The 58,789-nt window shown below is 37.0% G+C and overlaps 8 protein-coding genes across 10 annotated transcripts; 5 read left to right on the top strand and 3 right to left on the bottom strand.

Moving 5' to 3' along the window:
* The first annotated feature begins 10,479 nt into the window (after positions 1-10,479).
* LOC126800034 (VQ motif-containing protein 25) lies at positions 10,480-11,738 on the top strand. The gene has a single exon (XM_050527322.1). The coding sequence runs from the start codon at positions 10,506-10,508 to the stop codon at positions 11,079-11,081; it is 576 nt and encodes a 191-aa protein (XP_050383279.1). The 5' UTR covers positions 10,480-10,505; the 3' UTR covers positions 11,082-11,738.
* Positions 11,739-13,976: 2,238 nt separating this feature from the next.
* On the bottom strand, positions 13,977-19,890 carry LOC126800026 (probable plastid-lipid-associated protein 13, chloroplastic). Its single transcript, XM_050527309.1, has 7 exons — positions 19,576-19,890; positions 19,028-19,149; positions 18,864-18,947; positions 18,639-18,735; positions 17,879-18,095; positions 15,391-15,443; positions 13,977-14,237 (listed from the first exon to the last, which is right to left on the bottom strand). Exons 1-7 carry the CDS (start codon positions 19,855-19,857, stop codon positions 14,142-14,144), a joined length of 951 nt encoding a protein of 316 aa, XP_050383266.1. The 5' UTR covers positions 19,858-19,890; the 3' UTR covers positions 13,977-14,141.
* Positions 19,891-24,666: 4,776 nt separating this feature from the next.
* On the top strand, positions 24,667-29,752 carry LOC126800016 (DNA polymerase delta small subunit). 3 transcript variants are annotated; one of them, XM_050527293.1, is made up of 15 exons: positions 24,667-24,820; positions 24,958-25,084; positions 25,164-25,270; positions 25,377-25,503; positions 25,728-25,835; positions 26,810-26,925; positions 27,013-27,096; positions 27,328-27,396; positions 27,480-27,551; positions 27,650-27,741; positions 27,861-27,946; positions 28,180-28,281; positions 28,479-28,546; positions 28,766-28,856; positions 29,415-29,752. In XM_050527293.1, exons 1-14 carry the CDS (start codon positions 24,764-24,766, stop codon positions 28,817-28,819), a joined length of 1,269 nt encoding a protein of 422 aa, XP_050383250.1. In that variant the 5' UTR covers positions 24,667-24,763; the 3' UTR covers positions 28,820-28,856; positions 29,415-29,752. The 3 variants fall into 3 exon arrangements, with proteins under 3 accessions (XP_050383250.1, XP_050383249.1, XP_050383248.1); XM_050527292.1 differs by having other exon boundaries at positions 27,819-27,946; positions 28,766-28,826; XM_050527291.1 differs by having other exon boundaries at positions 27,819-27,946.
* A 769-nt stretch (positions 29,753-30,521) lies between these two features.
* LOC126796932 (uncharacterized) lies at positions 30,522-32,256 on the top strand. Its single transcript, XM_050523646.1, has 2 exons — positions 30,522-30,905; positions 32,009-32,256. The coding sequence occupies exons 1-2, from the start codon at positions 30,522-30,524 to the stop codon at positions 32,096-32,098; spliced, it is 474 nt and encodes a 157-aa protein (XP_050379603.1). The 3' UTR covers positions 32,099-32,256.
* Positions 32,257-34,834: 2,578 nt separating this feature from the next.
* LOC126800020 (probable protein phosphatase 2C 68) lies at positions 34,835-38,164 on the top strand. Its single transcript, XM_050527302.1, has 4 exons — positions 34,835-35,417; positions 36,267-36,631; positions 37,185-37,421; positions 37,522-38,164. The coding sequence occupies exons 1-4, from the start codon at positions 35,105-35,107 to the stop codon at positions 37,762-37,764; spliced, it is 1,158 nt and encodes a 385-aa protein (XP_050383259.1). The 5' UTR covers positions 34,835-35,104; the 3' UTR covers positions 37,765-38,164.
* Positions 38,165-38,982: 818 nt separating this feature from the next.
* LOC126800024 (actin-like) lies at positions 38,983-41,769 on the bottom strand. Its single transcript, XM_050527306.1, has 5 exons — positions 41,725-41,769; positions 41,316-41,387; positions 40,825-41,218; positions 39,738-40,351; positions 38,983-39,336 (listed from the first exon to the last, which is right to left on the bottom strand). The coding sequence occupies exons 2-5, from the start codon at positions 41,373-41,375 to the stop codon at positions 39,271-39,273; spliced, it is 1,134 nt and encodes a 377-aa protein (XP_050383263.1). The 5' UTR covers positions 41,376-41,387; positions 41,725-41,769; the 3' UTR covers positions 38,983-39,270.
* A 2,317-nt stretch (positions 41,770-44,086) lies between these two features.
* LOC126800035 (putative protein phosphatase 2C 50) lies at positions 44,087-46,303 on the bottom strand. Its single transcript, XM_050527323.1, is given in 8 exon segments — positions 44,087-44,628; positions 44,739-44,814; positions 44,816-45,110; positions 45,254-45,533; positions 45,622-45,757; positions 45,876-45,894; positions 45,896-45,976; positions 46,075-46,303. Coding segments are annotated over 8 exon segments (1,062 nt in total). The 5' UTR covers positions 46,224-46,303; the 3' UTR covers positions 44,087-44,602.
* A 91-nt stretch (positions 46,304-46,394) lies between these two features.
* LOC126800013 (UPF0481 protein At3g47200-like) lies at positions 46,395-48,891 on the top strand. The gene is made up of 2 exons (XM_050527285.1): positions 46,395-46,861; positions 47,175-48,891. The coding sequence occupies exons 1-2, from the start codon at positions 46,817-46,819 to the stop codon at positions 48,684-48,686; spliced, it is 1,557 nt and encodes a 518-aa protein (XP_050383242.1). The 5' UTR covers positions 46,395-46,816; the 3' UTR covers positions 48,687-48,891.
* The last annotated feature ends 9,898 nt before the right edge of the window (positions 48,892-58,789 follow it).

Raw genomic sequence — 58,789 nt, 5'->3', positions numbered from 1 at the left:
GCTGACATGGAACCATTTCACTCACTTCTGCATGTTGTGGTGAAAGCCGTCCGCACCAGCCAACATCCTCCCTTCAAAATCAGGTTCTGAAATTTAACTCCACCCTCCTTAGAGCTTGGAGCCTTGGATTGATATTAAGAACCGTCACAACTAGTTGGAGGGGGCAATGCTACGAATATTATCAGCCTAGAGTCTGAAGAGAAATAGTCATCACATTTCTTGCATGATGACTTCTTCTGTTTTTCCAAATCCAAATTCGATTGTTCCTCCCTTTCCACACCCTCCAGTGCATACTAAAGCGCAGTAGCTAAAACTTTCAGGCAGAAATCCCTCATATATAATTCTAGATGAGCTATAAAAAGTAGCTTCCGGCCGGCGTCATATGCAGCTAATGTAGTAAAGCCTGTGGTATTAAGAATTTGTACTAAACAACATTCAAAATTTGTGTTATATCGGCAGCCACGTACATGAACTATGATAAAAAGTTGTTCATCTAGCATCAAAATTGTTTGCATTCCACTCATAAATTTTCATGGAGTACAACAACCAATTCATAATAAGATCGACTACAATAAGACTCGACAGTACTAATTCATCCAGCTATCAATAAGGAGAGTTTCAAGGGTGATGACCGGTTGCTCCCAAGAACAACTCCATCATGATATGACCATCACTGCAAACCGGTTAGACCACAACACACCAAGATCTCATTTCACCAGAAAATTAAATCACCTAAAAAGAAAAAACATGAAACTCTAGTTCACATAAGAAAATGAACTCCGGCCAGCTGTTATCGACATTATTAGCCTGGAATTATGGAGACACAGTCATGAACAAATACCATTCCTGGAAAGCAACAAGACTTCGAAGATAGAAGAAAGAAATTATATGACCAAAAACTATGTGATGGCCAACAGAGAGATGAGATGCTCATAAGATGATGTATAGATAAGTACTTCACCTCTAAAAATCAGATTACCTGTACTAAACTTGTTCTCATCGATCGAGTCGATAACTCGAGATTATTAGTAGATCGATGATGGCCGGGAGAAAATATCACAATAATTTATCATATCTTTAGATGTCCAAATACCTAACTAGTTGTTTCCAAAATCAAATTAGTCGCGCCATTCGAATTGCATGTTCAAACCCATCTGGTGACAAACTCTCGCTCAGTTTGTTATATTTAAGCTTCCATAGAAGCCTAGAAGGTATATCTAGACTGTACGAGTGGTACGACTGCTTATGCTTATGCTTATGCTTATGCCTGAGCTACATACAAACTAGGAACGATCAAATTTAAAATACCACATCTGCTGTTTCAGTCAATGGATTGCCCAGCTAATTAATGTAAAAAGTGGATGGTTATTTATGTGAAAAAATTATTGGTTAAACTCTGATAGAAATAATATTTTTATTTAATTTATTTGGACTTTGCCTATAATATTCTTATTTATTTGTTTGGTAGTGTGATATAAAAAAGACATTTCCGTTCGTTCGTAATTTGATGGTACTTGGGTGCTGACTTTATAGTAATAGAGATATTACTAAATTTACCATGCATAACGTACGTGCGTTTTACTAGTAAATTATACATTGTCAAGTTTATTCCAATACGAAATTACGAATCATATAATAGAAAGGATTCTTAGACCGTCAAGTTCTTAATTGGGTTGGTAAGAAAAACTTGAGGCCTCTTAATGCATTGAATTTGAACAATGTAGATACCTTTAATTGTTGTATTGTTAATTATACATAAAAAGTAATCAATCTAATATAAAGGACGTGGTGAAGCCTCTCTCGCTAATTTCTTCGTCAATCATATATTTATAATGATCATCATTCATCATGCTAAACTTGTGACAATAACTTGAAAATCCTAATACATCATGTCAACTTCTTTTTCTCTCTTTATTTTGACATTCAAACTCAGAACCTCAGTTTCAGACTTCTAGCATCAATTAATGAGAGTAAAATGTACGTGTGTATGGTTTGGTGGTTATCTGCTTATCTCACCTTACTTCTAGAAGTATGTAATAATATAAATAATTTCCCAATCAGAAAATTTCTTACAGCTGGGTACATTGATACACGAATACATAAAACATATGTAATTAGGGAGCTTATTCTAGGCACTAAAGTTCACTTGAACCAGTCATGTGTCACTTACGTGCATTAACAGCAATCGTTTAGGAGAAATGTTGTCGTGCGACGAACGCATCACGTGTCTGGTGCGACCATCCATTTACATTTTGACACGTGTACAATTTATCCACGCTAGCACTGCCCAGAAAACCCACAATTTTTTCGATCATCTCTGATCGACTACTTCTGTTCTTCCTATCCATTTCCATGTAAATATTGCCAAGACTGACGTTGTTATGCTAACAGAATCTTAAGTCAACACAGTAGAAAATAAGGATGGGTAAATATTCTGATATTCAGTCTGTTTAATTACATCAAGGTTCATTTGAAATTGGAGTGCCAGGCACAGTCGCACAGAGGTTCTCCGATTATAAGCCGCCACAATGAAGAAGATTATTCTATACATGGAGGTTTCTCGTAAAGTTCCTTGTGGCCATGCCCACGGTGGCTCACTGTCAGGGGCGGAACTACATGGAAGGCTAGTGTGGCTATAGCCCTACCGGAAAACAACTACAAATATTAACTAGTATATGTGTTAAAATAGCAAATGTTTGTGTTGGTCGAATTGGCTAACTACCATCCTTAATTCTAGCCCTATCCAACGACTCTTGATTTGATTCCACCCCCCCCCCCCACTTTTTGTATTTTTCATTCCATTTTTTTTCTTCTTTCTCTTCCTTCACGGTTCTTTTTTCCTTTCAAAAACTTTTCTCTATCCTCTATTTTACAATTTTGAGAAAATCTAAACTATATATTAATTTATTTCTATTCTCTCCCCATTTTTTTCATTTATTTTTTTCTTCTTCTTTCTCTTCCTTCCCTGTTTTTTTTTCCTTTCAATTTTTTTTTCTATATTCTTATACTTTACAATTTTGTGTACATAATTTCTATCTCTAAACTCTATATTAATTTATTTATATTTTCTCTCAATTTTTTCTTATTATCTTTCTTTAGTCACGATCGATACAATACCAATGTCACTTGCGATTGAAATGCGAGAGGCAAAACCTTTTTATTCGGCAGCATCTAGCGCTTGACTGTTGAAGGGACTTCTTTTTTACTTAGGCTTATGCTTAGATTTCATATTGCGCTCAACTGAAAACCTCAAATTTATTGGTATGCATGTTTTTCTGTACTTGAATTTGATTCAAAATACTTCATCACATGGATGGATGGTTGGTTTACTTGGTTATATGATCTCATCTGAAGATAAGGATTATGAACTAAGTGGGGCAAAGTAGAAGAAAGAACTTGAAGTCCAATAAAAATGTAGGTTACTACGAAAACTTCATTGAAGCATAATAAAAATGTGGTTGGCAATGGTTTATACGTTGAAGACATACACTTGAAATGAGACATTTTCAAATTTGATTCATCTAATTGTTTACCTGGTTCCGCCCCTGCTCACTGTGTAATTGCTTCGGACAACAACTTCTGGATTAGACAAACCCGATCAGTTGCGTCAGCGCTAACAACCCAAATCGCTCAACCCATCGATCCCACGTTATCAATTAGGCGTTTTGGAGAATGGGTGTGATGGTGAGTTTGGGCGGGGAGTGCTTATGGTGGCGGTGAGGTGGAAGTAGCATTCCGGTCAGAGGTAGATCCAGGATCCGAAATTAGGGTAGGGCTATATTCATGTGTGTTAGTCTGATCAGTTTTTTTTTTAAATTAATTATATATATGCTCATATAGGAGTGCATGAGAAGGAAATAAAAGCATGCTAGTTTAACATATGATTAATGACTATAGCATTGTTATTGAATCGTTTTCACTTATTTATTAGTAGAAAATAGACATTTATATTGATAATATAAGATAGATAAGAGAGAGAAATAGAAAAGAAAAAAAAATTAGAGAACTTGGGACTCGAATCAATGAGAGTGGAGAGTCAAATTCTTTAGCCAACTCAACTGGTCTAACCTTCAAGATTTCTAGCACATATAAAATTGAACTTTCTAAAATAACAACCCAGGTTGCCTCTTAAATAGATCCGCCAGTGACTCCAGTAGTAGTTAGTGGTCGTGGGATATGGTCAGATGGGAGAACTCTTCTAAAATTCTTCCCGCGGATGTTTCTTGATTGTTTTGTTATGTTTTTCGTAATTTACCTTTTTACCCATTTTACAGATACTATAAACTAGGTTTCTAATAGGGGTGTGTCTGTCAGTACGATTAGCTATTAGGGTTTCTATTAGGGTTATATAATTATTATTGTGTAGTTGTTTACTCGTCATTTTTAGAAAGTATTTATTGTATCATTCATAATTCATTGAATAATTTTTAATTAAAATTTAATTAATATATACTAGTGCACAATCTATAATACATGCTAGCGTAAACGTGTATTCACACCCTTATATTGTATATGTACTATAACGTTTTATGTTTGGGTGGTGTTATTGACACACCCTTAATTGTTATTAACACACCCTACTAATAATATAAACCAATAAGAACCAAGTAAAAGTTGTAGGTGTATTAGAAAAGTAATAAAAATATATATATAAAGTGTGTTAATAAAAAATGGTGTGTTAATAACAATTCCCTTTATGTTTAAATAATTGTTCTGACCGAAACCTTTTTAAAAGAAAACTATATTATCTTAGAAGGTATTCAATGAAAAGTGAAAACTAGTCATTTGAATCAAACATATAATCGATGAAGATGAAAAAGACTGTTGAGGTTATGGAGGTGAAATGAATTAACCATGGAGAGAAAACTGATAATCATGTTTCTATACGACCGCATTGAGCCACCTCAAAGCTTTAAATCAAATGAGATCGAAGTAAATAAAAACAAAAAAATATCACATGCATGAGGACTTGATTATTTTTAGTGTTTTATTTTTTAAATAACGACACGAAGTACTATATAAGAGAGAAAATCCTCAAATGGTATATGAATTATGCCTCAACGCACATTTTTGTACCTAGACTTTTAAATTATAGTACCTCCATCTGATAAACAATTAAAAATGAGAGTAAAATCGTCAAACATACTTTTTTGATTGATTAAATTAAAAAATCTTATTTTTCTAAAATTACTTAAATAAAAAAATAAAAATTTAGAGAACAAAAACATGTTATGGGCTTTTGGCTAAGGCTCAATTACCATTGTTTATATATTTATTATGATCTTCTCTATAAAGAAGTAGTGATGGTGCATTATTATTATTATTATTATTATTATTATTTCAAGCATCAAGTTATCAGTAAAACTATCGCTCATACTATCCGTCATCAACTGAATAAGAGCAAAAAATATGTTTGACGATTTTACCCTCATTTTTAATGGTAAATCAGACGGAAGTACTAAAATGGTTGATGAAGCATCATTTAGGTACCATTTGAGTAGTTTTAAAAGTCTAGGTACCAAAATGTGCATCGAGGCATAATTCAGATAACATTTGAGGATTTTTCTCTCCATAAAATCAAAGAACACAAACACATTTCGTTCTAGCGAGCTAGCTACATAAAAAATTGAAATCCTAGTGCAAAATTTTATCTATAGAACTCCTAACAAATGAAAATAATTTAGATTCAAAACAAAACAAAGAACAATCCAAACAATGAATAGAAAAAAAATATATTATTATTATTATTATTATTACATCCTGCTAGTTCTTGGTTGTTAGTCGTGTTTCAAATTTGATGGCCGGTGTCCGCACTCCAGCGGAGTACTGAATCCACTCTCAGTTATCATTTGGACAAAATACAGATCAAGAGAATAGATGGTAATTAATCAATCGCAAGTAGAAGTAATAAAATCAGTACTACTGGACCACAAGATCGAGATCCTGAAAGCAACTGATAACAGAGACTTGCAGAACGTCTAACAGTACTTCAATCTCCAGTTGTCTACGTACTGATTCCTTTCAGTTCTGAACTGGTCGAAGATTCTGATATGATTCATCAGTACATCACACATCGAAAATAAACAGTACAAGTAAAACAATGCATGCATGCTTGTACGTTAATTTGAATATGTTTATATTTGGTGCTGTGGTCAAAAAGAGGAATTAATCTTGTAGTGTGATTCAGGTAAACAATTCTAGTAGCCCTGAATTAGTCGTTTGTATCTTTTGAGCTAGATCATAGATAGAAATGCTCGATGTATTTGATTTTTCTATCTAGCTAGTTGTCTGATCGATAAGTATACGACATGTATACTAGGTCCAGCATACGTTTAACTTGTTTCCTCTTGGAAAAAAGAAATATATCATACAACATGTTTACATTCATATATACTAGTGTAGATACTAGATACATCAGGTTTTAAATTAATCTCGATAATTTGATCTGATTTTAAGCTAGAACAAAAACCTGCAGAATTCCATAGACCACATCACGTACCTCTGTGGAACCCCATACTACTCAAGTAGTAGTGATGCTACAATTAATGGGCTGGAATCCTGGAATTAAATTATACTCTACTACTCTACTGCTATTTATCTTGTATATATGCTCAATTGTGCATCACGTTGCAGGCTCGACCTAATAGGATTTCAGTCTTTTTTTTTTTTGAAAGGAAGGATTTCAGTCTTGTATAATTAAAAAGATGTCGAAATCTTGTAACAGTTGAAAATATATTAATTCCAACTAATCAATCAACCACTTCGATCGATGAATACCTGCATATTATACAAGTCAATTAAAGTTGTAACGTAAGTAAGAAAATAGAAATGAAAAAGACCCGCTATCTAGAATTCTAGATAAGTGGCAATTACAGAAGACTCAAATCTCGTGGGACGACTCTTGGACAATTTTCTTTTGGATCATCGGTATCTAGCTCATTGCCTGATAGCACGCATGCACTCAATTTTCTTTTCTTTTTTTTGAACTATTATCTTTGATGATCAGAAAGCTAGTAATTTCTGAAGAATTTACCGTGGCAGACTGGCAGTTGGAAAGCTAGCTCTAGCACCCAATCAAGTTCTGCGACCATATCAGAGGATGGAATACTGAGAAGAATCGATCACATGTGTACGTGCATGTTATAATGTTCATGTCCACCTATTACATATATTGATTCTGCAGCTAGCTATCTCCAGAGATCGAGCTAGATCTATATTGAGTTCGGGGATATATATATATATATATAATATATATATCGCCAATATATCAAGCTCGGCATGATCAAACTGTATTAGGTCATTAATTAGGTTTAACAATCTTGGCCAATTATTTGAGTAAGATTTGCAAAAGGAAAGGATGTTCATGTATTCAAGTAACTTTGTGGTCAAAATGATCAATACAAATTAATTGTCAAACTCCGATCCAAACATAACAAATGGAAAGAACAATGTACAAAAGATTTAAAAACCGAACCACTGAAGAACGGTAATTTTTGGTTTTCTCTCAAAATATATGCATCATGTAGATCCAGCAAAGATCCAGCTAGCTAGCCATGAACTGCAGTAGTGCCTGCAACTCAAGAGCTTCCATGGATACGACGACGACATCACGGAGTGGCCATGCACTCGCTTCAGCCCCCCGCACGTCGACACGTGTCACGTCTTTATGCACATATTGAGTTGGGCCGTGGGCCACTGGGCCGGCACGAGACTCGTGTGCACTCCCTTTAAGGTGATGACGCACGTACCACACACTTTTGCATATGCATGCACATTCACATGCGCATCGACACGGTTTCTGCATTCTCTCCGGCCGTACGTAATCAGCGATTACTTTTAATCTGCCGGCTAATGGCTATAGAAGTAAGATAATTCATTTTCTTAGTTTCCCATCTGTGCTACACAAATAACACAATGGACTATGAACGACAATAATGGAGAAATATATACTGAAAGTAGGGATGAAACGAAGGTTAGCTCTCATTTCACGACCTCTAGCTATGCAGACATATTATCCAAATGTGGGACGTTGTTGTGATCACCAACCGATCTAGCTAGCTGATAATTAAAGCTTTCTATATAAAGATATAGAAATTTATATTTACTTGCTATTTTTCTCCACTGAATAATATATGAAGCCAGTTCTATACAAGTTATAACTCGATCTAGACATACTATACATGGATATGGAAAATTATGATGAGCATGATGTAACTGTGACGAAGACAAGAAATACACAAAGGAAGGCTGAGTTTCAAAGGTAATTATATATGCAGGCATTAGAAGTAAGAGAAAGATGTAGAAATGGGGCAGGTATTAGTCAGTAGCTATTTTAGGGTTTGCGTTCCCAGAACCGCAAGCATGATAACCTTTTTTGCATGCATATACGATCTATGATCATCATGGAAAAGTAAGACCAATAATATCATATGGCAGTTATACCAATTCTACAAGCGTCGTGTGCCATGTGACCACCCCTAACAATTTAAGCAAATCGATCTCATCACCACATACATATTCCATTTTGATGAACATTGCAACCTCATAAGACACAGTCAACTTGTACATGTATATGAGACACTTAAGTGAGTGTTTAAGAATGATCCAAGTAAATTAGTGTATGTGTTTAATTAGTATCGAAAGCTCCATTAGTGAGTACGGTTTTATTTTCTTGAAACCGGCCATCGATCGTACCTCTTTCAACTAGTTAATTAGGAGATAAGAGTATAGTGACAAGCAAACGATACAAATGCAAACATATTCTCGAGTTAGAGGATAGGCCATCGGACTTTTTGTTAATTTTCAACTCGTCTTTCAGTTCTGCTAGATAAAAATGATATATTTTTGGTTTTTCTTTTTCTGTTTTCCAATGGCAGCTAATTAGGACTACAACTGAAAGAGCAACTTGTGCTTTGTTTTCCTTCAAAAACTGAATGGATAGATAAGATATCCCATAAGATATATATCAGAATTATGGAAGGTCAGCCATAATATATAAAACTCTTCACAAATTTTAGATTGAAAAAAAGTCTAAGATTTCAAGAGAAGACATGAAGATAAAAACAAGTAATGAGCTAGTACGATCTATCTGATTTTATGTTAGGTATTAATGCAGGTAGTAACTAGTAAGGAAAATTTACAACAAGGTAGCAAATTAAATTATTGTAAAAGTAACAGGATCCGGTAATTTATTGAAGTATTGTTTTGAAACGCGTTATATTAAGTACGACTGTCGTATAACTGTGAAGGATGTAATCTTGTTCACACGGTCAATAGCGACTGTGTAATTCATGTTCAACCATCATTGGATGCAAATCTAAGGGTGAGGAGAATCTTTTTAAAATTGAGTTATTTTATTATCAATCCTTAAATTTACATCTAATAGTAGTTGAACATAAATTTTCCATTATCAGTTATTAACCGTGTGAACGAGACTGGTGAAGGATGAGTGTCTATGACATTTGGTTACTATTCCAACGACACGGCATTTGTGTTAGCACGGATTATTACAGATTTGCCCTTCATCATTGCCTACTATGATTGAATTTTAATGTTTGGAACTCCTAGTGATGGATATTGGGGAGCATGATCTTTCCAATCAATATTCCTCATACTTAACAAAGAGTTAGTAGAGCGTAACATGGATGCTCTGGCAATCTAAGCGTTTACAAAATTAGGCGGTGAATGTACAAAATAAACATTTCTAGTAGGTGGTGATCATCGGAATTTATAAACAAAACTAGATGACTGAAATTCAGACATTAGAATGGCCGCATCACTTAGATAACAAAAATATACAACCAAGTATTTGAACCCGACCTAAATCGCATTTACGTAAATTTTTTAAAGCCACCAAAATCGGAGACGACCATTATCAGATGAAGCTACTCTGAAGCAGCATCTCTCAATTAGAAGTCAAGAAAAGATGTGGGAAGAATATAAGATTCATGCATACTTTCTGATAAGAACTGACTCCATACATTAATGCAAATTGCAACTGGGTGACCCTGTTAATCAATCAACTTCCAAAGTTGAATGGAATTCAAGGCCTCTTCTGGTCAAGAAACATGCTTGTAATTATATACAGGTTCCACAGTACCCACAACCCCAATCCATTCAAAACCACTCTTGTAAGTTTTGCACTAAACAAATAATACACATACCATACGTATAATTATAATCATCAAATACCCATTTGGGTAATGGGGGGGGGGGGGACCAATTTGTTTCCATTTACTTCATTGACAATACATTTTGCCAGACAATCTCTTCAATTTCCCCCCTTTTTAAAATTCTTGTATTCATCATTTTTTTTTTCTGATTTGTCATCCAATTAGTTTAGTAATTAATAGTTAATTAAACATGTAACACCACAACACAACATTAGCCCCTCCCCTTATATAAAGCATCACTTCTCCTGTTCTCCATTCCAGAAACAAATAGATATACACACCAACTTCCCCAAACCCCTAACTCTCTCTCACAATTTCTCTCTCATCAGTCTCATGGAGGAGGTGATGCTGATGAGCAAGAAACAAACTTGGGGAGCAAGAACTCCCAGCCTTTGCTCGAATGCTTTGGCCATTCACAGTGACTCACAAACGATATCAAAACCCAAACCAAAAATCAGAATTATCCACATATTTGCGCCCGAGATCATCAAGACCGACGTGGCCAATTTCCGGGAGCTAGTCCAGAGACTCACCGGAAAGCCATCGGAAAACGACGGCTGGACCAACAAGAAGAAGAGAGTGAAAGGAGGAGTTCCGAGCAGAGGGTTGGAAGCTCATCAGAAAAGTAGTACTACATTCATGGCCGAGGTGAAGAAGATGGAGCTGGGGAGAAGTAACGGAGGCGGCGGTGCTGGGTTCCGGGGGTTGGAGCAGTTTCCGAGATCGGAGAGAGTGATCAAGGAAGAGGAGATGATGTGGAATGCGGAGAACTCAGGTGGGTTTCTGGAGAGGTTTGCAGATTTGGAAGGGTTCATACAAGAGCTTGGTGAATTTCCTCTGCTACCCAATTTGGAGTCTGCTTCAAATTCTCACTTGCTGCATGGTTTTGAAGGCACCCAACTTGAGTAGCTAGCTAGTAGTACCAGTAATTCATCAGAAGAAGAAAGAATGTAATGAATCTTGAAGTCGGATTGTGGTTAATCTCTTGGGTTTTAAATTTGCTATGTAAATACAAGGGTTTAAAGTTGAGCGCGCATATGCTTTTGGGTATTTTCTGGGGTTTGGCAGAGAAGCAGAGAGATATTGCAGTTGGCAATCTCCATTTGGAAGTAAACAAGAAGCAAAAGTGGGTCATCATATTTCATTTTCATCATCCTTTTGCAGTTTTGAAGTGAATAGTGCTGAACCAGGGACTTGTTTCTTTGTTTCTTGGATGATAGCCTTCACCCTGCTTTTTGTTTTGTCTCTAGTTAAAAGGTCTCTCTCACTTTCTCTAGCTATGTCTGTCACAGAGCCATTGGAGAACCACTTTTGCACAACATCGAGCAATTGGGACCTGCAAAACAGTAGCGATGGCTTCCCCTGCAAATTTGATGCAAGTTTCTTTTTTTTTTCATTTGTTTTGATTTATAAGTACACAAGGCTGTCTGTTCTCATTTTTATTATCGTGTTGGCATGAAAAATCAGATGCACGACTCCAAATTCAGGAGCTACTGTTGAGAAACTTCCATGATTTGTTCTTGTATTGAACACAATATTGCAATACACACTTGCTTATCAGAAGAAAAAATATATCAACTTCTGCCTTATTGTCCACTAATTTAATGATATGAAAAATGGTAGGGGTATGCCACCGCCCGGACACTTGTGTTCGGTGACATATTGATTGATAAACTCCCCAAGCAAGAAGTTCCTCTTACTTAGGACTGCGGGGGGACATGTTGGTGGCACTCCTACTAGCATAGAGCTAGTATGACATGCCACCGAGCATAAACATCACTCTCTAGGCAGATCTACAAGTCAGTATGTGGCTCAATTATGATATCCATAGCGTATTTTGTCATACAAGCTTTCCAATGATAGTCGGAACTCACTAAGACACCACCGGAAAGTCACATTTTCCGGACTCATCAAGATGACTCCATAGTAAGCCTAGAGGGGCACTTGTCTCACATTGAAGAATATGTAAATAAAAGGGGTTTCCTCACCTACAAAAGGGACCCCTCATCTCACTTAGAGGGGGGTGAACCACTACTAGTGGATTCAAGTGGACATAGCCTACCACAAGAGAGGGTCAAGAGAGAGAGGTGAACCACTATACTTCTTGTGTCAAGCTAACCCTCATTAATAAACTAACTAAGTGTATTAGCCTCCATGATAATCTTACATTAACAAAAAGTATTGAAAACCCATAAAAAATGTCCAAGTGAGAAGTAGTGACGATTTAGATGATTTTTGTATATGAATTTTTTTTCCTAATATCAATAGATTTTATCTTCTCAACCATATGTCCATATGTGACTGGAATCAGTGGATGTACGGAAAGGTACACAAAATATACGTATAATTCCAAGTAACATCATGTATGTATATAGGCCGGCCGTAGAGAGGGACCTAGCACTTAGATACTTAAAAGGAATCAGGCCAGAATGGGTATAAAGAGGTAAAAGTCTAAGAGAACACATGACATGAGATTTATTGCAAGAACACTAGACCTAATTTTTTTATAAAATTTATTTTGATACCATGGTGTAATGTAAACCTCTGAATAGTTGATTGAAAAAAAATGTTAAAAATGTAAACCTTTACCCTAATATCCTTACATATAAATATCTTGGAAGTAGGAATACAGAAGCAATGAGCATATCGTCTAGTTGGAACCGTAGTTCTTTCTATTCACCAAGAGCTGTGAATCTGTCGTTTTGAGTTTTGCAGCAGAGGGTTAAAAAGTTGACTAAGAAACAGCCGCGGAAAGTCAACATTAAAATTAAATGTTTATGTGCAACATGGAATATTAATATCTTAAGTGGCATGATTACCCTCTAAATCATTGAACCCTAAATTAAAGATGACAGGTACGACTCAAAGTCTCGAACCACCATTACTGCAACTATGATGCTAAAATACCGCACATCTGTTGGTCTATAACGACCGTATACCAAGAGTCAAGCCTTCAGAAGACAACGATTGATACCAGAATCAGATTGGAGTTCCCTTATGCACATCGGTACACGAAACTATTGCATACAGCCATCGCATACTCTCAGAAACGCTAGCATGTCAGAGACTGAATGCCAAACGGAGGATCAGTGGTAGCAGGACATCGAAAAACAGACACAATTTTTCACTTGATACCAAACACGAAATGCTATATCAAACCTTCTTTCATGACTAATGATATCAGAACTTTGAGAACAGCTAACTTCCAGTAAAACAACCATTACTCTAAAGAAATTGATTGGCAAATAAATGTTAACGCTTCAAAATGAAACGAAAGGAGTTGAGATTGTTTATTTGTGTCAAGGCTATGGAATATGCACTCCATAAGCTTCAGATGGCCTATCACATACATATATCGGAAGTGCAAGAGGATTAATATGGAGTAAGAAAGGGTTTTTCGACATGCGGTAAGGAATCGGAAAACCAATATAAAAAATAAAACTGTTGAAAATATTTAGATGTCCTTCCAGGTGATGTAAAGGCAAAAGCTTGTGAGGCGGCAAGAAACGAAACCAGTAAGACAGCAGAAGAAAGCACATTATAATGTCAATCAGCGTGGGTGCAATATAGTCAAGCTTGTTCACACTTCACACCAAACCTTGATATTCAAAGAGTCCCCTTGTTCTTATCCAGTAAATCTCTAGATTATAATTAAGAGCAAATACATAATTAAAATCTTTAAGAGAGCTACAAACAACACTCAATCTTGGTCAGTTGACTAGAATTTTTACTGAGATGGAACATCTCACACAGCTGGTTATTTTTTTGTTATTAAAATTTTCTTTGGTGATTACTTGGGGCTATTTGGTTTTTTCCCCATCATCAATTACTAACAAAAATTAGCAAGATATCAAGGAAAATTAGAAGAAGAGCAAAATCTTATTCAGAAAGAAGGATGAAATGTAACTATCATTTGAAAGTGAACTCTACAAAATAGAAAAAGTGTAGTTCCCATACATAAAAGCACCTTTAGCTCTCATACTCCGGGACGGTTTCTGCCAGTGGAGATGAGGGTAAATCTAATCTTGTCAGTATTTCAGGAACTCCAGCAGCATCTCTTATAATCTGTATTAAAGTTAGAAGCAAAATTCAGAACCTGCTAATGTATTAAAATGTGCAGTCATTTCAATATTTAAAATTCAATGTCATCTTGTCATGTCCATCACAGAATAATATCTTGCCACTTCCATTTATAAGAACCTACAGCTGAAAGACACAACATCCCTGCTTTGTACTAAAAGAACTGGTGCCTCCACAGTATATTGTATAACGAGTGAAAGCATAATATTATTGAAAATTGGATGAAGCAGATGATTCAAGAATGATATGTCTAAGGTTTGACCTCTCATAAAACTCTGCAAAGATTTGTAGGAAAAGTGTGCATCTCTTGGGGTAGACCAAAGTCTTAGAATCTTGCTGTGCTAAGCAAGATTGATTAAGAGCAATAGATAGTGGTCATTATAAAAATTCCACCGCCCAGAAAGAAAATGAATAGTGAAGAGAGTTAGGATTGACATAGTGGTATAGCATCTACATATTCGACTGCCAAGTTCTTGCTAAACTACATTTAAATTCAAAGGTTACGCAAAAGTCCAAGGGCAGGGAGTAAATGCTTATTTTATCTATTATTAAAGCTAAGACAATTGTAAAAACAAGCAAAAAGCTCAGCATGGCATTACCATTGACTTTTTGTGAATATTCTATCATGCAAAGTCAGAGTTATCTAGGAAAAACAATATCTAAACTCATCTGACAGTTTTAAGATGAAACTATAATGCATCAGGTATGAGTCTAACCCTCTATAAGAAAGTATCGAAGGCATTTTCAGACCAGTTTACTCAAACAAATTACCAAAGTCTCAATAATTTCCCCACAAGAGGAATGGACTATCCTGATTGAAGATCCACAACGAAATTTTTCCATGAAAAAAACAAAAGAAATGTTTTTATCTGCATCTACAAAATAAAGTCATCAACAAAAAATTTAAACCAATATTTGTCATTAAAAAATAAATAAAACCCCGACTGTAAGTTCCCCAAAGTTTGGTAGGGAAGTCTTACGGTATACATTAATTATTTTCTATGCACATATCCATTTCTGCTAACCATCAATAAGATCACCAAAACAATTGTAATGTTTTTCTTTTGGTCTGAGAAACACATGTAATGTTTAAATATTTAAACTAAACCACAAAAATACTAAGCAGTAGAATACCTACCAGTATCTCCATATCAAGATAGGAAATCATGAAGAGTCTCTCGAAAGCTCCAGCTGCAGGCACAAAGTAGAGCTTAGCATAATGCAGTGAAAGATAGGTAATAATAGACTAAATTAACATAAAAATAGATTATGAAAGGTTAACTTGGAATATTTTATCATGTACAATGGAGCATCAGCAGGGACTGCAAGTGACATAAATAATTGACACAAAATAATCCAAATAGTTGAACAAAGAGAAGTACACTTGGCATGGATTTATTATTAGAACCAGGTGATAGTGGCAAATATGAAATGAAATCAGTAAACAAAAGTTTTTTTTATCCCTCCTGTATAAGATTGAATGAAGCTTTCTATAGAATGTCATAACTTAAGATGGCATTGCAAAAAGCTGTTACAAGATGACAACACCACATCTGCCCACGCCCACACCAACACCCACACCCGGACCCACCCCAAATAAATCATACATTCAATAAATTCGTCATTTGATATGTGAGGATGCATCTGAATGTCATAATGCTCTTATATATATATAGAAACTAAAACAGTATCAAACTTTTATTTATTTATTTAAAGAAACAGATTTTTATTGAAACAAAAAGCAAAGGATAAGGAGACGGACAAGGAGTCCGCTTTAAATAACTAAAGAAGGCGGTTAAGGCTAAAGGCTTAGCAGATCATGTATTAATGCTAAATCAAAGCTTGGGGACACTACAGCTGCTTGTCAGCTAATAATAGAAGAAAAAATATAATCCTTAAATTCCTTAAAAGTAGTAGGAGCCCAGAACAGCAAAGGATTCTTGACTGATTCCCTTTACCAAAAGCTACAAAATTTTCTTTTTAGCAAATCCACTACTTTCTAATGGAGTTGTCCTGGATCCTCTAAAAAAGGAGTTGTCCCGTCCACTCTTGCCTCCCTAAATAACCTCCTTCCATAAGAAATTAGCTATTTCACAATGCACAAGCACATGATCAGATCATTCCCCCTGAGCTTTGCATAAAATGCACCAATAAGAAATTAACAACATTGTGCTCTTCTCCTTTGAAGAACATTACATGTATACGTTCTCAATCTCTTGGTCTAGTTAACTATCATCGAGGACAGGTCCTCAATCTTTTATCATTTAAATTTCAATCTCTTGGTCTAGTTAAACCATCAGAGGCACACAGTAACTCCTACCCAAAGACTACTTATTGGGGGAGAGAGAGTAACATGGGATGGCAGGACTTGGTGGTTTTAACTTCTAAGATGATTACTAAATGACTATGACATGAGGGATAGTTGGCTAAAGCCTAAACAGCAACGTGGATAATCAGATGACCTTTTAATATTCCCAATCAGCGGGACAATCTCATAGATAGACAAAACTATTTTGAGGAATCATAATATTATCTATCATTGTTAATGTTCTTATCAATAATTGTGCCCCATAAGAAGTTCCACCAATTATCTCCAACACATTTACAAAAGAATGGGGAATTAGGGAAGGGAAAGATGCACATTCATTTTTCAAGAAAAGCAACTGTTATAGCTCTGTTAATTTCCCCAACCTGTAATTTAATTAATAGTAGACAATTGGAAAGGGAGTTATTGTAAAAGGAATATATTCTGACTTTTATAATCATCTGTATTTTCATAAATTCATAGCAACATAGCAAGGATATAATATTTAACCAAGTCTTTAGCAGTATTTCCAGAAGATCATGACTGGCATTGGCCTTATGCAGACGGAGATCACAAGCAGCACAAGGACAAAAGGTTCTTTAACCTTTTCTGCGGCATAAGAACTCAAAACAATTTGTACCCTAATTAGTAGTAGTATATTCCACCACATATAACCTAACTTCAAAAAAAAAAACAGAGCATATAACCTATGTAGCACCGCCACCAACACGGTGCGACACTGCGACACGGCAAATTAAAAAAACCTAGATACCGACACGACGTCGACACGGCAATTTATATATAATTCAATATATTTATTAATGCATAAAAGAAATATATAACACATGAAATAATGCATAAGGGATTTAAGTTCATTTCATTGCATAACAATTCAAAAGAAATAAATTTAAGGAAAGAAGAAAGGAACGATGGGGCTGAAACAAACTTTGGGTTAATTCTGTTTTGTTTTATGTTTTTTTATCTAAAATGATGATGTGGCGTGTCGGTCAAAGTATCAGGGAAGTGTCGGAAAAGTCAATATTACTGACACGCCATGTGGCGTGTCAGGGAAGTGTCGGACACTCCGACACTCCAGCCTTAGAAGTGTCGGTGCTACATAGCATATAACAAACATGAAAGGAATTTCTTAGAGTTGAGATTAATTCCCAAGTTTCACTTTTCCGAAATTTTGTAAATTTTGTTAGTACGTAGAACCCGATAACAACAGAGAAAATACTATGCTGACATTACATTTGGATTAGATATATCATTGTGCAATTAGGATAACAAAATAAAGGGACAAGAAGAATATCAAACTCACTCAAAGGAACTCTCAGTCCACTGGAAAAAGCATCCTTAATTGGAACAGGAAGCTGTTGCACTGTGTTTACTGCCTGACCAAGTGCACCTTTTAGCTGTTCCGGTAATGTTTCTTCGATAACTGTTGGTGTTTCAAGAAGCCCCTCAACATATTCCTCTTTCATTCTAACTGGTCCCTCCACAGACAACTTCGTTGACAGAGAAAATTTGCTTTCTATCTGCAACAAATCAGAAAGTGCTCAGTGTAAATGTTCACATAAGTTTTATTCGTCAAACTTAAACAGAACAGACATACAAACAGTGATGTCTAAATAATATGTAACATCATGCCTAAATAGACATTGCAACATAGGTATTGACTATCAGTCATATCACCAAAATTATTCTCCCTCTCTCGCAAAACTTAAAATTAAACACCAATAATTGTAAAGACCAAACATAGATAATTGCTCAACTTCCTAAGAGTCTATGAAAAAGGACGAAGACATGATGCAAATATGCAATTTCTTTTCAAAACAGATTGATGTTGTGATACTGTAATTCAATCACTTGGACAAGGAAGCCAAAGATCTAATGCAAACAGGACCAACTCTAGAGCCTAATATATGAGTTTCTGACCCAGCCAAGTTTGGTATCCAGTATAAATCATGCTAGAGCTGTGAATATAGATGTGATTTCGCAGACTAAGATTAATTGAATACAACAATCATGCTAGTGTACTTCTTTATCTATATGTATTTTTTACAGAAAAAATGTGATACCGAGTTCAATATTTTCATGTTTGCTGTAATCTTTGCATTCCCGTCCTTGATGAGTACGTCCATTTTTGACAAACTGGCCAATGTTGAAGGAAATCTCCTGTAGAGAGAGAGGCATTTCCTCGATAATAAGCTAGTTCTAATATCAAATAACTGAAGACAAGTAAACCTTTTGCAACCTACATTAATCAACTTCATATATGACATGACATAAAAAAAAACACTTACTCAAATAGAAACCTAGCAGCAAATAGACCTGGGCTTCCAGACCCAAACCACTCAAAGTTCCATCGTCCTTCCAAAAAGGGTGACCTGGGAAGCTGAACGAACAAGTGAACAAGTCATCCAAAGCACAGAAATACGGCAATGCTTCATTTAAGACGGTAGCTTACGTTGTAGGGCGCGGTGTCGGATTGACCCTCTCCAAAGCAGTAATCCTCTCATTGACATCAATCCGCTGCATGTCTGTCGTGTTTCCACTGACTAAAGCCTCAAATCCCCCAGCATCCTTAAACTGAAACAAAACATTCCAACATTCAATTGTAATGATCAGATGAAAATTTTGAGTTACCAAAACAATCTTTTTTAATAATAATAATAATAATAATAATAATAATAATAATAATAACTATAATACATTACTAGTCCAACACTATGTAAAGATGGATACTGCTGAATGGAGCTCAATATTTGAGCACAACTGCATCAATTCGAATTTCAAAGCTCATTATAGAGTTTAAAATTGTACTTAGCAGCATAATCTGAACAACCAAAACCTACCTCACATTTGATCATATATATATTACTAAGGTTGAAAAGTATGAACCTAATTAAGGCAGCTACCTGAGCTAAGTGAACGTAATTAAGCATATTAAAATCCAACAAATTATGAGCTAATTAGGTTGAAATCAATTCAAGAATCGAAAATGTTAATACTCACGGCGAGAAGAAGTGATTCTTTAGCGGAGAGCCGCTCCATTTCCTTAGCATAAGCCGCCGGAGCTCCCGGCACGGTCTGCTGAACCATCGCTCGGACGAGGGACCTCCGGGGACTCCGCCTCCGGTCGCCGGGGAGTTTCCGGCCGGACTGCGGCCACCTGGCGATGGAGACCAGTGAAGTAGACGCGGCCGAAGAGAGAGAGGATGAGGAGGAAGACGACGAAGACGAGCAGCAGGAGCCGATCGCCGAAATCGCAGAGAGGTGGCTCTGTAAGGTCGCCATGGGAAAATGTGGACTGGAGATTTTGGAGGAGAAAGAGGGAATGAAAGATGTGTGGGTGGTGCTTCAAGGGTATTTTCGTCTTTGAGCCACCACCTTAGTTGCGTCCACATGCTTTTATGCGAGAGTGAGACCATTGTTTGGTGTGTGGTATTGAATGTGTGACATGTAGAAGGTATACACAACTATAAATTGTGGTGTATTTCATTCATATTGAGGCATTAAGCCACGTGGGTTACACTTTTCCTCATCAAAAATAAAAGAAAGTCTGCAATTAATTGGAGGTCTACAATGAAATGAAGGGCCAATTTGACACAACTTTTATATCTTTTTTTGGAGCTGTTTTAGTTTTTGAAAGCAATTGATGATGTTTGGTAAACTTTTCTAAAGATATTTTTGACTCAAATTGATTTTGGCAACAGTTGAAATTGAAAAACTAGGAGAGGGTAACTTTTGAAAGTGGCTTTTGACAAAAACACCGAGCTACAGTGTTTTTAATGAAATTTTATGGGCAACCCATTTTGTCCTTAATCTTTCATAAATATTACATGCCCATAAATTGGGTTTTATTTAATTATGGTGGATAAATATTTTTGTGTAATATTCTGGATGAATTTTGTTGAAAATTTAAGTGTTTTAACATAAAATTTTTATTTGGTTCAAACAATGTATAACCAAAACAATTGCAATAATTATACTAACAATTGGAATACCCTATAATGTATAATTCATATAATTAATATACACATTAAAAGTTGAATGAATCATTTTGTCCATTTTAATAACACTTTAAACATTTATTAACATTTTGGTAATTATACATACTAAAAGCTCTTTTTGTTTACAACTTACCAAACACAAATAATAATTTTTTTGCTCTCATAGCACTTTCCAAAACAGTTTACTAAACGCTTTAACAACTTTCTCTCAGAGCATCCGCACCGGCGAGCAGTGGAGGAGCTGGTGCTCGAGCAGCGACGGGGATCGATCAGTTTACTCGAGCAAACCGATTTTCAATCTCGCACCGGACGAGAGGTGCTCGCCCAGTCAACCGAAACGGTTTGCTCGCCCCTCCACTCGAGCAAAGTTTGCTCCTGCGATTGCTCGACCGCCTGGTGGAGCCCACGACCGTGGGCGACGTTAAGCGCGGGGCAATTTTTTTTTCTGTCACGCGCCAGTAAAAGATTAAAAAAATTTAACGAGCCAATGAATGGCGGACACGTGGCTTACCGAATGGGCCAACGGTATAATAGATCTGGGCCTTCCATTTTGAATCAGAAAATTTCAATCTAACGGTCAGAATTAATAGGCAACGGTTACTATTTGATCAGAACTGATATAAACTCAAAAAATAGTTAAAAATTCCAAAATTTTCAAAACTCTCCCAAAAATGTACCTATAAATACTACTTCAATATTTGATCAACTCACACCAATTTGTGCACAGTAAATTTCACATCTTCCTCCATCTCATCTCTCATTTTGTTTAGCATTTTTTTCCAAAATAATAGGCACCCATTGGCTTCCTTCCAAATATTTACAAATGTGCATTTCTTTTGTCCGTCATAGTATTGATGAATATGACGGTAACAAACAAAAAAGGGATAAATTGTGGGAGACAATTCATGCCGATTATATGCAAAATTGGGTGCTAGCACCTGGTGAAAAACCTCTGAAAGAGCCGAGGACCCGAATCGCGCTCGCTTCTCACTACAACAAGTTCAAGCTACTCTTGCAAAAATGTGGCGAATGTTTGGCGGCGTTAAGACAACGTATAGTTAGCGGCACTTCGCTAATGAACGAAGTAAGTACATTGTTTTATCATATATTATAATTTTTATTTGATTATATGAATTATATTATCTAATTTATTTAAATATGTAGCATTGTTTACATTATTTGTTTTAATATATCTAATTTTTTACATTATTTGTTTTATCTAATTTGTTTAAATATGTAGCATTATTTACATTATTTGTTTTAATATATCTAATTTGTTACATTATTTATTTTATCCAATTTATTTTAATTATGTAATTAAATATGTACTTAATATAAGCTTTTTACATCAAAAACGACAACCTCAATCATGTTATTATAATGTCAAGAAGAAAAAGTTTACACACTTTGAATGTTAGGAAATAGTTAAAGATCATCCATCTTTCGTTGCGGTGCTACCTACTATTTCATCTCCATATGCAAGTAGTTACCATGGTACTCTTTCCACAACTGAATCATCTCCAACCATCAATTTGGATGACGACCAATTGAATGAGACACCTCAAAGCAACACGGCAGCTCTATCGAGTCTACCTAGACCAATGGGAACCAAGGCGGCAAAGGAAGCTAGGCGCCAAAAGAAACATGGTAAGACTCCTATTCAGCAACGAGTGGAGGTTTTGCATACCATTGCAAGTGACCAAGCATAATGGCATACCAAGAGGCTAGCCCATAATGAAAGTGAGCTTAATTATTATGCGGAGTACATAGACATTCAAAAGTGGAAAGAAGCAAGGGCGGAAGAAGAGTTACGATTGAAGAAACAAGAGAATGACACAAGGATCATGACAATGGATTTGGATTTACCAAGAGGAAACTAGCAATCCTTAATGAAGGAGAAGTTAGTCAAGATCAACCTACCGATGAAACATATTCGGATTGTTATCACCCAAGTCGCGTGCTATTTCCATAATAGTTATAGTATTGTACTAAAAATAAATCTGGGCTTGACTCGTCATTTTATGTAATTTAAATTTTTCAAGAAATAAAATGTAATTTATTTATTAAGTTGAAATTGAAATACACATTAAATTAAAACACATACTGAAATTAAACACAAACTTAATAAATTGAACACAAGCATCATGAAAACACACAATAAAAACATATTTAAAGTATTTAACTGGTTTCCACCCTCCAAATGTGTTTCACCAAGTCTCTCTGGAGCTCTCGATGGATGTAAGCGGATTCGAGATCGGCAACACGGTCGTGAAACCGTTGTATATTAGCTCTATCTCTACTGATTGGCTAAAAAATAACTCGATTCCCTTGTGCATTCACCGACCCATCATAAACCCGGAAAGCCCTCGATGAGTTTTACAAGTCTTCTTCTTCTTCTTCCTCATCCTCGTCATCCACATACTCTTCCTCAACAATCATATCATGCAATATAATGCAAGCTAACATGATGGTAGTCATTACCGATTTGTGGTGCAATGTACAACTATGACATATAATTGCCCATCGAGATTGTAAGATGCCAAATGCCCTCTCCACATCTTTCCGGTATGCCTCTTGTTTCTTTGCGAAGAACTTATCTTGCGGCGTATGGGGATTGGAAATTGTTTTGACAAATGTAGAGTACCTTGGATATATTCCGTCAGCCAAATAATAAGCTGTAGTGTACCCGTGGACTTCGTAGACGACAGTTGGGCCTCTTCTGGCAAGGATCTCTGAGAACACATTCGATAGGTGGAGCACATTAATGTCATTTTTAGCTCTAGGACACTACCTCTAGGATAACTGTTGGGCGACCCTTTCACCCCGAGTATGCCCCTTGATAGGCGGTTGGGCAGTTCTTCCACTCCCAGTGCATGCAGTTGATGCTTCCAATCATACCTGGAAAACCTCGGCGTTCACCTTTAGCTAGTAGTCGCGTGAGGTCTGCCGGTGTTGGACTGCGGAGGTATCTTGGACCATAGAGATGAACCACTTGGCTGTAAAACTACTTCATAGATTCCAGGGTAGTCGATTCACCCATCATTGTAATTTCAGTACATTGATTTGCGGCTGACCCGTACGCTAGCATTCGTAGAGCCCCGGTCATCTTTTGTTGGGGAAGTAGCCCTAGCAAACCAGTGTCGTCTTCTCTTTGATGCCAAGACATGTCGTGGTTGCAGAGGTCCGTCATGATAATGTTGAATCGATCTCTGCTCATCCTGTACCTCCGGCGAAAGTCTTGAGCATCAAAGATTAGATGTTCGATGAAGTAATCTTCCATGAGATTGCGTCCCCTAGATAGCCTATGACGTGGCTTATTCGGTTTTTTTACCGCAACGTGAACCGCTTGGTCGTGTTGATTCATCATCATGTTGTGCTTCCGCCATGACCACCTGATTCACGAATGATTGCTCCATATCGTCATCCTCTTCTTGTTTACGTTGTCTCCGCCTGAAAAAATTGTGGAAGCTGAAATGGTTCATCAGAGTGATGAACAAGAAAATGTTGCTAAGTGTTTAGATTGAATGATAAGTTATATGCTCGGATTCTTCATAATAGTGTGAGTATATAATGAGTGATATTAGACGTTTTATAGGAAATTGGTCGAAAATCTTACCAGAAATCTGGTCCAATTATTTTGCCGACATTGACACGTGTCAATTCTCTACTAGTCGAAAATCTTATCGGAAATCTTCTCCAATTATTTTACCGACAATGACACGTGGCAATGATACATGTCAATTATATATTAGTCAAAAATCTTATCGGAAATTTTGGATAATATCGAGTCAATAATGACACGTGGCACATTATTATTTGTTGTAAATATATCTGGTAAAAAAATTAATCATTTCACAACAAGACAAAATTGAATTGCTCAAGTAAATTGTAAATCGGTGTGTGAAAAAATCAATTTGCTTGATTGCTTCTGGGACCACCTTTTACTTGAGCAAAACCATTTTATTGGTGCGAATGCTCTCAGACAGTCGAGCAGAGATGCGGGGTATCGAACCCTGTACCTTTCGCATGCAAAGCGAGCGCTCTACCATGTGAGCTACATCCCCTGCAAATTCTTGGCACAGTAATCGGGGATTTTAATCAGCTGCTTCCTTTGTGTTCTCAATTTATACAAAGCCCTAGTGAGCCTGCTGGAGTGAAATTGACCGGCTGCTTCTCTTTGGTTTCCCGCCATGGAAATCGATTCGGAGATAAACCTCCACCGTAAACAAGCCTCCTACATCTCACAGGTCCCCCCTTCTCTCTCTCTCTCTCGCTTGTTTTCTTTACTAGTAGAGCTCTCACTCAAAATCTCAAGTCTAATTGTATCCTAGGGTTTCGACGCAACAGTTCCTCAATTGTAATCAAACTCAATTTTGCGGTGCAGGACGAGAAATTCGTGATGAAAGAGGTGTACCGTGGGCAGCAGTACAGCCAAATCTACTTTGCTCGTCTCCATCTGATGAGGACGCTCCTCTACTCCCTCCTCCCCAATTGGAAGCCCCATCTTCCAGGTTCTCTTTTCCTCTACTTTTATCGCCGATTCGATTAAATTGTAGCCTCACACGTCTATGTATTGTGTATGTGTTGCAGTTACCACAATTTTGGGACTGGAGGAAGCCAAGGAATGCACCATTGTTGGGACACTCTACAAGCACATGAAGCTCAAGCCTTCCATTCTCGACGAGTACTCTAAGACGGTCGGCGTTACTTGTTTCAATTCTCTGAGTTTGTTTTGTCATGTGCTTTCTTTTTATCGACTAGTTGATTTAGTTGTTGTCTGCTGTTGTGTTTTTTGTTTGATAGAGATCTGCAGTGCCGCTTGTCAAGCCGCGTAATTTCGTGCACGCTGATGATTATTTGGTTTTGGAAGATGAGAGTGGAAGGATTAAGCTTGCCGGGAGCGTGCTTTCGCCTTCTGTGTATGTAACAGGTATCTTGTTTTGCCTGTGGTGGTTTAACTCACGATTGATTTCTTCAGACTTTTAAGTTTCAGTCTTATATGACGCGTCCTTCAGAAGTACTTACTAGTTGATAGCATGTTTGTGACATTAATTTAAACCGCTTAGTTTGATCTGGTAGAGTATGTTTGCTCAACATAATATTGCAAAATCACTTGGTTTTAAGCATGCTCATTTTACTTTAACATGGTGATAGGGAATATTGTTGCATTGCACGGGAAAGAGACTGATGAAGGTGAATTCGTAGTACTAGATGTTCTTGAACCTGGCTTATCGCCCCAGATTGAATTGCCACTTAAATCAAGTATGATGCTATTACATCTCTTATCATTTCTTTGTGTTTTACATTTGCTCTTCAAGATTCCATCTTGTGCTGTATATATCAAGGGTCTATTTACTTTTGGATTGAACCAGTTAATCTAGTTGATAAAATAAACTGTAAACTTTTATTGAGCTAGATTTATGTAAACCACTAGAGTTATGATTTAGGTGATTAGTGTAATCCTCACTATCAATATCAAATAAATGAACAATCAGTGAATACAAACATTGATGAACAGGTATAAATACACAGTTACATGCCCCAATTTCACTTTACGATTCAATTATCCAGTTTTAAATGATAGAGTAGATTCTTTAGCTAAAGGTCGAACTGTGCAAACTCTGTTTGATAGTATGCACTACGCTTAATATATTGGAAGTTAAAGTAGCAGGAAATGCTAACTGAACCTGTCAGTGTCAATTCAAAACTCTTGGCTTTGGTACTTTTGAAAATTTCTTCACTTTTTCTCAATTTTGATACAGTAACAATCTTAAGAAAAGGACAACTTCATTCCAGTCCTCTATTTCAATGGATTATCCAGTTTTAAATGATAGAGTAGATTCTTTAGCTAAAGGTCGAATTGTGCAAACTCTGTTTGATAGTATGCACTACGCTTAATATATTGGAAGTTAAAGTAGCAGCAAATGCTAACTGAACCTATCAGTATCAATTCAAAACTCTTGGCTTTGGTACTTTTGAAATTTTCTTCACTTTTTCTCAATTTTGATACAGTAACAATCTTAAGAAAAGGACAACTTCATTCCAGTCCTCTTTTTCAATGGTTTTTATGCTCTAGTATCGTACATGGCTGGAAAATGTTCTTGTGTTGATCTCATCTTTATAATTATGTTACCTTTTTCATATTTCGTGCGTAGTGTATAAGCTCTAGCATTTTGGACTAATTCCTTTGCCCCATTTTTTTTCCAATTGTTTATCTTTAATTTGTTCACATGCAGGAGAAGATAAGTATGTTGTTTTTGTGTCCGGGCTTCATGTTGGAAGCAGCTCTGCGAATCCTCTCTTATTTCAGCTTCTTGTTGATCATATAACAGGACATTTAGGAGATGAGAAGGTGCATGTCTTTTGTCCTTTAAAGATCATGCTGCTCATTATGTTCCGCATTAATTCTTACATATTATTGTTTTGGTACATTGGACAGGAACAAAACCTTGCATCGCAAATAGTTCATGTTGTAGTTGCTGGAAACTCTGTTGAACTTCCTCGTGGGCTTCTTAATGGACAGGTAACACAATTTGATGCTACTGATGGTAAGGTAGAGTGCAACTGTTCAGTGATTGCTTATAAGTGTAGGAGTGGTGAAGTAAGTGATGTGTACTTTAAAAATTTTATCTTCAGAAAAAAAATTGATAATAGAGGGGACAGAGCAATCTCTGTAGTTAGTTTATTAATTGTGATATAGGCTCTTTTCCTGCAAGCAAAATCGGTGAGATGCCAATTTGTTTGTTGTTGGCAGAATTTGGCACCAAAGGATCAAGCTAGGTTGTCGTCACCGATTAAAGAGCTGGATATTATGTTGACTCAGGTTCTTTCGACCACTTTAATTTGTAATAGTTCATCTTTGTTTCCGTCATGAATTTCATTGCTTGATTGACTTCACTTTGCCAGATAGCTGCAGGTGTGCCTTTAGATGTCATGCCGGGTGTAGATGACCCTGCAAATGCATCTTTGCCCCAACAGGTTGGGTGTATGACCTTTAAAATATACTTTTGGTTCATGACTTTTGTTTGCTTCTGAAACCCGCCCCCTCCCCGTTTGTTTTTTTTTTTTCATTTCAGCCTTTGAACAGATGCCTTTTCCCTGGGTCATCAGTTTATAACATGTTTAGATCATGTACTAATCCGCACTCCTTTGATCTTGATGAAATGAGGTACAATATGGGATTGATGTGACCCTCGGTATATTTATGAGGTACCTGTATTGATATAGTGATCTATTGGTTTTCAGATTTGTTGGAACATCAGGTCAAAATATAGATGATCTTGATAGGTATTCAGAAGCAAATGATAAACTTGAATATCTTGAAAGAACATTGAGGTGGAGGCATTTGGCACCCACAGCACCAAACACTCTTGGTATGAGTCATATATTTTTGTGTAGTTTTGGTAGTCATGTGTTTGAGTCAATTTGACATGTTAAGGTTGCTGGTAATCTTGTGATAGGATGAGTTCTCTAATCTGAGACCTATTGCTATTCTTCAGCAAAACAAAAATGGACTTGTTTTTTCCCTTAATCTTCCCATATCATTGTGTTTGAGTTTTTCTGGTGTTATCAAATTCATACTCATGTTGATATTATTTTCTTCCAGAGTGTTATCCCTTCACAGATAGGGATCCCTTCCTGATGGAAAGCTGTCCACATGTGTACTTTGTTGGTAATCAGGATAAATACGGTAGTCGCTTGGTAAAGGGTATATTCTTTCAACTTCTTTGGCTAGAGTATGCTATTTTAATTCACTGGTAGATAAAAGAAATTTTCATGCTGCCAAAACATATTTAATTTCTGTGTATTTTCTATGACTTGATTAGTCTTCAGACCATAAAATAGGACTTGATTAGTCTACAACCTTTCAAATCTTTGAGACTCATCTGCATTCCTAAATTCTAGGATCTGAAGGGCAGATGGTGAGACTCATCTGCATTCCTAAATTCTGTGAGACAGGAGTTGCTGTTGTGGTAAGCCACTGTATCTTTGCCACGTGCTTGAAACTTATAGAATAACAAGTGCTGGCATCAATCTTGATGTCAGACCGGTTTGTCGTGTCTTATGTGTTTTTTGTTTGCCCATTATGATATCTTGATCCATTGTGTGAAGTATAAGCTGAATTAGCTGATAAATTGCAGTTCGGAACTAATCACCAATCATTCTTACGTTGGTGTGTTCTCATTTTGCAGCTAAACATGAGAACCCTTGAATGCCATACACTCAGTTTCGGGACTCAATTCTAATAACTTGGTAAGAAATTCACCAGGTCTACTTAACTTGGTAAGAAACTCAATTCTTCAATAATTCGGTTTCGGTCAATTTTTTAGTTACAGATGATCATGAAGAAAATGTGAAAAGGTCTACGTATATAGTAAATAATAAACATAATCAGCTCTTTCCATGTCGGGTGGGGGTGGAGCACTAATAAAACAAAATTTAACTAATAACTATATGTTAATCTTTTGTCTCAGATGACTCAAATCTTGGTTGACTTGATTTGGAACTTGCAAAACTCTATTAGGTTTGGAATTAATTGTTGAATTCTAACTACAAATGCCATCATACATTTAAAAATATAGGTGTAAGGAGGTCAGCCATTACACTATGCTCATAGTATCCACATTTTTAGCTATGGTATATATAATGGAACTGGATGGTGTGGGTTAGCTATTGTAAATATAACTCAATCTGTATTTGCTTGTGAACATTATATTTTGTTGGATAGATACGTCATTGAAATGAATATTTCTAAGGAATAATGTTTTAAATTTCATATCAAAAGCCACATTGAGCAACTTCTTACCCAATTATTTAACATAAGGAAATATTTAATTTCAGGTTTCCACCTGTTTGAATGGATTTATGTATCGATACATATTCCAACAGAATTTTGTGGAGATCCATTGAAAAGAGAGCCAGATGTCATGACTCTGGAGCCAAATTAGCTTGGTTTTCTTGTTCTCCAAGCAGTTGCTCCCTGAATATCTTATATCACGGCTGTTGGGGTAGTTATTTATGTATTTCTCTAGAATTAGGGAATGTACTCAATGTAGTAATTGAAGATGATGAATTTTCAAAAATTGGATGCAAGTTTCACCTGGTGTAATATGGACTTATGGATATTAGTTATTTAAATCTTCAATTAGCTATGTTTTTAACTGGAGAGTTACCTTCAATCAATCTCTTTGCCATTTATCTTGATTTCGACGTTGCCTGTATGTTGGCGTTTCAAGTATTAGCTATTATTATCAAATCTTTCCCCAAAACTTCTCATTTCAGATGGTCCTTTCTGTAGTCATGTCCGGTAACTGATAACGGATTACTCACTTTAAGTTGCCGGAGTTGGCATCTATAAAGACCATTTGGTAAATGACAGCTAAACCTTGTAACCCAAATTCAACAAAAATGAGTATATTTAGCCAGTATCTACGAGTGAAGGAATGGACTCGACCTCTCATTATGCAAACGACTAGGTAGGTAGCAGTACGAGTCATGGTCACACCGAATGAACCTCTTCAGTGCAAATGTTGATTATTCCGTTCAGGTCAGTTCCTCATTGTATTGTCATTGTTTGTGGAGCCAGAGTTGTGGGCCTTGTTGTCAGTTTCCCTGAAACCCATCCACTGATCCGATCCAGATCCAGGAAGATGGAGTGCAATCTGTGTCAGTGTGAACATGGGGGGAGCCTATTTAAGCATCAGATTATGTCAAATTGGAATTTATGTACTCTAAATATGTATTCCCAAAAATTCACATGACAATCAATCATACACTAACGGCTATATCTCTCTGCCCACCCCCAATTATTCAAACAAATCATATTCCTCTATAACTCCAACGGTCCAATATTTTCCCACTTACCAAAATCACAAACCCCAAAATTCCCAACTCCTATTGCAATTCTCATACTCTCTCAATTCCTCATCATCATCATCAACAATTGTAATGGACCCTCCTACTCCTATTCCTAGTTCTACTAGTGCTGTTGCTGCTACTGCTGCTGCCTCTGCTGGTGTTCAACATGTGACCAAGAGGCGATCAGATGAGCTGCTCAGGAAATTTGCTGATTCTTGCAATGAGGCCGAGGCCTCTGCCAAGAAGAAGGCGATCAGGGCGCTTTCGAAACAAAATAAGAGAAGCCGGAAGAGCGGTGAGTTTGAACAGAGTGAGAGTCTATCAGATGGCAAGAGTGGTAGCTTAGTGGAGAGGAGGTCACTGCTTCCTGTTGTTGCTGGGACTAAGAACAAGGGATTGCTGCTTAGGCAGCTTGGTGTTCATGGCAGATCAAGAGATATCAGGAACAAGTCTCTCTTTGGTACCATCCACAAGGTAACACTTTCATCCTTTCAATTCATGTTTCTCGTACAATTTTTTTTATTAACCCTGAAGATGAATGGCAAACTGGCAGTTGATCTTAGTGGAGTCGTGTAGATTTAACTGCAACCCAATAAGAGAATGAACCATATATTATTATGTTTTACTTCTGTGAAAACACAGTTAGAAGACTCACAGCCAAGTTAAACCAGTTGTCAAAGCCTAATAATAACCACTTGTGAAAAATTGCTACCAACATTAGAATTTCTTGATATTTGTATTGATTCATTTACTTGTATTGGTTTCCACCAACCAACACTAGGACCATATGTGGGGGAATCTTAATGGCCCCGATGTCAGCTATGAGTGTTAATTTAGTGTCTGCAATATTTATGTAGTTCGTTACAGTCCAAAACATACCGCTAAATTAGATTGAAGTCCCAAGAAACAGACGTAAATTACCACCACAATATTGAACTAATAATTTTATTGATCCCTATAATCAACTGTTGGTTATAAATCATCGATCTAGTAGCTGATGAAATAGACTTTTCCGACTAAAAGAAAAATTATGCAGGAGTTGTTTGCAAACATAGGAAGCACTTTTGTAGTGTAAGAATTAGGAAGCACCATTGTGCTTTATATAGAGCAGGGTCCAATAACAGCTACCATCTCCCTCAAAATCTGCAGCCTAGTAGTATAACAAGTGGTACTCACTAAAATACCCTCTCTAACTCTCTTAACTCCATTTCTGCAGCCTTTTCTATTCTTGAAGTTGTCACTAGAGTAATTTGGTCCAATTTGCCAGCTATGCTGTGCCCATCTCTATTTATGTCCACAGAGGAAAAGACAGGAAGCACATAGAAAATGATGTGTATAAAATGTAGTGATGATGAGTTCGATGAGTGATATATTGTTTACAATTGCAAATGGGGAAAGGAAAGACATGAAGCACATAGAAAATGATGTGTATAAAATGTAGTGATGATGAGTTTGATGACTGATATATTGTTTACAATTGCAAATGGGGAAAGGAAAGTCAGCTTATATTGATGTCATAGATTTTTGACATTATGGTTTCTCAACCCTTTTCTTTTTGTTGCATTCATTTTCTGCAGACTTGGAGGAGGACCATTGAAGGGGCTTCAAAGGTTTTCATGGAGAAGCATTATAATAGGCACAGGCGTTTGATAAATGACATTGTTTAGCTCCAAGAACAGTTTTTGACTATGCTATCAGAAAGACATAAACTTCTACTTTAGCAAACCTCAGTTAGTGTGTAAATTTACATTCAATTTCGCGTTCTCATTCTTTTTGCATATTTTTTCCAATACAATCAATCGAATAAAGCTAAATTCTTGCTCTCTCTCAAACCTTCAAGTAGTTTATTTTTATTTTTTTTGAGAATACAAACCCTCAATAAGTTGAATTTTACATGTTGGACTCTAATGAGTATTAAAGTATCATTGCCTCAACCAGTTTAGAACTTTAATTATTTGGGGATGGGGAGCCAACAGTTTATAGATACTCAAAGTGAGCAACATGTATTACCATTACATTAACCTCAAGTCCTCAACTATATTAGCATATAACATATATTCATGTTTTGAAGCATCGTATTACTTACCATGACTTATTCTCAAGCATTAAAGTAATTTCAAAGTACTTGTAAATTGTAATTGATGTGAACATAATATGTCTACTGATCTCAACTCCCTCGATCGAGCTAAACAATCGACTTATATTTACCTAGAAGATAAAATTCAGATGTTTTGAACAAGGTGTGATATATATGGTGGAGAAATGAAGATTGCACAAAATATCAGCAGAAAAGAAATGAGCAAGGGGAAGAAGTCCTACATAGAAATCCAAGGCAGTGGAGACTGGCCAAAATCCCCATGCCAACCTCATATCCATTGTTGTTGGTAGAGCTTTCAACCCACTATGTTGGCCAAATAAAATAAAAGGGAACATCACTCATACATGTGACATTGACCATGGAACCACACTTAAACATCATGCCCCAACCATATCCCACATCTCATCTCATCTCAGTCTGTGAGCAACACTTATCTTTATTACATGGGGTTCAACTGTGCCTCTACCATGAATCCATTTCCTGTTTTGAAATTTGACCTGAAATAATGCTGTGACAGCTGACCCAAGCAAACCCAACCCTGTGAGTGTCTCACATGCCTCGTGTGTCTCCTCCTCGTCCTCCATCTTTCTTCTTTACAATCTTCTTTCTTGGAAAACAACATCCTCCTACCTCTGCATTTCCTTCATCATTTCATATAATCAATCCCACAAAACAATGACAAAGCTGGCTTCTCTTTTCTTCCTGATAAGCTCAGCTCAGCTCTTACATGGTTGAACCTACTCACTCACACGTGGTATATGGGATCTGCTCGAATTAATATATTGCCAACAAGTCTTTATCTTTACAAATAAATAAATCTGCTGCTTTGTTTCTGGCCTTCATTCATTTTCATTTGTATATATAATTGGAGAAGATAAGTTGTAGAGCTTATGCATCATCATCATGAATTCATCATAAGATTCTGAGAAAAGAGACTTGCTTGCACATGGGTGATACCGAAGAGTCTATAAAGACTAATGCTAAAAAGAGGAGGGAAGCTTCATTTCTGGATATATAAAAGCTCGAGGAATATAGGCCATTGCTGTGTCATTGTTTAAGGTCAAGAAAGCAATCTGCCGAATCCCATTTATAATAATACTACCAAGAATAGATCAGGGTTTTGTAATGGGTTTATGCCAAATATGCTTTGTTTAATGATTTTAAGAAAAACAAAGTGTTTTAATTTGAGAAGAAAAAAACAAGAAAGCTAATATCTTTTGAACAGTTTTAATTTCCATCTGTCAACATATTGAAATAAAAAATGGATAGCAGCTAAGTCAAGAAAGATTCATAAGATCAATTTTACGTACCACTCACTTCTACTTGCACTTGTCCATTATTTTCTACATTCTAAAATCAGAATATGAAATGGTCTGTGCCAATTTTGTGTTTCAACAGAAGACAGATTTATGCGCAATGGTCTAAAAAACCACTCATATTACATATTGATGGCAAGTCTAAAATCCATAACAAGTGGTCAAAACTCAAAACTAAGAGTGAGCTTCTGATTCTTGGGACAACTAACAAATGAGTTTATCAAGGGAAGAAAACACAATAAATTGTATATCCTAAAGCAATAAAGTTAATATGTGTTTACTTTTTTTCATCAATTGAATTTGTCAAGATTATGGACGATATCTTTTTTTTTCTTTGACAAGATCACACAATTTCCTCAAAGAAGTTGCAAGCTTAGGTTCTAATCCGCACTAGGGAATCATTGAAACACTTCATCCCTCTGACCACTTAAGAATAATGGGACTTAACGCTTATTCTTTATGGTCACCAGTAAGAGATTGATGACTCAAATTAGTATCACTTAATCAGTGAGATTCAAAACCGAGTTCACGATCATGTCGACTACTTTTGGTGGTTTGGACGAGGTCATCTCAAGACAATGCAATGCATTTTTAAAGTATCTCTCTGTTTTTTTTTTTAATATCTCTGGATTCATCCTTAAACCTTATTACTTAAGTTACCTTTTTTCATTAAAAAAAGAAGACATAATTGTCAATTGAAAGGAAATTGCTAAGGAAAAAGAGGTGACTCCACCTTACCCCCTACTCCTAGAGTCCTGGTTGTCCAAAATCATTTTCACTCATAATAAAACACCATTAGAATATGAAATCCCCATCATCTCCCTCTCCATTTATTTCTTTCCTTCCTTCCATATAAAAATGGGTTGTGCCCATTTCACTTTCCATGGCACACCTGTAATTTGGTCATCAAACTAGTGTCCTTTCCGCCAGATCCCAAACCTAAAACAATAAAAAGACCTCGGAAGAAAAAAAAAAAAAAGAGTGCCTCTCACACGCTTTCGTCAACTTTACTTGTTTGCAATTCTCTCTAAACCTCTGCAATATACGATTTGCGAGTCTCTCCCTCTTCAACTCCACAGAGAGACAAAGAGTGGACTCCAAAAGAACCCACCCAAGTCTCTCTAACCCTTCATTCCAAACCCAACCAACAACCCACAATCTTTAAATCTTCCAATCTTGGGTTTGTGAGTGACAAGTGATCAGTGAGCAGAGAGCAGAACAAAGGCAGTTTGTGTTGGGTTTTGTTTGGGAAATGAGGGATGTTTTCGTGGCTGGCAAGGATTGCGGGGACGTGTTGGAAGCCGGTGAGGAGATATGCCCGAATGAACGAGGACGATGATCTTGATGAGTCCACCCTTGGAGACCCTCTGCTTTGGTGCAGAGGAGGAGGAGCCCTTGACAAGCACGCTTTTGGTGAATTCTCATTCGCTGTGGTTCAGGCCAATGCGGTTCTTGAGGATCAGAGTCAGGTTGAGATTGGCAGGGAGGCTACTTTTGTTGGTGTCTATGATGGCCATGGTGGACCTGATGCCTCCAAATACATCTCTGACCATCTCCTTGTCAATCTCATGAGTGAGTACCCCCCCCCCCCCCCTCAAGTCTTTTTCTTACGTTTTCTTGCTTGTAATCTTGAAAAGGGTCGCCTTTTTTTTCAATGTGGATTGCATTTTTTTTTATGGCTTGGAATTGGTGTTAAAGCAGAGTTCTTGGATTTGTGATCATCTTCTTGAGAACTTCTTTGTTTTCATGGTTTTGGGATTTTTCTTCTTGCAATTGGTTTGTGATCTTTATCTGTGAATTTGTGTTTTGCTGAAAGCTGTTGTGTGGTTTCATTTTGCTAAAGTTTTTTTTTTTGTTTGGGTTCTCTTGTTTTTCTTCCATTCTCTGCATCCAAGACTGGCCCTTTTGTCAGATATGTGTGTTTGTCTTGTTGTTTCTGCTGTTATATCAGCAAGTTTGTTTAGTTTTTATGTTTGAATCATGTGGTGGATCTATTGGGAAGAGAAAGAGAGGATTGGTTCCATGAATTCGAAGTATAGTAATATGGTGGATCTAATTTGTTCTTGCATAGTTGGAGTGGATTTAAATGCCTAACTATGTGATTGGAAAAAGAAAATATGTTTTGCAGTGCTAATTCTGTTTCTTTTACTTTTTCACACTGTAGTTCATTCTTGTGTATGCCTAAGCTTTATGTGGTAAAAATAAAAAGTTCAAGCATTGAAGAAGAACAAGATAGTTTGGGAATACTTGCATTTGTTTTTCATATTAATCACATAGAGCTTAATGTACAAGATAGTCTGGAGTTTCCCTATTGGAAATTCATATGCTTAGTTTCTGTATTGTGGGCATCATCCTTGATTTTTACTGGTGATTGAAGTATTTTTGGAATTTTCAAATTAAAACTTATTTACTGTGTTACAGGACATGCTCGAGAAAAAGGAACCATATCTGAAGACATTCTTAGAAGTGCCTTTTCTGCTACCGAGGATGGGTTCCTTACTCTTGTGCGTAGGACTTGTGGAATAAAACCAGTGATTGCAGCGGAGGGTTCTTGTTGTCTGGTTGGAGTTATCTGGAGAGGGACTTTGTATGTTGCTAATGTAGGTGATTCGAGAGCCGTAATTGGTTTTGTAGGTAGATCAAATAAGATAGTTGCCGAACAGCTGAATAAGGAACATAATGCTAGTATGGCGGAGGTCAGACAAGAGCTCAAGTCATTGCATCCAAATGATTCACACATTGTAGTATTGGTGAAGGGAGTTTGGCGTATCAAAGGCATCATACAGGTTCACTTCATAATTGTCTTTTTCAATTTATTGGCTTGTTTGGCAACTTGTATGTGCATGATGATTCTTTAATCTGTTACTAATATTATTACCTGCTTTCTAATTATGGCTTTATGCGGTCTGTAAAAATGTAATTTGTGAAGTCATTTGACGTATGCTTTCCACATCCTGCTGAAGGGCACCCAATTTTTAAAATGAGTACCATTAGGATATGTGATATGAGTGTTTCTTGATTGTATTGTCTTATATGCTTAAGAACTGCAGTAATATAAATATCTTCACAGTAAAAGTTTGCATGGTGTCCTCTCCAGACATGTTTGTATGCTGACGAGCACAGATGCATGAAACAGCAACACTGGTTTTTTAATAATATCAATTTTGTGTCAATTTGGTGAAGTTTCTCTCGTTTTGGGTCAAGTAAATCAATGGTTATCATGGCTTCAGTCATGTATCTTTGAAAATTAGCAGGGATAAGCTTCATTATAGATCTATGTGATGTTTATTATTTTGTTATTCTCCCTTGAAGTACTCACGTAACTGGAATTATATTCAGGTGTCCAGATCTATTGGCGACGCATACTTGAAGAGACCAGAATTTTCTCTTGATCCTTCATTTCTGAGATTCCAACTTCCTGAACCCCTCAGGCGGCCTGTCCTGTCAGCAGAACCATCTGTATATACTAGAGTTCTACAACCTGAAGATAGATTTATTATTTTTGCGTCAGACGGTCTTTGGGATCTCATGACTAACAAGGAAGCTGTGGAAGTTGTGCATAACAATCCTCGAGAAGTATGTCAATTTTTTCCCTGTAATGCCTATTGTCCTTTCTTTTTCTCATTATTTAGATTTTAATAACGTTTTGTTCTCTTTTGTTTTTCATAAATGTTAGGGAATTGCAAAGAGACTCCTGAAAGTATGTCTGAGTAAGGCAGCTAGAAGAAGTAGCATGACGTATGATGAGCTTAAGAAGGTTGAAAAGGGTGAAAGAAGGAAGATTCATGACGATATTACGATTGTTGTCATTTTTATAGATCATGATTTACTGGGGAAAACTCAACCTGTACCTGAGCTATCAGTAAGAGGGTTCAATGACACCGTTGCACCATCAAGTTTTAGCATCTTCAAGGATTGATACAAATGTGAAGTCTCTGGCTCTTAGAGTAAACAGCACCCAGTAACTTGATTGCCTTTGTCTTGTTTTAGAAGACCAGGTTCATCAAGGCTGATCGAGATGTTTTGCTTTTCTTCAATATTTCTCTTAACATTGGATTGTTTCATCCAGCTGTTGTTCTCAACACATTTTGAAAACTTCTTTATATAAACTGATTTCTTTACATATAATCATGCACCCTAGGCAAAGCTTCGGGCAAGCTTCCAATTTTTTTGGAGTCTGTATACACCCAAAAGTTGTGCAGTCTATTTGGTTTCACATAATGTGTTTTTATCAAGCATTTCAAGCGCCATTTTGTGTTGAAGAATTTGGAGCTAGAGATGTAATCTTATTGGGCATCTTTAGCATATGACCAAGTGAATTTTACTGTGATGACTCAGATGGAGAATCAATTGTGTATTTCTAGATCCTTCTATAATATAACTACAGCAAGCCTATATCTTGACATCTTTCATCTAAGATGTATCTGTTGCTTGTCGTTAGATTTATCAGCTATAACAGATCATGTGCTGAGAGAAGCATATTGTGAGCAGCTTCAGGACCAGGTTTACACATTATAACAATTAAACCCAAGATGAACAAAGAGCCTAGCGTGTTATAGATTTTCACACATAAATGTATGTAGATTTGGTATACCAATTGTCCAATTCTGAAATATGATTAAAAAAAAAAAACTTCTGGATCCTGGTCAGATTATATATATATGGAAATTCTTACTGTTTGTTTGTTTGGCTTTTTTTTTTTACACAACTTGAAAAAATGCATATAATGCAGCACTACAAGCTATAATTTTCAATGAAGTGAATAAGCACGGAAGTCGGTATAGCTTGACATTGCTCAGTGATTTCTGCGTAAGTTTGTAAAGAACATTTTTTGGCATTTGCTCATAATCTGGGTGACGTAAAGAATCTTTTCAGTATGATTGCCCCCAAGTTGTCTGTGCTACGAAAGAGATGGCAATCACATTCCAAATGACACTGCATAGATTGAACAAGAATTTGGAAATTTCTTTGTCTTATTGCAAAGAATTTGGTCTAGTCATTTGGAACATATTCAATCAACAATTTGTCTGTTTTTTCAGTCCCTATTGAAGATAATATAGAGAATGACTAGTTTAATATCTGAAACGCAGTAGTCACCAGACATGAAAGATACTACTTCTCTGGAATCAGCGAACTATAAACATAAGGAATAAATAATATTGAAGGGGATTTTTGATTCAACCAAACCCAAATCAGTAACAATACATAAATCCTCTACAAAGCAGTAACAAAATAATCGAATATTGATCATATTTTGCTCGCCTCCCTCCATGCTCATCCCAACATAACAGACATAGAGAAATAAACATGAATGAAAATGAAAAATGAATAGGAACAGAAATTCTGCAACCACTTAAATCGAAGCCTTTCCGTGATACAAAATCTGTTTAGTGTAAAATCTTTGTCCGCCTCTTGCTTTGTGCAATTAGAAGCATTTCCTGTGAACAATTGAGGGGCCAGACTCATCATACTCGGCCTTTGCAATCCACATCTGCACTCATAAAATAGAATAATTTTCAAGTAAGCAATTTGAAAACACAAGTGAGATGCTGTGATGTGTTTCAGAGCCTATTTCATTGAGGATGTCCTCAGGACTAAAAATACTTATCAAATCAATTAAGAACCTAGAAATATGAGTGAGTTTTCCTGCTGTTTTCAATTGAGCACAATCAGCACATGTTCTCTTCCAGTATCTATTTTTTTTGTGCTCGAATTTAACTAAAGAGACAACAATATTGATGCTAAAACTGTTGTGATAAATGTGTTTGTTATGAATAACCTGTGTCTGCAAACTATACATTATAGTTTTAAGTTGTGCCAAAGACGGGAAAGGATGGAAAATGAATAGCAAGCAGTGCGTAAGTAGATTTGCATTTGCACACAGCACATTACCTGTTGGAAGGTGCTGAGGGATGCCAAGATGGAGCCTCCTATCCAGACACTGTATTTCCTCTCGGGCGGTGCTACAACCTTAATTTTCATGCTGCTTGGAGCTAATGCTGTAATTTCTTTGCTCATCCTATCAGCAATTCCAGGGAACATAGTGGAGCCACCAGAGAGAACAATGTTGCCATATAGATCCTTCCTGATATCAACATCGCACTTCATAATAGAGTTGTACGTGGTTTCATGGATACCAGCAGCTTCCATCCCAATCATGGATGGCTGGAAGAGGACTTCAGGGCATCGGAATCTTTCAGCACCAATTGTGATTACCTGCCCATCAGGCAATTCATAACTTTTCTCAACAGATGAGCTGGTCTTTGATGTCTCTAGTTCTTGTTCATAGTCTAGAGCAATATACGCTAATTTCTCCTTCATGTCTCTCACAATTTCCCGCTCGGCAGTAGTGGTGAAAGAGTAACCACGTTCCGTCAAGATTTTCATGAGGGCATCTGTAAGATCACGACCAGCGAGGTCCAAACGAAGGATGGCGTGTGGGAGTGCATACCCTTCATATATAGGAACTGTGTGACTCACACCATCTCCAGAGTCAAGAACAATACCTGAACAGAAAACCATGACCACAAATCAGCATCATATCAGTCTTATAACCTTCATTAAGAGTAAAAAAGATAACTTCTTGAGCTTCAAGAATCATCTGGTCCTTGAGCTCAAATTACGGCATAGAAGGTAAAAGGTTCTTTCTCCCAGAGCTATTAGTTCATAAACCTATGCAACTAAGTAAAATGGAGCCGAATCATATATGGCAATGCGTTGCCCATCAGGATCTGAAGATGGCTTGATTTTTCTCCCCCATCAAAATAAGAACATTTTCTGATTATGAGGCACATAATAATGAAATGCATACATTTTCCACTGCAAACATATAAGATAGCATATCATATATATTCAAATTTCATTGGTGTCTATATGTGATCCACCGGTACTGTTTGGGTTATGAGAGTTCATAAAACTGACAATAGTATTTCATGCATATTGCAAAGAAAAAGATCAAGCACTCAATCGAATCGCTTACCAGTTGTACGTCCACTGGCATACAGAGAAAGGACGGCCTGAATGGCAACGTACATGGCGGGGGTGTTGAATGTCTCAAACATGATTTGAGTCATCTTCTCACGATTGGCCTTGGGGTTAAGGGGTGCTTCTGTGAGAAGAACTGGATGCTCTTCTGGAGCCACACGGAGCTCGTTGTAAAATGTGTGATGCCAGATCTTCTCCATATCATCCCAATTGCTAACAATGCCATGCTCGATCGGGTATTTCAAAGTCAAAATACCTCTCTTCGATTGAGCCTCATCTCCTACATAGGCATCCTTCTGTCCCATCCCCACCATCACACCTGTGTGGCGAGGCCGTCCCACAATGCTGGGAAACACAGCTCTTGGAGCATCGTCTCCGGCGAATCCTGCCTGCACCATCAAATCAATCAAGATCAGCTTAACCATCTAGAACTTAATTAAGAAAGTTCATTTTGGGATCATAAAACACAGAACATGGGATCAGTACCTTGACCATTCCAGTACCATTGTCACAAACAAGGGGCTGAATATCCTCCGTTTCTGCCATTTTTTAATTTGTCTGCTGCCCAAAAACACAACCTTTCATCAATTTTCATAAATATGTGAACAATTTTCGGATCACATTCATATCTGTACATCTGATCCGACATAATACTATTGCGATTTGATGCCGGCATCGATAAAAGAATTTAAATATATCAGCAGCACTCTGTAATCTATGAGAAAATAACAAAACTTAAAGCAGGCAATCAGATCATGCAGATCATCATTATAACATAAAACTGATCGAGCTCAACATGAAACCAATGTATCAATGAACCAGAACGCAACACTGCTGTCAAGCATAAAACACAAGAACCAGGTTAGATTGAAACAAAGATAAATGAAAAGGGTACCTGAGAATGGAAACGTTTTTAGCGTTACTAAGAGAAGGGAGAGAGGAGAGAATAGAATGGGGGTTGGTTGGGTACCCGCCCTGTGGTTTTAAAAATAAGAGGATGGTGTTTGGGAAATGAAATTCAGGTTAAATGAGGCTCAAATGCGACGTCTTGGAGATCCTGACCCCACTCTCCAAGTCACGTTCGTTGTGCTAACAGCTGGCCTCACTTTCGGTCTCTAAGCCACTGTGATGACTACTATGCCCCTACTGCTATCAATTTGCCCCACACGTCCTTTCTTTCTCTGACCAAGGGCACGTTTGGAAACATCGCCATTTCTTTCCCTCGCGCCATCCAAATATGAAATTTTCTCTTATTTTTTAGGATAGTAATTGTCAAGTTCTTAATTGATATTTTGATGTCACTTTTTAACAGTTGATGGACACTCCGATACTAAGTGATGTACACAATGAGTTTTTTTTAGTGTTGATTTGGTTATACTATGCACAAGCAGTAGATATAAGTATGTAACATTTCAAGATTCACAACTGTAATTCAATCGACAAGTATGAAAATTAAAAATGAAGCTCATCATAGAACATTTCATGCTTTTCGAACTAGCAAAGTGGTAAAGTGAGAACTAAGAAAATTTGAGACTAGTAATCAGGTTCTGAAAATGCCCTTTAATTTTGTAATATTTTATTTCATTTTGAAAGTGATGAGGTGAGAGAAGACAATTTTGAGACTAGTAATTAGTTTCCGCAAATGCCCTTGAACTTGTGGAGTTGTGAATCAGTCATAGAAAAATAGCAATTAGGGGGATAGGAGAAGAGTAGAGCAGTGGGGGTGGTGGTACATGGGACGGTGCGAAAAAGAAAAAGAGGGCTAGCGAGCGAGGAATGACAACTCGGCCAAAACTGACTTGGAGATGATGTCGGCGTGTTTTATTCAAGTGCGGTCACATCTCTCCGGACACTTTGTTCTCCTCCCCACGTTTTATTCCGACTTCCATTCCCCCATTGACCTCCTCTTCCTTCTCGACTCACGTCGTGAAACCCACAACTCCCGCCCATCCTCCTCGTCTTCATTTCCTACTTTGAACCAGTCTTCCACAAAGTTTTCTGGTTTCTAATAACTTGATTGCACAAAAACCATGTTCATCTCGCGACGCTAATTTTTTGCCCGATAAGATTAGTTAATTTAGCTCATCGTTCTCATTCTTCGGTTGCTTGGTTTGATTGTCTTCCCTTCGGCGGCTTCAAACATTTTATTTGAATCAGTTGGGAAGTAGAGTAGAAAGATAAATTAGTATATACAGGCGTAGCCAGAAACATAATTATTTGAATCAGTTGGGAAGTAGAGTAGAAAGAGAAATTCATATATAGCCGGAATCATAATATAAGAGGGTCAGAGTTTAAAAATAAACAAAATGTGAGAGAATTTTCACCGATTTTAAATTAATAAGAGCTTCACGGAAAGAATAATCATCTCATATTAATTAACTCTTGAAAAAAATTACATATATCAGTTTACATATATGTATACACAAAATATACATGAAATATATAGATTCATTGATTAATAATTGTAAGTTTATAACAAATCTTAAGAAAGATATGTGAATATTGGGGAATTAGGACACCATTACTTAATCATATGACTTTAACTGTATGTACTAAAATGCTTGAAGTGCAAATATCTAATATTTCAACCAATCATGCTAAAGTTGAAAATCGAGGGTCATTTGACCCCTCTCTATCCTTAGTGTGGCTACGCCAATGCGTATATAGTTACGTTTCTTTTTTCATCCATCAAAGAGAAAAGAATAGTATGTTTCAGTGTAATTAGAGCTTCTTTGGCTGCTTCAAACACATGTCTAGCTAATATTATGCTCATGATGGAAAGCGATGACAAAGAGCGTGATTAGATACAAAGGACATAGTGAAGAGAACATTCCACATTATGTCATGTTTTTCCTCCAACCAATCACATGATTGTTTAGTAAAAGGATCTTGCACCAGTTGCACAATGTATATTTATTTTTTCAAATAATCGTTGATGAACTTTGAGATACTATTACACACAGAGCAAAGAAAAAGTGTTGCTTTGCTAGAGACCTAAAGTGATCACATATGGCCACACCATTATTAAGAGAGCAATCGGGATCTAATTAGAGAGATCTCTCCATGTGAACATCTTTCCTTTTAGGCCGGTCATCATGGGTAATTTGGTCCCTCATCTATGTTCTAAAGGACTCTTTCTTCTTCTTCTTCTTCTTCTACACAACCCTTTTTAAAGTATGGCCACCTAATTACCTACTCAGTTTGCTATGTATTGAACCCATATAATTTCTGGGTGTAATATTCATTAGACATGCTTCTCTGTTTATAACTTGTGACCCACGCTTTATTTCCTTTCAAGAGACATAATTTCTGGGTCCTCATATATCATCTCAACTTAAAAGTACCCAATGCAAAGTGTAGCCAAAGCAAAAATGGGTAGTGTTCTTGAAATTCATAATGAACTGTATTACCAAAAGCACAAACTACAAAATTCTGACCTGTAAAAGAAGAAGAATTTCAAAGAAGAATAAAACTGATATGACATTCCAGCACACACACACTTTCCCATTGACTCTAGAAATATATATTGATTTTCAGTCTCTGTTTATATATATGTTAATGATGTATAGTATAGCTGTCTACAGTGGACCTGGAATATGTACAACATTCCAGATCTATTGATCACCAATGTGGCTCTCTCTTCCATTTTCCTATCCTATGCTTTGATACAACGCTATTACATCAACAAAACCATTTGGCATAAAAGCTTACTTTTAAGATGGCAATGATGATTGGATTCAGGGCTTTACCAGTAATCTTCTATTGCTGTTTGGTCATAACTCATAATTGGAGTCATTAGCTGATCAAGGTAAGAAAAGTAATTGTTCAGAGATTAGGAAACAGAAAATCTACAAAGGGTTATATGCTATGATGTTGATCGAGTTGTATGTTCTACTGTTTTATACTCACCTGAGCAGTCATCCATGGAGCATTGTAGTCCTAATGTCTCACAGTTTCTGTCCCTCTCGGAAACTGATCTTTCCATAGAAAAACTCTTTAAAAAACGAAGTAGGTATCAACGGGACAACAACAGCTGCAACATTATCCATACTGCCCTTTTCCAGTGCAGTATCAATGATGCAGTCAGCTAATGAGTATGAACACGGCGAGGAAGAGAACTCCAATATACCAGAATCATAACTGCGAGCTGCCCACAATAAATCACATACATCCTGCAGGCTCTGCTTCTCAAAAACTCCATCAGATGCAGCTACAAGATACGTATCGTTTACAGTCAGGGGTTGCCAATCTGTCAACTCTGGTGTAGAGATAAGGCCAAACCTGATGACAGTTGAGAGCATAAATTGAATCGAGTAAGCAACTTGGACAAGAAGTGTAATTGAACACACCTAAGTAAATGAGAAGGGGTTCTTCCAAAAGTACTACCCATGAGAGGAAATAATATGTTAGTTTTAAACCCGCACCTTTTGAAAGCTACATCGCCGATAGATCTGGAAATAGCGAGCTGGCCATTTACTCGAGGCACATCACCAAGTTCCACATAGCCACCAGCAGTTTCGACACGAAATTTTTCATCATCTCTGTCTGGATGATGATCTCTTGTCAATTCCTTGACTGAAAAAAAATGCACCAACCCAGAGGAGGAGGAAGCCAATTCAAAATGTTTCTTATAGTTTCCTAAGGGTGATGATATGGGAGTAATGACACCATCACGCCTTTCCCGCCTGTACCTCAAATAAGCAGCTGCAATAGACAAAAATAAACGCTAAACAAAAAAAAAAGTACTCTAGAACAGTAAACAGCTACATTCCGAGATCAACATCCTTCTTACCTTTAGCCTCAGCAGGAGATTGCAATTTTTCTGAGCACAGAAAAGCCTCCCCAACATTGGCAACTAATATATGACCATCAGCAAGTAGCATAATCGAGGCTGTAGTACCCGAAACAAGATTTTTCCAAGATGCTTCCTTCATATTTCAAATAGGAGCAACATTAACCCAGAGATAACAAAAAAAGACAGAAGATCATGCTTTACTAGTTGAACCATGCAGAGAAACATTAAACTAACTACAACATGTAACATACCATAGAAAATATAGCATCAATGAATTGCTCTCAACAATGCTTCTTTCAAAATATCAAAATGAAGCGAATCATCGGACCTTGCTCCCAAAGAAGGCTTAAACCTGAGAAAACATCATAAAACCTCAACAAACTCAATCACAAAAGCTTCTTAGACATGACATTCAGGAGAAAAGAAACACATACACACACAGAAAATCACCTTGCAATATCCAATTCAGGCCGTCGGAGCAAACCACTTGAAATATAAATGTCTCTACCAGGTTGCAATTTTGCTCCTGAATCTTTATATAAATCAAGAATAAAATAGGTATGCAATATGAAATACTCCAACAAAAGCTTTGAAGCCATATCACTTGCTTCAGCACCATTATGCCCATCAAATACAGCCACAATCCCAACTTTAACCTCCCTAATCCCCAATTCACCTGCTCAACAGCAATGTCAATTAGGTAAATTCCACCACCAATACCAAATTTGGCCCCAAATTGAATTGAATTGAATTGAATCAATTACCAGGAAATGGAAGACGAAGGTCGAGAGCGCGATCCTCGAGGTGGCGTCTCCGGCCTTTGCGCACGGCTGTCGGGCAACTCCCGTAGGAAGCGGCGTGGTTCAAGCGGGGGCATTTTGGGGATTGAAATTGGAAGGAGGTTTAGACTTTTGGGTTGATTGAATCTGGTGAAAGATGGAGACTTTTCCATAGATGGAAACCATGGTGTTATGGGTAGCGCGGGAAATCAACTCTGTCTTCGTTCGGGTTCGGGTTCGGATTCGGTGTAACAACTTAAGACAAAAGTCATAACATTGACTTGAGTATAACGGCCGAAGGTCAAAGGTGGATCCAATGATTGGTTTCATAATGAAGTCCATATCGTGTCGGCCGAATTGATCGACGTCCCGAGATTCTTATTCGAGTCAATTTCTCAAATCTCAGTTCATCAATGGCGGACGGTATCGAAGACCCTGCTGCTGACTCCGACAGTCTGGTAAGTTTTTCTCTATCTGGATATGTATGGCTCTATTTGAGTTTTTGTACAGTTAATTTGAACTAGCAAATGGATTTCCGAATTCGATGAATATGTTGCGGATCTGAATTGAATAGACACAATCACACAAATGGGTTGCCGGGTTCTCTAGCTGCAAGCTTGCCTGCTCTTTCTTTTCTGTCAATTAATTCCCTTCAGTTCAGTTGAATGGCACAAGTTATATAGATCACTGTTATCTTCTCTATATGATGTATTGGGTTGTTGCTGTTAACATGCACTTCCTATATGTTTTAACCCTTTTATACATGAACAGCATGAAACCGAGATCAGCATCGGATCCCATATACATCAACTTTCGGAAGGGCCGGAAAGCGAGATAAGCTTTACACAACAGATGTACCGAAAGAAACTCAAGTGGACAGCTGAAATCGAAGAAAAGCTACACAATCTGCGGCCATGGAACTTGAGCATCTATAGAGTTCCAGATAGACTTCGTCAAGTTAATAAGGATGCCTACAGTCCTCGTGTTGTGTCGATTGGTCCTTTCCATAGGCACAAGCCTAACCTGGTAGCTATGAGGGAGCACAAGTTGCGTTATGCCCTATTCTTTTTTAAGAAAGCACAAGAAGTAGCACAGAAACGAGCTCTAAGTTTCAGCTTTGGATCACGAGAATCTTCGGACTGCATGAGAGAGTGGACGACTGCGATTTATGATTCGGACGCAGAGGTTCGTGGGAGCTATGCTGAAGATATGAGCAACATTGATCAGGAGGAACTAGCAGAAATAATGTTGGTCGATGGTTGCTTCATATTGGAACTTTTCATCAGATTTTACCTATACGTACATAGGAAGTTAGAAGGCCATGAATCAGATCCGATTCTAGAAAGTGCTTGGATGATTGCAGACTTACGGCATGATCTGGCATTGCTTGAAAATCAAATCCCCTTATGTATTATACATGATTTGTACGATGCTATCAGTGGCCATCAGACACATGTAGACAATGATTTGCCTTCGCCGCATTGTCTTGCTCTTCACTTCTTTCAACCTGCGAGCCTGAAAGCAAGCATAGTAACAGAGTGGAGACATGAGTATAAGCATTTGTTGGATATCCTGCACAAGTTCTATTTTCTCCCGACTAAAACTACTGATTTGTCTATAAGGCTCAATGTTGAATTGATACCTGAAGATCAGCGTCTTAAGGGAGTCCAAAAGAATAGAGTCTGGGGATTCAATTATTCTGCCTCAGAACTATTGGAGTCTGGAGTCGAGTTCAGCATTGGCTCCAGCCAGGACCAGTTGCTCGACATAACTTTCAACGAGGGGAAAATCAGAATTCCACCACTGTTTGTTCATGAGACGACGAGTTCATTATTGAGGAACCTTATTGCTTATGAGCAATGCAGTCTAAATAGTAATCACAGTGTTACATCATATGCCTGCCTCATGAAGAGTCTCATCCGTTCCTCGAGGGACAGCACTCTGCTTCTAAGGAAGGGGATAACTAAATATCACCATTGGATTGGAGGTGAAGAGGAATATTTGCCTCAAATATACAAAAGTATACTAGATGAAGTTGTTGTCAAGGAATTTCATTTTAGAACCTTGTGCAATGGAGTAGATGAATACTGTACCTCCTGGTTTCATCTGAGAAAACTTAAAGTATTTCTGAGGGTGCGGATTCAAAGATATACAACTCTCCTTTTCAGCACCTATTTTGCTTCTCCGTGGAGTTTCATATCATTCATGGCAGCTCTTGCCATGCTCATTCTCACATCTTTGCAGACATATTATACCATGCGCACAGCTCATAATATTAATTAAGCTTGTATCTGTTTCAAGTATTTCAGTCATTTATATAGATATCTGATCATGCATGTAGTTCAACATTCCAGAAAGTCATGATGATCCAAAAGATTCATAATTGCAACACTGTTTACTCATCAACAAGACCTGAGATGAGGCCATTACAACTTACCATGTAACATATAATCACCAAGGAACTATATGCAATGATATGTTGAGTCAATGAGCTATCTGTATATATGTTATATAGTTTGACTTAGACTCACCTGAGCATTCATCAGTGGAGCTCTGTAGTTCTAATGCCTCACAGTTTTATATCCCTCCTGAAGATCTTTCCTAAAAACTGAAAACAATAACAAGAAACAAGTAGATATCAATGGAAAAGAAAAATAGTTGCCACACTATCTATACTTGAGAGGAAACAACTTGAGACAAGAAGCAGTACGTAGAACTGAACACACCTATTTAAATGTTTAAATGGGAAGGGGCTCTTTCAAAAGTACAACAGGATAAATTGAGAAAACAGTTCAACATGATCTTTTGATACTACCTTCTCATCTGCACATACCAGGAGAAGATATGACCATTAGCAAGTAGTATATTCAAATTGAACAAACAATATCACTAGTACCATGCTTATTTCAAAATTTCAAGGTGAATTATCGAAACTTGGTTGCAAAAGCTTTCTGAACCCGAGAAATCACTAGCCTCTATCAAGCCAGACCCAACTTTGTCAGGTCATTTGGACAAGAAATGACATCTTATAACAGTAACTGAGTTCCGGTCTTGCAGTAGAAGGGAAAAACTTTTGAACAAATTCTAATCATCCAAATCAGATTGTATTAATGAACAACCGGCTGACTCACATTCTTGAAAAGAAAAGAAAAGAAAAGAAAAAATCACCTGACATTTTAGAACAAATTCTAGTGTCTGCAAAGCATAAAAGATCGGGAAAAAAAACATATCAAGTGAGAACAAAGTTTCTACAATTCGATTGATCTTTCTTTACAGAATCATATGATGGAACAAAAAAATATGCTGAATCTAATTACAATAGAACGCCATTGACGTATTGAATACAATAGAAAATTTAAATTCTAATTGTTACTTCTCCATTTTCGATTCTTGACGATTTGATGAAGTAACTTCTCAAAGGTCTCCGTAGAGCATGATTCATGAAGCACAATCGGCTCACCAGTTCTTCGATCGACATATCTTTCGTGTGTCTTGATGAGTTCTTGGAGCTCTGACACCCAGAAGTACTTGCTGGGAACCAGGTATTCCTTCAACTCTTGGCCCACAACAAACTCCCAACAATGTTCTGGAGTTGAACCCCGCTTCTTCTTCCAGTACTTCTTGTCGAATATACTCTCGACCTGGTCAGGATCATGCACCAACAGATTTTCTCGATCGCATGACTTCTTGGAGTGGCTTCTTCGTATCTTGTTGATCAGAGATGAAGGATTCCTGAACCTCATCTTGGTGTCTGGTAGAGTGGTAGTCGTAGGCTTGGAAAGATTTAGAGATGGAAGTTTGTAAGTGAATTAAGTAACTGGTGATCGAGTTAGGGTTTTTAAAGAATAACAAGATGGAAGTCGATGGTACGAGTGAGAGATATGAGCATAACAACGTACTTTATATATACTTGAGTCGATTCCGAATCCATGTTGGATTTAGTTAAGTTGAGTGTCGGCCAAGTTTCTATTTTTTGTTATGTTAAATCTCTATTCTGATTTCGATCAGTGCCCTTCATTTCTATTAGCTGGATCTTCTCGATCTCCAAGCCAGGTGTTGTTTTACACCCCACAGTAGACATAGACTATTGCTGCACCGGATTATTTTTCAGTGTTCTCCACCACTTCATTCCCTTGCGCATAATTACGTTCTTATTTCCAAGCCTTATTACCCACAAATTTGGCAAAAGCCAATTTGATTATTCTTGTATATACATAGCCGTGTACTGAACACTACCAAGAAAGCCAACCAGTCTCCCCAAACTTGAACAGGACAGTGTCGCCATTGCGCCGGAAGCAAACTCAAAGCACCAATAAAGGTGGTACGTAGACCAACTCGGAACTCTTAACAGCGAATTGAAGACTAGCTTTGACGATTTTAAGCTTATCAAATTAATTAGATATGGTTCCCAAAGCTTTCTGATGAAATTTCTTCTTCATTATATACACACACATTAGGAAAACAACCCGAGAGTTTTACTTTCTAACTCTTATCAATTATCAGTTTGTCAACAGAAAGCAAATGTATTGATCACTTCAGGCCATATGGTATTAATGGTCTTTACTGTTGGAAAATGGTTGAAAAAACCATTTAAAACCAAATTTCAATTGATTAATTTAATTAAGTTAAACTTAAAATTAATCAAAGATGAACATGGATTTGAGTTCTTCATAATGAGAGCTACAAAATCATATGCTTGTTTGTGTAATTTGGTTTGTGGGTGAATAAGAAATTGTCACTCAAAGATGACTATTTAGAATGAGAGAAAGGTGTTTGTCCCACATTGGAAAAGAGAAGTGTTGAAAAGACTTTATATAGAATCCATTGTGTATGGATTGTAAAGTGTGTAAGCCTTTTTATACACTCTCGCGCACGCGCAGGGGTGCAAATCCCAAGTCACAAGGGAAACTCGTATATGCCCGTGCGACCTGCGGACACGAATGCCTCACCGAATTGAGGGTCGGAATGCAGATTTTTTTTGCATTTCCGAAAATTCGGTTTTGACTGTTCAAATTCTTCTTTTGTAACAACTGAGTTATTGTGTGTTATGGAAAATTATAACAGAATTGAAATCAGTGCTTGTAACATATGTAACTCATATATGTTATGATCTTTTGATTTCTATAACAGCCATCTTATTTATTGCTGATTGCAAATCCTCACTGTATAAATAGCCACCATCATTTCATTGTAAAATCATCTCATTCGAAACACAATCCTCTCCCACTCTCAAAATTCTTAGCTTTTCTCTGGTGATAGAAAGAGGTACCTTTCGAGTTCGTTGAAGGTTCTAATTAGTAGTGCAACTTCCTAAAATCGTTTAGTCGTTATATCCTGGGAGACAAGCGCCAAGCATTCTTGCACCGGTAGAGGAGGCGTAAACGTCTTAAGGACAGTGTGGTATCACACACGTCTCGACTAGTTCTTCTGTAATAACCCTAGATTTTAAAACAATATGTGAATTGTTTTGAATTCTATTAAGTTTTGGAATTTCAAATAAAATGAAACTTATTGTTCGCGATGTTTTGAAACGAAAAACGGAAACGTTTTCGGAACGTTTATTAAGAAAAACGTTACGTTTCCGAACGATTTATCGACTTTTATTCCGTCGCTCGGTTGCGAAAACTTTCTTCACGAAAGTTGTAGAGCTCATCGATACGAGTTTGAGAGTATGTGACGCGTTCTAATCGGACGACGTACGTAAAAGTTATTAACGACGGAAGTTAGTTTCCGATTTTGGGAGGGGGTATAAAAGGAAATGTTTGGAGCTAGGGTTCCCATAATTGGAAACCCTTTCACTCCTCACTCATCCGCCTCCCCTCAGACCTCTCTCCCTCAGTTCTCTCTCTCTCTCTCTCTCTCTCTCTCTCTCTCTCTCTCTCTCTCTCTCTCACTCTCTCGGTTCCTCCCTCTCCCAAGCCGATCTCCCTCTCCGATCTCCACCCCTGCCCTTCGTGGCTTGCACCGCCGCTCCTACAGCCTTGCGAGCTCCGCAGCAAGCAGCCCCGAGTTCCCCCACACCGTGCCTCACTGCCACGAGCATCGACAAGCTCGGAGGTCATCGCTGCGTCACCGCCGCACCCCACCTCGTCTTGACTCAAGCACGATCGACTCCGATACTCTCAAGACGTCGATTAGGTGAGGGTTTGTTTTTATTTGGTTGTGTTGATTGTTGTTGTGAAATTGATTTGAATCGGAGGTGGATTGATGGAGGATCGGAGGAGGAGGAGAGATAGGGATACCGCCGCCCTAGGCGGCGCGTGTGGAGGTGTTGGGTGGCATAGGGGCTGCCTAGGACCGGAGAGAGGAAGAGGGGAGAAAGGAGGAGGGTTTTGGGGTGGTGGTGACGTCACACGCGCCGGTTTTGGGCTCGGCGCGTGGGCCCCACGCGCGGCCGGCCGGAGGTGGCGCGTGTGCCACACGCGCCGCCGTGTGAGGCGGTGTAATTAGTTTTGACTGAAGGGGCATTTTGGTAATTTACTGTGTACGGTAAATGTAAATGTAATTTTTATTTACTACGGTAAATGTAATTAAATTTTACCTTCGGTAAATGTAAATATAAATTACTTTCAGTAAATGTAAAAAGTAATTTTGTAAAAGGGTAATTTAGTAAATTTTATTTACTGAATTTGTATTTACATTTAAATCGTACGTATACGTACAGAAATACGTATTAATATTTATACGTACAGAAATACGTATTAAATATTTATACGTACAGAAATACGTATTAATATTTATACATACAGAAATACGTATTAAATATTTATACGTACAGAAATACGTATTAATATTTATACGTACAGAAATACGTATTAATATTTATACGTACAGAATTACGTATTATTATTTATACGTACAGAAATATGTATTTAATATTTATACGTACATAATAATCATACGTATAGAAATACGTATATATATTATTTATACGCACAGAAATACGTATATAGTACTTATACGTACAGAAATACGTATATAGTACTTATACGTACAGAAATACGTATTAATTGAGTATTGTACAGTAAACGTGAATAGTGAATAGTAACTTCGTAAAACCGAAAATTGCTGAACAGTAATCGATTATTACTGTTTCGGCATTTAAAGGTTTACGAAACGATTCTAAATTCTTTTCTTATTCTTTTAAGGTGATCATTAATCGAGGAAAGGAATTATCATCGGGAATTGAGGATTTACGCTCGAGTCGATAAGGTGAGTAAAATCTCACTGAATTACGAATCTACCCTCGTGGTGATTCAACATTTTTGCAAGTGTGTTTATTAAATGAATTATAACATGTATATAATTTAGTGGACTACATATATACAGTATAATGGTAATAAGTACATATATATATATAGTTCGTTAAATTACATACTGTTATTAATTCATTGAAAATAGTTAATTCGGTGACAGAAAATATGACATGTATAGGATATAGAGAATGATGTATATAGTATAAATGGTAAATAAATACGAATACATATAGTTCGCTATATACTATACTGTTATGATTTTATTGTGGTGATATTGTGAAAGTTTTAAAACGTGCAATATGATGTGTGATTATTGTACATGATTTTATCACGGAAAATGTGAAATATTGTGATTTGTCTTCGGACGTGATGTGTGGTACAATATGATGTGAGATTATTGTACATGTGAGGCAAGTCGGAACCTAGCCTTTGGCCGGGCGAAAGTTACGATACAGTTAGAGCTCTAGTCTGTCTGCCATAGTACTGCATGAAGGTAACGGGTGGTTATCTGCTCATGGGTACTCAGCTTGTTGTGGATGTTGGGTGGCGGGTGGTTACCCAACATCAGCGGTATACTAAGTGAGGGGTAACAGATGTGTACCAGCGCTCATTAGTTACCATTTTGTGAAAGTATCAGAGTAACCAGATGGGTTGCTCATTTCTCATGATTTTCATTATACTGTGCTGATGTGGAGTTGTGTCTTTTATGAGACAAGAGTTATATTAATATTTTACTCATACGAGCTGTAAAGCTTACCGGGTTTGTGTTGCAATCCCGGTGCACCAATATCAATGGTGTAGGGGATACTTCCGCAGGTGCTGAGTAGTGGTGATTGAGTGACGACTCCGAAGACTCGACGTCGTTCGCATCCAGTAGTGGTGAGGCTCTAGCATGGATTGTGTGTGAGATTTGGTGTAATTTTATTTGTGAGGTTATTGTGAGGATTATACAATTCCATTTGTTATATGTTGAATTATCATTTGGTTTGTAATAATCGGCTTGACTGAGTTATATTTTAAACTCAGATGTGATCCGCTGCGACATTAAAATGATTTCGATTTCATTGAGATTATTTTGTGTTTAACGATTTTAAAATTTTGAGTTTTAAGCTCGAAATTTTAGGGTCGTTACATCTTCCATCACCAATCGTTCGGTATTTTGGTTGAATTTCTTTTCGGGAAAAACTTGCGTACAAACTAGTATGTACGCGTGCGTCCAAACTCTCGTTTATTTGCACACTTTGCGAATATAAATACATGATTTTAACCGTTCAAAAGTTTAGTTTATTACTAAAGATCATTTCTGTAAAATATCAACATAAACAAAAATCGTCTTCATAGTCGATTGCATCAAACAAATTGACGGTTGATCATGAGACTACTAACTTTCACCATAACCGTTCATTTGTTTGATGCAATCGACTATGAAGACGATTTTTGTTTATGTTGATCTTTTACAGAAATGATCTTTAGTAATAAACTAAACATTTGAACGGTTAAAATCATGTATTTATATTCACAAAGTGTGCAAATAAACGAGAGTTTGGACGCACGCGTACATACTAGTTTGTACGCAAATTTTTTCCTTTCTTTTCGTGTTCTTCATTTCTGATTTATAATTATTTATAATTCAGTTTATTTTATTATATATGCAATATATCACTGTTATTTCAACATTGACCACGTACACCATATCAGCAACACATTTGATAAAACGTAATTAATGGCAATGTGTGCACTTAAATACACATAAAGCAAAGGGGAGTTGTGGTAGTCGTAGTTGAAGGTAAAGCATAAGACTATATATGAAGTTATGAACTAATGGATTTGAAAAGGATGACCATTCTGCTAAACTTCTACCAACCCCATCGAATGATTCATGGATCCAACCATTGCAGCTGTCAAGCAGATGTATCATTTTCAGTTTGCCGTGTTACCTTCGAGTTCAGTCACATAAACTCCCACTGTAAACAGAAAATTGGATTGCATACTTCAATGCTTCCATGTAGAGCTACCTAAACCATACTCAGAACTTTAACTGTACACCTAAACATTGACATCCTGATCTCATTCTTCTTTTCATATCCTGCCAGTAAAGGCTATTCTACTGTCTGCTTAGATGTAATTAACATTTCATCATATCTTCATACTCATAGTCTTTTTCATGATAAGACTAGACATCTAGCCTTCATCTCATTTTGTAACCCAATAAATCCACCATCATTACCACCAATTAGTGAAACACTAACCATAGAAGATATCCATAAATATCGTGCGCTCAGATGGTGGTTGATGACTTCTTTGATGAGACTCTTACTGATATGCTCTTTTAAGATGGTACATTTACCCTATTTACCAAAAAACTACTTGAAGGAATCTCTAGGATAAGGATGATGTGCACTATTGAAATGAGTGACACAACCCAAACAACATATGATTTTCTCTACCAAGAAGAGCAAGAAAAGCACCTGGCCGTGCAAGCAGAAGCTGAATATTGGGAAAATCAAATGAATCATGCAAGAGCTAATTACTGGGATGACTTAAATAAAGAGGAAATGCATAATATTGAAAACCTGATGAAAGCATGAACCAACATCTAAAGGAGGAAGAAAAGTCCAATCGGTGAATAAAGTCCAAGTGACTAGTCAACTTTTTCTCTTTTGTTTGTGTTAGACTACTCTTTGTTTGTAATAAGCAGCAAAACGATAAGGCTGCATGTGTATAATTAATTTTTCAGGTTAAGTGTGTAATTTAGAATAATGTTTAAAATAAAATAAAAAAATAGATTAGAAATGAATCTAAAGGAGGAAAAAAAGTCCAATCGGTGAATAAAGTCCAAGTGACTAGTCAACATTTTCTCTTTTGTTTGTGTTAGACTACTCTTTGTTTGTAATAAGCAGCAAAATGATAAGGCTGCATGTGTATAAATAATCTTTCAGGTTAAGTGTGTAATTTAGAATAATGTTTAAAATAAAATAAAAAGATAGATTAGAAATGAGGCAACGTCTGGAATGCACCGCGGCGCCGGCTACACAACTCTTTTGTCCCATTACGTGGTGTTCTATGATTTGCTGAGAGACATGGGTCCCTTTATTTTCTCCTCCACGTAAGTGCGACGTCTGTGACTCGGTTTTCTCGTCGCGGCTCGGCAAGCCGAGTTAGGAGGAGGGTGAGACAGAGAATCGAGGGCGATGGTAAAATTTAGGTTTTGAGGTGTACCTAATTTCATATTGAGAACGAGATCAGGGAGTCTGGGTTCGACTAACACCATTGAGGAGCTGGAGCCGCTGTCCCTTTGACCGGAACCCTTAAGATCTCTAGTTCTAATTTCAGCCTTCCGCCAATGTAATACAACGCCGGTGGTGAAAGGTCAGCAATTTAGGAATGAATCGATTTGTTTTTGTCTTGTTTAGGGTTTAGCGTTGTAATCGGAAGTTGTTGACACCAAATAGCATTATAATTTGTACTTCCAGATGAAGGAATTCTCTACATATGAAATAGAATACTAGTCGTTGCTCAGGTTGTCATGGGCGAAGTTGACGACCTAAAAGATACTGATGCAGAGGAAGGAATTGTGTTGTTCATTTTCGCCCCCGAGAAGAAATTAGCAGGTCACATATTCCATCTGGTTCGAATTTATTGGTTTGATTCTTTACCCTATTGATTGATATTCGATTCGATACGATACGATATTATAGTTTTGATTGATGAATGTGAGTGTGCGATACAGATGCAAAGCCTTACTCGGCTCCATCGTCGAGTCTGGTTCCGAATGGCAGAGTTGGTGTGATTATTGGTAAGCTGGGAGAGACTATTAACTATCTTCAGGCTTAATTTGGAGGACCCTAAGATTCAAGTTACTCAACTAGGGAGGTGGAGATTATGGGAACCCCGGAGCAAATCTCAAAAGCCTTTTGCTATGCAATGTTCCTGTTTTGGGGGGCTATGAATTCTGAGTATGTTAGTATGGATATATGAAATACTATGTTTTTTTGCTTGCTCTACTTCAAGTTCTGAATCAACATGAAAGGTAATTGCACTTGGTACTTACAACTATATTTATACCAGACTGAATCAGGAGGTCTTTCTGAAGTTTCTAGATTCATTTATTATGAAATTTCTTCACAACAAGGTACATGAGTTTATCTGCATCATCAGCATTGTGTAGTGAGTTGGTTTTCAAAAAAAAAATTGTGATTCCGTAAGTTTCATGATGCTCTTGTAATTGGATTACGAGGGGAAACTAATCAAACTTTAAAAAAAATTAAAGCTAGTACTAATGCTCCTATTCAGGTTTGTTTATTTTGGACCTAGATGTCTGTTTTTCATTTCATATGGGTATTTGTAAGGCAATGGAGTGCTGGATATTATTTAACTCATATATTTTGGAATTTAAATGTCATATTCTATGCAGGCGGTTCCCCTACATCTTCCTCTAGTGACATCTCAACTAAAAGGACAGTATAGATTGATGAAACTAGTGAACCAAATTGAAGCTTCCAAATTGCTGTGTTTGGTTTCAAATTTGCTTGCAACGTATATTTGGTCTACTCCTAGTCTTACTGCACTTTAGTTTGGAGTTTTTTTTGTTTGATTGATTATCGCTAGTAATTTGTTCTTTAATCGGATTGAAAATTGCTCTAATGTTGCTGAAGCTACTATTATCACAATTTTTTTCTAATATGTGGCAATGATGATAACTTTTATGCAAATTAGGATGATACTATTACCTTTCCCTCAGCATGAAGCCTGATGATGTCATTTATGATATGTTCATTGATGGATTTTTCAAAACGGGTTTTGTTGATATTTGTTATAACTTGCTCAAGAAAATGTAGGGTGATGGTCACATACCACGTCTTGTGAATAGAAAATGAACATGCATTATTGCTTATGTCTCTCAAAGTACTGGAGCCTTGACCCCGAGATTACTCCAGCATGATTGTTCTATTGGATGACATGGGCTAAAAACATTAAAAGATGTAATATTTTTTAGATCAGAAGGCTTGTATCAGTCATTAGCTATATCAACTCGTTTATTTTGTTTGATAGAGAAGGATTCTGCTGGTGAATAGGTTTCTTCCTTCCGACATTACTTGACATCTAATTGTATAACAAGTTTATAACTAT

The sequence above is a fragment of the Argentina anserina genome, chromosome 6, assembly GCF_933775445.1.
Source record: "Argentina anserina chromosome 6, drPotAnse1.1, whole genome shotgun sequence".
NCBI classification, from domain to species: Eukaryota; Viridiplantae; Streptophyta; class Magnoliopsida; order Rosales; family Rosaceae; genus Argentina; species Argentina anserina.
Note: the sequence above shows the minus strand (reverse complement) of the source record. Positions and strands in the feature narration are given on the sequence as shown.

Excerpts from the sequence above, each read along its gene's own strand:
- LOC126800026 (XM_050527309.1), bottom strand. The coding sequence starts at position 19,857 with ATGGCGACCTTACAGAGCCACCTCTCTGCGATTTCGGCGATCGGCTCC. Across the intron at positions 18,096-18,638 it reads ACATGAAAATATTGAACTCG|ATAGAAAGCAAATTTTCTCT; the intron begins GTATCACATTTT and ends GATTTGTTGCAG. Across the intron at positions 15,444-17,878 it reads TGGACTGAGAGTTCCTTTGA|CTGGAGCTTTCGAGAGACTC; the intron begins GTGAGTTTGATA and ends TTGTGCCTGCAG.
- LOC126800020 (XM_050527302.1), top strand. The coding sequence starts at position 35,105 with ATGTTTTCGTGGCTGGCAAGGATTGCGGGGACGTGTTGGAAGCCGGTG. Across the intron at positions 35,418-36,266 it reads TCTCCTTGTCAATCTCATGA|GACATGCTCGAGAAAAAGGA; the intron begins GTGAGTACCCCC and ends ACTGTGTTACAG. Across the intron at positions 36,632-37,184 it reads GTATCAAAGGCATCATACAG|GTGTCCAGATCTATTGGCGA; the intron begins GTTCACTTCATA and ends AATTATATTCAG.
- LOC126800016 (XM_050527292.1), top strand. The coding sequence starts at position 24,764 with ATGGAAATCGATTCGGAGATAAACCTCCACCGTAAACAAGCCTCCTAC. Across the intron at positions 24,821-24,957 it reads AAGCCTCCTACATCTCACAG|GACGAGAAATTCGTGATGAA; the intron begins GTCCCCCCTTCT and ends TTTGCGGTGCAG. Across the intron at positions 25,085-25,163 it reads TTGGAAGCCCCATCTTCCAG|TTACCACAATTTTGGGACTG; the intron begins GTTCTCTTTTCC and ends TATGTGTTGCAG.
- LOC126796932 (XM_050523646.1), top strand. The coding sequence starts at position 30,522 with ATGGACCCTCCTACTCCTATTCCTAGTTCTACTAGTGCTGTTGCTGCT. Across the intron at positions 30,906-32,008 it reads TCTTTGGTACCATCCACAAG|ACTTGGAGGAGGACCATTGA; the intron begins GTAACACTTTCA and ends CATTTTCTGCAG.
- LOC126800024 (XM_050527306.1), bottom strand. The coding sequence starts at position 41,375 with ATGGCAGAAACGGAGGATATTCAGCCCCTTGTTTGTGACAATGGTACT. Across the intron at positions 41,219-41,315 it reads ATGGTACTGGAATGGTCAAG|GCAGGATTCGCCGGAGACGA; the intron begins GTACTGATCCCA and ends TTGATGGTGCAG. Across the intron at positions 40,352-40,824 it reads TGCCAGTGGACGTACAACTG|GTATTGTTCTTGACTCTGGA; the intron begins GTAAGCGATTCG and ends TTTTCTGTTCAG.
- LOC126800034 (XM_050527322.1), top strand. The coding sequence starts at position 10,506 with ATGGAGGAGGTGATGCTGATGAGCAAGAAACAAACTTGGGGAGCAAGA.
- LOC126800013 (XM_050527285.1), top strand. The coding sequence starts at position 46,817 with ATGGCGGACGGTATCGAAGACCCTGCTGCTGACTCCGACAGTCTG. Across the intron at positions 46,862-47,174 it reads CTGCTGACTCCGACAGTCTG|CATGAAACCGAGATCAGCAT; the intron begins GTAAGTTTTTCT and ends ATACATGAACAG.